Genomic DNA, 72,089 nt, shown 5'->3' with positions numbered 1-72,089 from the left:
TAGATGCATTTCAGGGATGAGAGAAGCTGAGAACTTCCATGCTGCTCTGCTGTCTTGGCCCCACCCAAAGAAGTTTCTCTGTTTCTCTAAATCTTGTTCAGGATGTTCCCAGTGGGTGAATTTCTTGCTATATTTGGCCTAGCTCTCAGTAACAAGCATGTGAACCAATGTTAAAAATCTGAGAAACCAGGTTGGTAAGTTGGAATGAATATGTTAAATTCTTCAGCAAACATATAGGGGTCCTCAGTCATTTTAGGAAATGATTTAACTCTGACTCGAAATTCAGCTTTAGTATTTAGTCATAAAATACTTGGGGTCTGTTTATTTTGATGAATTCCCAATAGTTTATATTTGCTTTTGATTCCTTTTCCTTAGGAGATGTATCTAGAAAAATGTTGCTGTAACTGATGTCAGAGAATTACTGACTGTTTACTTCTAGGATTCGTATGGATTTAGGGCTTTAATCAATTTTGAGTTAATTTTTGTGTATAGTGTTAGAAAGAGTCCAGTTTAATTCTTTTAGATGTAGCTGTCTAGTTTTCCCAGCAGAATATATTGAAAAGACTGTCTTTTCCCTATTGTATATCCTTGTCTCCTTTGCTATAGATTAACTGATCATCTATATGTGGGTTTATTTCCAGAGTCTCTGTTCTGTTCCACTGATCTATGTATATGTTTTTGATCTAGTGCCATGATGTTTTGATTACTACAGCTTTATAGTGTATCTTCAAATCTGAGATTGTGCTATTTCCAGCTTTGTTTTTCTTTCTCATTATTGCTTTGCCTATTTGAGGTCTTTGGTTGTTCCATACATATTTTAGGATTATTCTAGTTTTGCAAAAAAAAAAAAATACTTTTGTTATTGAGATAGGGACTGCATTCAATCTATAGACTGTTTTGGGTAATATGGACATCCCAACAATGCTAATTATTCCAATACAGGAGCATGGAATATCATTCCATTTGTGTTATCTTCAATTTCATTAGTGTTTTATAGTTTTCAGAATACAGGTCTTTCACCTCTCATAAAGAGCTTTTGCACAGAAAAGGATACCATCAGCAAAGAGCACAACCTACTGAATGGGAGAAGGTATTTGCAAATCACATATCTGATAGGAGTTAATATCTAAACTATAAAAAGAACTCATACAACTCAACACCAAAAAAACAATCCAATTAAAAAATGGACATTTCTAAAAGACATTTTTCCAAAGAAGTCATACAGATGGCCAGTAGACACATGCAAAGATAAGATGCTCAACATCACTTATCATCAGGGAAATGCAAATCAAACTGTAATGTGATATTATCTCATGCCTGTTAGAATGGCTAAAATCAAGAACACAAAAAACAAGTGTTGGTGAGGATGTGGGCAAAGAAGAACCTCATGCACTGTTGTTGGGAATGTGAATTGGTACAGCCACTGGGGATAACAGTATGGTATTTACACAAAAAATTAAAAATAGAAATATCATATGGCCCAATACTACTACTATTGATATTTACAGGGAAAAGGAAAACACTAACTAGAAAAGATACACACACCCTTATGTTTATTGCAGCACTTTTTACAATAGCCAAGATATGAAACCGATCTTAGTGCCCATTAGTAGATGAATGGATAAGGAAAAAGTGGTATACGTTTATGATGGAATATCATACAGCTTTGAAAAGCATGAGATCATGCCATGTGAGGCAACATAGAAGAACCCAGAGGGCATTATACTAAGTGAAATAAGTCATGCCCAGAAGGACAAATACCATATGATTCCACTCATAAATGGAATCTTAAAAAAATGAATAGGAAAATAAGCAGAATCAGAACTATAAATATAGAGAATAAAAGGATGGTTATTGGACAGCTGAGGGGGGGATACAAAATGGAAGAAGGGGAGAGGGAGATACAGGCCTCCAGGTGTGAATTGAGTAAGTCATGGGAATAAAAAGCAAAGCATAAGGAATACAGTCAGTGATACTGTAATGGTGATATAATGGGACAGGTGGTAGCTATGTGGTAGAGCCTCTCCCTAAGGAATGTGGTGGAGGCCTTCTCAGAACAAAGGAAGGCAATGTGACCCAGTGAACTCCCAGACACATATGCATAGCTCTGACAGGACTCTGTAACTTGGACTGGGTCCAATCAGACTATATGTGTCACCGTATATGGGAGACAAAGAAAGAGAAATTGCATAAAAGGCTACACCCCACTGCACTCAGGGCTCAGTTTTCTAGGTATGAACCCTTTGAGCCTATGCAAGCACGATGAATAAAGTTGCTTCCTGGACAAAGAAAGCCTCAGTGTCCCATCTCTCTGTGTGAGAATCCTGCTATATTTCTTGGGGGCTTGCTTCAGGGATTTGGGGATGGTGCATTTCCACCTCCTTTGTTGCTGGGGTATGAACCTTGGAGCACTAGAAGAAGTGACCTCACCTGGCACCAGCAGACCACTTGATCCGTAGGAGACTAGCCCCTCCCAGCACACTGGGACCAGGGCCCCAGATGCACAATGGAACCTGGTGAGGCCCAGGAACCAATTCAGGGAATATCACTGGTCAGACTGGTAAAAACCCAGGTTTGTTTTGGTAGACCTGCCCCTAAGCAGAAGAAGGGGAGCCTGACCACCACCCAGAGTTGCCTGAGTAGTTCCATAAGGAATAAGAAATCAAGCCATAACTCTAAGGTGCTGGATATCAGGTTGGAGTCACTCTATGACTGTGTGTGAATGAGATGGACAGTGGAAAGGTTCCGACCTGACCAAGGGGCTGAAGCAGGTGTTCAATCCCAATCTACGGTTCCATGGTGAGTGACTTCATACAGCTTAAGGTGGCATCAGACTTCCTCGTGAGTCTTATCCCAGTCAGGGCTTGATACTGGACCTATCAATGCTAAGAGGCACCTGAAATATCTCCTAGAGGATGGAGATTCCTGGCCTCCTGAGGGAGGTATTCAGTCAGTACTATCTTAAAGTTAGATCTATATTGGGAAAGAGAAGGTAAATGGTCAAAATTTCCTCATGTAGATTTGTAAGTTAGGTGCCAACCTTCTGGCCCTTTTAGGGGGCCAAGAAAAGCAAGTTCTTCCAGACTTTCCCCTTGAGAGCTCTTCTCAGGAAAAGCCACCTGTTAGACCCTCATGTCCTCCTTATCCAGGATTGTCAGAGATGAAAAGTTTCAGGTTACCAAAGCTCTTGATATCTGTGTTAACAATTACTCATGAAAACCTTGAGACACACGAAATTAACCATCATTTCAAGTCATCCCTTTGCTAACAAATTGCAACAGAGAAAACAGGAGCTTCTTTGACCTTTAGCAAATGCTGGTAAACTTTCACATTTCATGCTGACAATTCGAAATATATGTCTATCTTAATTAAACCAACAAACTTAAATTAGTTTAAATATTGAGTATGTTCCACCTTTTAAGTATGACACTTAAAAGTCAACCAATTTGTTCCCCATTGTCAATTTGTACCTGGGACACTGGTGAGGCATCTGAAGTGGGCAGTGTAAGTCCAAGGGCGTGCTCTTTGCCCTTTGATAGTAAAGGAAGCAGGAGGAGCCAATGGTGCCAGAGGCACTGAGGATGGTACAGGAACCAGATGTGCAGGCAGTACCCAAGGTGGTGCAGAAACAGGAGGAGGGGGAGGGGAAGGCAGGGATGGGAGGTCATCTTTCTGCTGCCTGGAAGGCTGGAGGCAGGTAAAAGCCCAGAGGGCAGAGAAAGAGCTTTTCTGGTCCTAAAGCCTGTTATTTCAGACAGATGACCAGATGCAAGTGTTTTTTCCCCACACTCAAGGGGAATTGGGCAGTACATATCTGGACAGTGAAGACAGAGAACTTCCCTGAAACAAAAGGAGTTTTGGCAGCTGCTTGGGAATATTAATTTTTTTTTAATTTTTTAATGTTTATTATTTGAGAGAGACAGAGACAGAGAGCAAGCAGGGGAGGGGCAGAGAGAGAGGGAGACACAGAATTAGAAGCAGGCTCTGGGCTCTGAGCTGCCAGCCAGAGCCTGATGTAGGGCTCAAACAGACGAACTGTGAACTGCGAGATCATGACCTGAGCTGAAGTTGGCCATTTAACTAACTGAGCCACCCAGGCGCCCCAGGAATATTCTTTAAAGTCCCTGTCCCAAGGTAGATTCACCAGAGACAATTGGCTCCAATTATAGCCATTAACCTGGGAAGTGAATGAAGGAGAAACTCCCACATACAGCTAGAGGAACCTGAGCCTATAAGGAGGAACAAAGAGTGTCACCATCCCCTTTGTTAGGGATGGCCTGTGTTTCCTCAAGCAAGATGGATTTATTCAGAGGAGTCCTGTTTAAACAATCATCCAGTATATCAGGAGGGAGTTTATCAGCCTGGTTAGTGGCCAAATATATTCATCAAGAGGCCCTTAGATCAGGGTCCTGATTGGGGGCCATTCAGGCCTGGACAGAGGGTACCTCAGTCCATTTGCCCTGTTCCTGCAGAAGAGATCTAATGGAAAAGCTATACTTAAGCTTAATGTCCCATTAATGGGCCATTTTCCCTCATATCCTAAGGAATAATGAGACCTTGCAGTGTTACAAAAGACCAGTCCTTTTTTAAACCTTGCGATCTTAATTGGTTCCAGTGGATTGAAAGTCATGCCAAAGGAGAGTCCCTGGGAACCAAAGAAGCAGCCTAGAGAAGATCCATTACCAAAAATCCACACCATCACCCCTACCCCCAACTCCTGGATGGCGTCCCACACAGGGTATGTCTTTGACACTAGGAACCTGTGACATACCATAGTTTTCATTTGGGTTCCCTCTTGGGTTGTGGATTCTGTGGGACTGGACAAATTTTTGATGACATATATCTACCATTATAGTATCATACCTACTAGTTTCATTGCCCTAAATATCCTCTGTGCTGCACCTATTCATCCCTCCCCCTCCCTCTCCCCTAAGCCCTGACAGCCACTGACCTTTTTACTGTCTCCATTATCTTGCCTTTTCTAGAATGTCATATAGTTGGAATAATAGTGTATGTAGCCTTCTAAGATTTGCTTCTTCCACCTAATAACATCTGTTTAGATTTTTCTCCATGTCTTTTCATAGCTTGATACCTTATTTCATTATAGCCCTGAATAATATTCCATTGTCTGAATGTACCACGGTTTTCTTACCCATTCACCTACTGATGAATACCTTGGTTACTTCCTACTGTTGGAAATTATTATTAAAGCCACTCTAAACATCAGGGTTTTGTGGGTAAAAGTTTTCAACTTTTTGGATAAATATCGAGGAGCACAATTAATGGATCATAGGCTAAGAGTTTTGTAAGAATCACCCAACTGTCTCCAAAGTGGCTGTACCATTTTGCATTCCCTCCAGGAATGAGTGAGTTTCTGTTCCACATCCACAACATTTTGTATAGTGAGCATTCTAGATTCTGGCCATTCTAACTGGTGTACTGGTATCTCACTGTTGTTTTAATTTTCATCTACCTTGTGACATATGATGTAGAACATGTTTTCATATGCTTATTTTCTATGTGTATATCTTTCTGTTGTGGCATCTGTTAGTCATTGCCCTATTTTTCAATCAGGTTGCTTGTTTTCTTACTGTTGAGTTTGAAGAGTACTTAGCATATTTTAGGTAACAGTCCTTTACAAGTGTGTCCTTTACAAATATTTTCTACCAGTCTGTGGCTTCTCTTTTTGTTCTTTTGATGAAGATTACTTCTTATTTGTTTTTGCTCCTTAATATTTTATTTGAAGCATTACAGGCCAAAACATAATACTAGGTTTGAGAAAAGAAAGCAAAACTGAGAATTTGCCCTGAAAACATCTGATGTACTTTAGCTTACTCTGTATAACAGTAAAGCTATAGATGCAACTATGTGATCATTCCTGGCATAAACACATACTGAGTCGAGTGTTGATGTAGGGGAGTTTGGATGCAAATTGTCTGATAAAAAATATATGTCAACTATAAATATGTTTTGAAATCCATTCCTAATTGTACAATACTATCATAAAAATGGTTCCTTTTTAAAAAAATTTTTTTGAGAGTGTGCATGAGCAGGGGGGAGAAGCAGAGCCAGAGGTAGAGAGAATCCCAAGCATGCTCTATGCCCAGTATGGAGTCCAGTGCGGGTCTTGATCCCATGACCCTGGGATCATGACCTGAGCCGAAATCAAGTCAGATGCTCAACCAAATGAGCCACTCAAGCAACCCCAAAATGGTTCTTGTTTAATGAAAAATATTTGAGAGCTTCAAAAATTTTCTCAGGGTGCTGAATCTCTTCATTATCTTTTTTTCTTAGAGGGCTTGTCACATCATTCCTCCTGTTCATTTTCTGTCTCTCAGATGTTTCTGATCTAACTCTCTGACACACTCCTTTGTCATTTTATGAGTGATTTTAATACTTTCCAGCATCAGTGCTCTTAGCATCTTGAAATCTTACACCTCATAGACGATTGACAGCAGAGGCCAGCATCAAGAATGTTGCAAGGAGGGTGAGGAATAGCCACTTGAATGAAATAGAGAGGAATACTCAAGAACATTACCAAAGGACAAACCTTTCTAAGGAAATGGTTAGTGTGTTTTCAGTTGTACAAGGTTTAGTTGGACCCTGGTGGAAGCATGACTTTGTCATTGTATTTATGTAGAGGTTACATGTGGGTTTAGAAAATGTGTGTGTTTCTCTGCTGACACATGACAAAGCCATCACAGTGATCAATGGTACATGCAGCAGGTTCCTTAAGAAACATCATTGTGTTGGTGGCCAGTGGTAGTTCACTCAGCATCATTCTACCCCTGGATCCTAATGAGGATCCGGATGATCCCTTCCCCATGGTTCAGTCAGAACCAACTGACGGTTTTAGGGATAAGATGAAATCTTCTGACCCCCCACAGCACCAGAGCCATGGTAGTTGCTGCTTCCTTCCCTTCTGAGATGGACAAGGCCTGTCAGTACTTCTCTACTCACCTCTGAGGAGGAAGCCTGTTTGAGGGAGCAAGGGAGGATCTCATCAGCCCTCTTTGCTGCATAACATGTGGAATCAGCACCTGACCCTCCTTCTAAGTCATTGCCTTTTTGTTCTCTACTATAAGGGGCTTTCAGAATCATTAGTGGTCATTCTGAAGGGCATACCAAGTGGGAGAGGGCCTGGGGAGCCGACGAGGTGGCTGAGGGTGTCCTGAGCATCTTGATTTGGTAGGTGGTTCCACAGATGAATGCACATGTACAAATTTCATTGAGCCGTTTTACAGTATTGTGCAAATTAAATAGTGTATTTTATAAACTCAATTAAAAATATCATTTTAAAGTAATTTTGATAAGAAGAAAGAGTACTTAAAAGCAAGTGCTTCTAGCAGTGATGGTTGTAGAACCTTATGAATATACTGAAATCCACCATGATAAATTTCATGGTGTGCAAATATCCTTTTCTTTTCTAAAAAAAAAATGTAACTGAAGTTGAAAATATCTACATAAAAGTGCTCAATGAATTATCCTATGGTGGGTAAATATCTCAATGAAAATAACCAACCCAGAGTGAGTCTGTGATCATTACAAGTTGTTCAGCTTGTCTGGAGCCTAAGATTATTCATCTTAAATTCAGCTTGTTGTCTTACTGTGACAGAGAAGGGGGAACAGATTTTGGATGACAATTATCATCTTGGCTCTAAATGGTCTGGAAGGTCTAGACCAAGGCCATCTCTCAGTGACCCCTGACAGTAGTGTGTGCATGACCCTTCTGAGAGTTTCTCTGGTGCAAACTGTTCCCCCTCCCAGGATACCCCCCATCACCTGGTGAAGTCCCATTTATCCTTCAGATGTCAGGGGAAGTAGGACTTCTTTAGGGGAGGTACCCTTGTTCTCCTAAAATAAGTAATTTCCTTCTAAAATGTATCTTTATGGCCTTATTCGGTCCTTCCCTTAATAACACTTATTCCAGTTTCTGGCTATATACTTACTACACGGTTATTAGACCAAATTTTTTTTTTTTTTTTTTTTTGCTCTGCTATATCTGAGACCCATGAAGCTGGGCTGCATGTTCTGGCTCACCATGATGTACTTGCTTAGAAGAGAATAGGCTTATTCATCCATTAGTATTCATGGAGTGAATGAATGAATGAGTGAATGAATCAAACTTGGATACAGACAGGGATGCACAGGACCTTTTGCATGTTCCTTCAGTTGTTCCTTAGCACACATGGAAACTATGTCTTGGAGCTCTAGTTCAGAGTATCTCCACATTGACATTTTAGAAAATACTTCAAAGTATAAGAAATGTTGACTTTGTTCATGGCTGTGTGTGCCACCTGGCTACACGTTGGAGCGAGGCATATTTTTTTAAGTTTACTGATTTATTTTGTGAGTGTGGAGAGGGGCACAGAGAGAGGGGGACAGAGAATCTCACGCAGACCCCATGCTCAGCATGGAACCTGATGTGGGGCTTGATCTCATGAATGTTGAAATCATGACCCGACCTGAAATCAAGAGTTGGATGCTCAATGGACTGAGCCACCCAGGCGCCCCTAGAGTGAGGCATATTAATTAACCTAAAAACTCAAGCTGAGGCAGTAATATAATAGGACATGTAGGAGGCAGTCTTCAACTTCAGATCAGAAGATCTTATTGACTTTGTTACAATTACAGTCCATGTGCCAAAAGAAATGCAGCCTGAATATTAGAATGAAACAGGTGATTATTCAACCCTGAGGCCTCAACACTAGCTGATGACATGGGACAAATTACTTCACCATTTGAGTCTATGTTACATTAGAAAAACTGGGGAAGTAACTGTGTGATTTCTAATCCTTTATGAAGTGTAAGAGTCATGATGTGTGGAAATGACTCTGCACCTTGCACACAGTAACAGCTTAATCTGTGGTAACCTTCTTACTGTTATGAGAATGTGATTTACTGAGAGCAGGGACCCTGTTTGTTCTCTACAAGGTCCCTAAGACCTTGAATCATGTCTGACACATAGCAGGCACTTAACATTTGTTGAATGAATATTTGGCAGTCTTGGAGAGAAGGCAGAAGGAGGAATGGGACATATTTGTAAAATAGAATGATTTTTCTAGAAAAAGTTTACATTATCTTACAGCACCCCATTTCCATGTATATTTAGACAGTAGAGGGTCTTTTCTTCTTTTTCTTAAAACATGCTCATATAATGGGGAATAGGATGCAGAATTTGCCTGAAAGTTTCAGATGAAGCACCATAGCTCAGGGAGGACTAAACATGTACCCTCTTCCCTGACCAGAGGCAGTGAGATAAGAAACTCTGGGGAGCATGTGACTGTTGTATTTTATTTTTTAAAAATGATTATTTGTTTTTGAGAGAGAGGGAGACAGGGATAAAGTCAGAGTGCGAGTGGAGGAGAGACAGAAAGAGAGGGAGACCCAGAATCTGAAGCAGGCTCCAGGTTCTGAGCTGTAAGCACAGAGCCCAACACGGGGCTCAAACTCATGAACTGCGAGATTATGACCTGAGATAAAGTCGGATCCTTAACCCACTGAGCCACCCAGGTGTCCTGTGACTGTCATATTTCTTATATGGAGTGTCCATTTTTCATGGTTGGGGCCCAAAACAGAGGCAGGTGACAGGTATCTGGGCTCCCTGAGACAGTTATCCTACATACCAAAGGAAGATATGACTCTTCAAAATATGACACTTGAAGACCTGGGTCACCCAGACCTGCCAGCTGCTCAAAAACCAAGAAGGAGTCATTGATCCTCCAGGTACTGAATTGGGCTGAAGAGGTCGAGCATGCCCTGGTGGAACATCCAGCAGTGGCTGAATCGGCTGTGGTGAGCAGGCCGGACCCAATTCGAAGGGAGGTAAGGAGGAGGACACAGAGGTCATTGTGTCTGTGTGTGAGCACCTGGAAGGCAGATGCAGGAAAAACATTTTCCAGGCCATATCTCCCCAACCTCCCACTTAGGGTGGAGGGAGGGCAGAATGCATGTGCATGTGCATTTACACTGTGTGGTCACCAGAGGGCACTGTGGCCCCAGCTATGTGTGACAGAAAATGATACTTGTGAATGCTGCTCCTACTGCTGCTGCCAATAATTTCCTATTGATGAGCCCTTTTTATGTGACAGGTTATTTCCCCCTCACAACAGCCTAATTCATTAAGGATTCTGATACCCTTTTTTTAATAGTGAAGAAGCATAAAGAGATTAAATGACTTTCTTGATCACAAAGCCCTTAAGTGGTGGAGGTGGAATGGGAATCTGAGAGATCTGGCTTTAGAGCATGCATTCATTGATTCAACAAGTGTGTGTTGAGTACCTAGTATGTTTAAGGCCCTGTTCCCTGTAATAGGGACATAAATAACTTAAAAATGGTTAATTACCAACATTTATTTCATGCCCACAGAACTCTATCTACAATAATAGTAAAAATGGTAATAATAATGATAGGAATACAAATAATTTAAACTGGCTTCACATTTTACATGCATTATCTCAATGAATCTTGACATAAATGCAATGAGGGGTGAAGCTATGCTATCCCCATGTCACAGAGAAGGAAATGGAGGCTGAGAGGTTATTTTCTAAGGCAAAGAGTGGAAATTGGAAGTATGGAAACTGGTCCTGTTTTTTTTCCAAAGGCCCAACTCTCAACTTGTTTTTCCATTTATTTAATAAACATTTACTTTTTAAACTACGCAGTTGTTTGCCACTCACCCTGAGCCTCACTCTGGTTCTTCATTGCAGGTGATGAAGGCATTTATTGTCCTGACCCCGGAATTCCTCTCCCATGACCAGGACCAGCTCACCCAGGAGCTGCAGCAGTATGTGAAGTCAGTGACAGCCCCATATAAGTACCCGAGGAAGGTGAGTGAGGGCAGATGGATGGGATGTGCTCCCCTCCACTGGTTCCTGGGGCTCTGCTCGGGTGGCTGGGGTGAAGCTTATGTAGCCAATGGAATAAACATTTTCCTATGCAGAAGAAGCAATTCAACTTAGGGATTTGGAAGAATCAACTCAATCAGATGGAACCTCTGTCCTATGTCAGAAACATGGCTGACATGTCATCATAAAGAAAAAGATGAAACAAATTCTCAGAGATATCAAGAAGATTATTTGTAAGGAGTTAAGATGGCAGAGCACCATGGAGATCCTGAGCTTGCCTTATCCCTGAAACACAGCTAGATCAGCATGAAACCATTTTAAACACCTAGGAAATTGACCTGAGGACCGACAACAATCAACATAACTTGAGCCACAGTGTTCAGCAGGTACATGGTGCAGAGAGGTGAACTGGGGGAGAGAAAAGACAGGGAGGGTAGGGAGATGTTTTTGCAGAGAGAGGACAGAGAAAGAGAAAGGGGGAAAGTGTGGTGCATTGGAATTTTGCAAGAAAAGCACTCCCCTGAAAGTAGCTGGAAAGAAAGGGAGAGAAAGAATAAAAATGCTCACAGGGGACTGAACAAGAAATCAATTCCCCAAAACCTTTGACAGGAAGAAAGGAGAGGGTTTCAATATCACCAGGATTCTATGAACAGTAGAGTGCAGAGTCTGAAGTTTTGTAACTCAGTGCCTGGCTGTGCTCTGGTGAGGAAGTAAGACGACTCCCCACGAGCAGGGAGTGGGGCCTGAGAGGTCCATGGGCCACATGTGGAGAAGCGATTCCCCTGCTTGGAGTGCACTTGGTAGAGGCCATATGGCCTCCCCTCAGACAGAGATCTCATGTGGACCCCAGAGAGCAGCCACATTTGCTGGTATTGGGACAAAGACACCAGAGTGAAACCTGGAACCAGCTGTGTTTTGTGACTTGCCATAACCTCTGAACCTCTGCTGCTGCACGATCACACACATGTTTTCTGGACAAGCCTTCCCCTGGCCACTGCTCACTGAGACCCTCCCCCAGTGAGTCAGTGCTTGTCCAAGCCCAGCTGTCTCTGAAGTGTGGGGTTTTGAAACACAACCCCATCTGAGATAAAACTCTGGAGGAAGGTGCTGCTTGGCAGGCAGGCAGTGTGGACAGGAAAGGGTAGAGGTGGGGAGCAGACAGAGGCCGGAGACAATGAAGAGGTGCTTGATCGCAAGTTGGTGAGAGAGTGAAGTTCCTGTGCCAGAGATTAGGGAGCTGGGTGAAGCCATTTCCACTTCTCCCATGCACGTACATGCGTACACCCACACCAATAAGCTCTAGTGGAGAACAAAGCCATTATACCACGCATTGCCCAACTGCCCCTTCAGGCACATCCCCTAGTAGACCAGCACAAGTCACTTCACTTGCTTAGTGTATGGACTATAGAGGGCTTCATAGTTTCAGTTCTAGGTGAAACTGGATGTAACTTCATTCAGGTTTTATTCTGTTTCCTGGTTCATTTATTTGTACATTTTCTTCTGTTTTGGCTTAAAATACAGACTTTTTTCTTCCTTTCTTTGGAAACAGAAAGGGAAAAACTTATTTTTGGTTTATTTTTTTATTTTTGACTTTTTAAGATCTTTTATTCTCTTTCACTTATTTTATTTTATTCTAATTACATACATTTTAATTTTTGCTTTTTTTTTTCTTTTCTTTCATACTTTTCTCTATTCTAGCAAGCTTCTGTCAACAAGCCAACCAAAACGCATCTAGGATATAGCATCCTTTATTTGAATTATTTTTTATTTTACTAATTTTTTTCTTCCTCTAAAATAACAAGATGAAGGATTCACCCCAAAAGAAAGAACAGGAAGAAATGATAGTCAGGGGTTTAATCAACACAGATATAAGCAAGATGTCTGAACTAGAATTTAGAACCATGAAAATAGGAGTTCTACCTGGGGTGGAAAAAAGCATAAAATCTGTTTTTGAAGAGATAAATAAAATCTAGTCAGGATGAAATTAAAAATGCTGTAACTGACATGCAGTATTGAATGGATGTCACAACGACAAGGATGAATGAAGCAGAGCAGTGAATCAACAAAATAGAAGATAAATTTATGGAGAATAATGAAGCTGAGAAAAGGAGGCAAACAGGCAAAAGAGCATGCTACAAGAAGTAGTCTCAAAAAACAAAAAAAGGAATAACATCTGAAAAATAGGAGTCCCAGAAGATGAAGAGAGAGAAAAAGGGACAGAAAGTTGATGTGAACAAATTATAGTGGAAAACTTTCATAATCTGGAGAATGGCACAGGCATCAAAATCCAAAAAGCACAGAGAACTCCCATTAGATTCAACAAAAAACGACCACCACCAAGGCATATCATAGTCAAATTCAGAAAATACACAGACAAGGGAAGAATTATGAAGGCAGCAAGAGAAAAAATGTCTTTAACATACAAGGGAAGACAGATCAGGTTTGCAGCAGACCTGTAAACTGAAACTTGGCAGGCCAGAAAGGAGTCACAGGATATTCTATGTGCTGAATGAGAGAAATATGCAGCCAAGAATTCTTTATCCAGCAAGGCTGTCATTCAAAATAAAAGGAGAGATAAAAGAGTTTCCCAGACATTCAAAAACAAAAGGAGTTCATGACCACTAAACCAGCCCTGCAAGAAATTTTAAGGGGGACTCTGGAGAAAAGAAAAAAAAAAAAAGAAAGAAAAAAAAGTAAAGACCAAAAGCAACAAAGATTAGAAAGGACCAGAGAACATCACCAGAAATACCATATCTATAGGCACCACAATGGTACAAAATTCATCTTTCAGTACTCAATCTAAATGTATGGACTGAACACTCCAATCAAAAGACATAGGACAGCACAGTGGCTAAGAAAACAAGTTCCATCTATATGCTGCTTACAAGAGACTCATTGTAGACCTAAAGATGCATGCAAATTGAAAGTAAGGGGATGGAGAATCATGCTATCATGCTAATGGTCATCAAAAGAAAGCCAGAGTAGCCATACTTATATCAGGCAAACTAGATTTTAAAATAAAGACTGTAACAATAGATTAGAAAGGGCATTATATCATAATTAAGGGGTCTATCCACCAAGAAGATCTAACAATTGTAAACATGTATGCCCCCAACATTAAAGAACTCAAATATATAGATCACTTAATCACAGACATAGGAAGGAAGAAAGGTCTCAAATACAAAACTTAACCACACACCTAAAGGAGCTGGAAAATATCAAATAAAGGCCAAATATGCAGAGGAAGGGAAATAATAAGATTAGGGCAGAAATCGATATCAAAATTAAAACAAAAACAGTAGAACAGTTCAATAAAACCAGAAGCCCGTCCTTTGAAATAATTAATAAAATTGATAACCCCCTAGCCAGAGTGATCAAAAAGAAAAAAGAAAAGACCCAAATAATTAAAATCATGAATAAAAGAGGAGATATCACGGCCAACATTGTAGAAATACAAACAGTAAGAAGAGCACGATGAGCAATTAAATGCCAACAGATTAGCCAATCAGGAAGAAATGGACAAATTTCTAGAAACATATAAACTACCAAAGCTGAAACAGGAGGAAATAGAAACTTTGAACAGATCCAAAACCACTAAAGTAATTGAATCAGTAATCAAAAATCTCCCAACAAAGAGTCCAGGGCCAGATGACTTTCCAGAGAAATTCTACCAAACATTTAAAGAAGAGTTACCACCTATTGTTTTGAAGCTGTTCCAACAAATAGAAATGGATGGAAAACTTCCAAACTCATTTTATGAGGACAGTCTTACCTTTGTTCAAAAACCAGACAAATACTGCACTACAAAGGAGACCAATGTCCCTGGTGAACCTGGATGCAAAAATTCTCAACAAGATACTAGCCAACTGGATCAAGCAGTACTTTAAGAGAATTATTCACCACAATCAAATGGGATTTATTCCTAGGATGTAGGGCTGGTTCAGTATCCACAAATTAACCATTGTGATTCATCACATTAATAAAAGGACACGAACCACATGATCCTCTCAATATAGGTAGAAAAAGCATGTGACAAAATACGGCGTCCTTTCTTGATAAAAACCCTCAAGAAAGGAGGGATAGAAGGACCTTACCTCAACATCATAAAGGCCATATAAGAAAGACCCACAGCTAATATCATCCTCAATGGGGAAAAACTGAGAGCTTTCCCCCTAAGGTCCAGAATCAGACAAGGATGCCCATTCTCACACAAATATTCAACATAGTATTGGAGGTCCTAGCCTTAGCAATAAGACAATACAAAGAAATAAAAGGCATCCAAATGAGCAAGGAGGAAGTCAAACTTTGACTGTTCATAGATGACATAATACTTTATGTGGAAAAGCCAAAAACCTCCACCAAAAACTGCTAGAACTGCTACATGAATTCAGCCAAGTCGCAGGATACAAAATCAGTGTACAGAAGTCAGTTGCATTTTTATACACCAATAATGAAGCAGCATAAAGAGAAATCAAGGAATATATCCCACTTATAATTGCACCAAAACCCATAAAATACCTAGGGATAAACCTAACCAAAGGGGTGAAAAATTTCTAAACTGGAAAGTATAAAAAGTGTATGAAAGAAATTGAAGAAGACACAGAAAAGATGGAAAAACATTCATGCTCCTGGATTGGAAGAACAGATATTGTTAAAATGTCAATACTACCTAAAGCAATCTACATATTCAATGCAATTCCTATAAAAATAACACCAGCATTCCTCACAGAGCTAAAACAAACAATCCTAAAGAAAACCAAGTCTGGAGGCATCACAATTCCAGATTTCAAGATGTGTTACAAAGTTGTAATCATCAAGACAGTATGGTACTGGCACAAAACCAGACACTTAGATCACTGAAACACAATAGAGAACCCAAAAATGGACTCACAAATGTATGGCCAACTAATCTTTTTTTTTTGCTGAAGATATTCTTTTTTTTTCAATATATGAAATTTATTGTCAAATTGGTTTCCATACAACACCATGCTCATCCCAAAAGGTGCCCTCCTCAATACCCATCACCCACCCTCCCCTCCCTCCCACCCCCCATCAACCCTCAGTTTGTTCTCAGTTTTTAAGAGTCTCTTATGCTTTGGCTCTCTCCCACTCTAACCTCTTTTTTTTTTTCTTCCCCTCCCCCATGGGTTTCTGTTAAGTTTCTCAGGATCCACATAAGAGTGAAAATGTATGGTATCTGTCTTTCTCTGTATGGCTTATTTCACTTAGCATCACACTCTCCAGTTCCATCCACATTGCTACAAAGGGCCATATTTCATTCTTTCTCATTGCCACGTAGTACTCCATTGTATATATAAACCACAATTTCTTTCTTTTTTTTTTTTTCAAATTCATAAGTTATTTTATTTTTTTTCAATATATGAAATTTATTGTCAAATTGGTTTCCATACAACACCCAGTGCTCATCCCAAAAGGTGCCCTCCTCAATACCCATCACCCACCCTCCCCTCCCTCCCTCCGCCCATCAACCCTCAGTTTGTTCTCAGTTTTTAAGAGTCTCTTACGCTTTGGCTCTCTCCCACTCTAACCTCTTTTTTTTTTTTCCTTCCCCTCCCCCATGGGTTTCTGTTAAGTTTCTCAGGATCCACATAAGAGTGAAAACATATGGTATCTATCTTTCTCTGTATGGCTTATTTCACTTAGCATCACACTTTCCAATTCCATCCACGTTGCTACAAAAGGCCATATTTCATTCTTTCTCATTGCCACGTAGTATTCCATTGTGTATATAAACCACAATTTCTTTTTTTTTTAATTTTAATTTTTTTTTTTTTCAATATATGAAATTTATTGTCAAATTGGTTTCCATACAACACCCAGTGCTCATCCCAAAAGGTGCCCTCCTCAATACCCATCACCCACCCTCCCCTCCCTCCCACCCCCCATCAACCCTCAGTTTGTTCTCAGTTTTCAACAGTCTCCTATGCTTTGGCTCTCTCCCACTCTAACCTCTTTTTTTTTTTCCTTCCCCTCCCCCATGGGTCTCCGTTAAGTTTCTCAGGATCCACATAAGAGTGAAACCATATGGTATCTGTCTTTCTCTGTATGGCTTATTTCACTTAGCATCACACTCTCCAGTTCCATCCACGTTGGTACAAAAGGCCATATTTCATTCTTTCTCATTACCACGTAGCTTTCCATTGTGTATATAAACCACAATTTCTTTATCCATTCATCAGTTGATGGACATTTAGGCTCTTTCCATGATTTGGCTATTGTTGAGAGTGCTGCTATAAACACTGGGGTACAAGTGCCCCTATGCATCAGGACTCCTGTATCCCTTGGGTAAATTCCTAGCAGTGCTGTTGCTGGGTCATAGGGTAGGTCTACTTTTAATTTTTTGAGGAACCTCCACACTGCTTTCCAGAGTGGCTGCACCAATTCGCATTCCCACCAACAGTGCAAGAGGGTTCCCGTTTCTCCACATCATCTCCAGCATCTATAGTCTCCTGATTTGTTCATTTTGGCCACTCTGACTGGCGTGAGGTGATATCTGAGTGTGGTTTTGATTTGTATTTCCCTGATGAGGAGTGACGTTGAACATCTTTTCATGTGCCTGTTGGCCATCGGGATGTCTTCTTTAGAGAAGTGTCTATTCATGTTTTCTGCCCATTTCTTCACTGGGTTATTTGTTTTTCGAGTGTGGAGTTTGGTGAGCTCTTTATAGATTTTGGATAGTAGCCCTTTGTCCGATATGTCATTTGCAAATATCTTTTCCCATTCCGTTGGTTGCCTTTTAGTTTTGTTGGTTGTTTCCTTTGCTGTGAAGAAGCTTTTTGTCTTAATAAGGTCACAGTAATTCATTTTTGCTTTTAATTCCCTTGCCTTTGGGGTTGTGTCGAGTAAGAGATTGCTACAGCTGAAGTCAGAGAGGTCTTTTCCTGGTTTCTCCTCTAGGGTTTTGATGGTTTCCTGTCTCACATTCAGGTCCTTTATCCATTTTGAGTTTATTTTTGTGAATGGTGTGAGAAAGTGGTCTAGTTTCAACCTTCTGCATGTTGCTGTCCAGTTCTCCCAGCACCATTTGTTAAAGAGACTTTTTTCCATTGGATGTTCTTTCCTGCTTTGTCAAAGATGAGTTGGCCATACGTTTGTGGGTCTAGTTCTGGGGTTTCTATTCTATTCCATTGGTCCATGTGTCTGTTTTTGTGCCAATACCACGCTGTCTTGATGATGACAGGTTTGTAGTAGAGGCTAAAGTCTGGGATTGTGATGCCTCCTGCTTTGGTCTTCTTCTTCAAAATTACTTTGGCTATTCGGGGCCTTTTGTGGTTTCATATGAATTTTAGGATTGCTTGTTCTAGTTTCGAGAAGAATGCTGGTGCAATTTTGATTGGGATTGCATTGAATGTGTAGATAGCTTTGGGTAGTATTGACATTTTGACAATATTTATTCTTCCAATCCATGAGCAGGGAATGTCTTTCCATTTCTTTATATCTTCTTCAATTACCCTCATAAGCTTTCTATAGTTTTCAGCATACAGATCTTTTACATTTTTGGTTAGATTTATTCCTAGGTATTTTATGCTTCTTGGTGCAATTGTGAATGGGATCAGTTTCTTTATTTGTCTTTCTGTTGCTTCATTGTTAGTGTATAAGAATGCAACTGATTTCTGTACATTGATTTTGTATCCTGCAACTTTGCTGAATTCATGGATCAGTTCTAGCAGACTTTTGGTGGAGTCTATAGGGTTTTCCACGTATAATATCATGTCATCTGCAAAAAGTGAAAGCTTGACTTCATCTTTGCCAATTTTGATGCCTTTGATTTCCTTTTGTTGTCTGATTGCTGATGCTAGAACTTCCAACACTATGTTAAACAACAGCGGTGAGAGTGGGCATCCCTGTCGTGTGCCTGATCTCAGGGAAAAAGCTCTCAGTGTTTCCCCATTGAGGGTGATGTTAGCTGTGGGCTTTTCATAAATGGCTTTTATGATGTTTAAGTATGTTCCTTCTATCCCGACTTTCTTAAGGGTTTTTATTAAGAAAGGGTGCTGGATTTTGTCAAAGGCCTTTTCTGCATCGATTGACAGGATCATATGGTTCATCGCTTTTTTTTTATTAATGTGATGTATCACGTTGATTGATTTGCGAATGTTGAACCAGCCCTGCATCCCAGGAATGAATCCCACTTGATCATGGTGCATAATTCTTTTTATATGCTGTTGAATTCGATTTGCTAGTATCTTATTGAGAATTTTTGCATCCATATTCATCAGGGATATTGACCTGTAGTTCTCTTTTTTTTACTGGGTCTCTGTCTGGTTTAGGAATCAAAGTAATACTGGCTTCATAGAATGAGTCTGGAAGTTTTCCTTCCCTTTCTATTTCTTGGAATAGCTTGAGAAGGATAGGCATTATCTCTGCTATCAACGTCTGGTAGAACTCCCCTGGGAAGCCATCTGGTCCTGGACTCTTATTTGTTGGGAGATTTTTGATAACCGATTCAATTTCTTTGCTGGTTATGGGTCTGTTCAAGCTTTCTATTTCCTCCTGATTGAGTTTTGGAAGCGTGTGGGTGTTTAGGAATTTGTCCATTTCTTCCAGGTTGTCCAATTTGTTGGCATATAATTTTTCATAGTATTCCCTGATAATTGTTTGTATCTCTGAGGGATTGGTTGTAATAATTCCATTTTCATTCATGATTTTATCTATTTGGGTCATCTCCCTTTTTCTTTTTGAGAAGCCTGGCTAGAGGTTTGTCAATTTTGTTTATTTTTTCAAAAAACCAACTCTTGGTTTCATTGATCTGCTCTACCGTTTTTTTAGATTCTATATTGGGCCACAATTTCTTTATCCATTCATCATTTGATGGACATGTAGGCTCTTTCCATAATTTGGCTTGTTGAGAGTGCTGGTATAAACATTGGGGTACAAGTGCCCCTATGCATCAGGACTCCTGTATCCCTTGGGTAAATTCCTAGCAGTGCTGTTGCTGGGTCATAGGGTAGGTCTATTTTTAATTTTTTGAGGAACCTCCACACTGTTTTCCAGAGTGGCTGCACCAATTTGCATTCCCACCAACAGTGCAAGAGGGTTCCCGTTTCTCAACATCCTCTCCAGCATCTATAGTCTCCTGATTTGTTCATTTTGGCTACTCTGACTGGCATGAGGTGATATCTGAGTGTGGTTTTGATTTGTATTTCCCTGATGAGGAGCGACATTGAGCATCTTTTCATGTGCCTGTTGGCCATCGAGATGTCTTCTTTAGAGAAGTGTCTATTCATATTTTCTGCCCATTTCTTCACTGGGTTATTGTTTTTTCGAGTGTGGAGTTTGGTGATTTCTTTATAGATTTTGGATAGTAGCCCTTTGTCCGATATGTCATTTGCAAATATCTTTTCCCATTCCGTTGGTTGCCTTTTAGTTTTGTTGGTTGTTTCCTTTGCTGTGAAGAAGCTTTTTCTCTTCATAAGGTCCCAGTAATTCATTTTTGCTTTTAATTCCCTTGCCTTTGGGGATGTGTCAAGTAAGAGATTGCTACGGCTGAGGTCAGAGAGGTCTTTTCCTGGTTTCTCCTCTAGGGTTTTGATGGTTTCCTGTCTCACATTCAGGTCCTTTATCCATTTTGAGTTTATTTTTGTGAATGGTGTGAGAAAGTGGTCTAGTTTCAACCTTCTGCATGTTGCTGTCCAGTTCTCCCAGCACCATTTGTTAAAGAGACTGTCTTTTTTCCATTGGATGTTCTTTCCTGCTTTGTCAAAGATGAGTTGGCCATACATTTGTGGGTCTAGTTCTGGGGTTTCTATTCTATTCCATTGGTCTATGTGTCTGTTTTTGTGCCAATACCACGCTGTCTTGATGATGACAGGTTTGTAGTAGAGGCTAAAGTCTGGGATTGTGATGCCTCCTGCTTTGGTCTTCTTCTTCAAAATTACTTTGGCTATTCAGGGCCTATTGTGGTTCCATAAGAATTTAAGGATTGCTTGTTCTAGCTTTGAGAAGAATGCTGGTGTAGTTTTGATTGGGATTGCATTGAATGTGTAGATAGCTTTGGGTAGTATTGACACGGAATTCAGCACGGAATGTTTTTCCATTTCTTTATATCTTTTTCAATTTCCTTCATAAGCTTTCTGTAGTTTTCAGCATACAGATCTTTTACATTTTTGGTTAGATTTATTCCTAGGTATTTTATGCTTGTTGGTGCAATTGCGAATGGGATCAGTTTCTTTATTTGTCTTTCTGTTGCTTCATTATTAGCGTATAAGAATGCAACTGATTTCTGTATATTGATTTTGTATCCTGCAACTTTGCTGAATTCATGTATCCGTTCTAGCAGACTTTTGGTGGAGTCTATTGGATTTTCCATGTATAATATCATGTCATCTGCAAAAAGCGAAAGCTTGACTTCATCTTTGCCAATTTTGATGCCTTTGATTTCCTTTTGTTGTCTGATTGCTGATGCTAGAACTTCCAACACTATGTTAAACAACAGCGGTGAGAGTGGACATCCCTGTCATGTTCCTGATCTCAGGGAAAAAGCTCTCAGTTTTTCCCCATTGAGGGTGATGTTAGCTGTGGGCTTTTCATAAATGGCTTTTATGATGTTTAAGTATGTTCCTTCTATTCCGACTTTCTTGAGAGTTTTTATTAAGAAAGGTTGCTGAATTTTGTCAAATGCCTTTTCTGCATCGATTGGCAGGATCATATGGTTCTTATCTTTTCTTTTATTAATGTGATGTATCACGTTGATTGATTTGCGAATGTTGAACCAGCCCTGCATCCCAGGAATGAATCCCACTTGATCATGGTGAATAATTCTTTTCACATGCTGTTGAATTCGATTTTCTAGTATCTTATTGACAATTTTTGCATCCATATTCATCAGGGATATTGGCCTGTAGTTCTCTTTTTTTACTGGGTCTCTGGTTTAGGAATCAAAGTAATGTTGGCTTCATAGAATGAGTCTGGAAGTTTTCCTTCCCTTTCAATTTTTTGGAAAAGCTTGAGAAGGATAGGTATTATCTCTGCTTTAAACGTCTGGTAGAACTTCCCTGGGAAGCCATCTGGTCCTGGACTCTTATTCGTTGGGAGATTTTTGAGGACTGATTCAATTTCTTTGCTGGTTATGGGTCTGTTCAAGCTTTCTATTTCCTCCTGATTGAGTTTTGGAAGCGTGTGGGTGTTTAGGAATTTGTCCATTTCTTCCAGGTTGTCCAGTTTGTTGGCATATAATTTTTCCTAGTATTCCCTGATAATTGCTTGTATCTCTGAGGGATTGGTTGTAATAATTCCATTTTCATTCATGATTTTATCTATTTGGTCATCTTCCTTTTTTTTTTTGAGAAGCCTGGCTAGAGGTTTATCAGTTTTGTTTATTTTTTCAAAAAACCAACTCTTGGTTTTGTTGATCTGCTCTACAGTTTTTTTAGATTCTATATTGTCTATTTCTGCTCTGATCTTTATTATTTCTCTTCTTCTGCTGGGTTTAGGCTGTCTTTGCTGCTCTGCTTCCATTTCCTTTAGGTGTGGAATTAGATTTTGTATTTGGGATTTTTCTTGTTTCTTGAGATAGGCCTGGATTGCAACGTATTTTCCTCTCAGTACTGCCTTTGCTGCATCCCAAAGCATTTGGATTGTTGTATTTTCATTTTCATTTGTTTCCATATATTTTTAAATTTCTTCTCTAATTGCCTGGTTGACCCCTTCATTCTTTAGTAGGGTGTTCTTTAACCTCCATGCTTTTGGAGTTTTTCCAGTCTTTTTCCTGTGGTTGATTTCAAGCTTCATATCATTGTGGTCTGAAAGTATGCATGGTATGATGTCAATTCTTGTATACTTATGAAGGGCTGTTTTGTGACCCAGTATGTGATCTATCTTGGAGAATGTTCTTTGTGCACTCGAGGAGAAAGTATATTCTGTTGCTTTGGGATGCAGAGTTCTAAATATATCTGTCAAGTCCATCTGATCCAATGTATCATTCAGGGCCCTTGTTTCTTTATTGACCGTGTGTCTAGATGATCTATCCATTTCTGTAAGTGAGTGTTAAAGTCCCCTGCAATTACCACATTCTTATCAATAAGGTTGCTTATGTTTGTAATTGTATTATATATTTGGGGGCTCCTGTATTCGGTGCATAGACATTTAGAATTGTTAGCTCTTCCTGATGGATAGACCCTGTGATTATTATATAATGCCCTTCTTCATCTCTTGTTACAGCCTTTAATTTAAAGTCTAGTTTGTCTGATATAAGTGTGGCTACTCCAGCTTTCTTTTGACTTCCAGTGGCATGATAAATAGTTCTCCATCCCTTCACTCTCAATCTAAAGATGTCCTCAGGGCTAAAATGAGTCTCTTGTAGACAGCAAATAGATGGGTCTTGTTTTTTTATCCATTCTGATACCCTGTGTCTTTTGGTTGTCAAATTTAGTCCATTTACTTTCAGTGTTATTATAGAAAGATATGGGTTTAGAGTCATTGTGATGTCTGTAGGTTTCATGCTTGTAGCGATGTCTCTGGTACTTTGTCTCACAGGATCCCCCTTAGGATCTCTTGTGGGGCTGGTTTAGTGGTGACGAATTCCTTCAGTTTTTGTTTGTTTGGGAAGACCTTTATCTCTCCTTCTATTCTAAATGACAGACTTGCTGGATAAAAGATTCTTAGCTGCATATTTTTTTCTGTTCATCACATTGAATATCTCCTGCCGTTCTTTTCTGGCCTGCCAAGTTTCAGTAGAGAGATCGGTCACGAGTCTTATAGGTCTCTCTTTATATGTTAGAGCACGTTTATCCCTAGCTGCTTTCAGAATTTTCTCTTTATCCTTGTATTTTGCCAATTTCACTACGATATGTCATGCAGAAGATTGATTCAAGTTATGTCTGAAGGGAGTTCTCTGTGCCTCTTGGATTTCAATGCCTTTTTCCTTCCCCAGATCAGGGAAGTTCTCAGCTATTATTTCTTCAAGTACATCTTCAGCACCTTTCCCTCTCTCTTCCTCCTCTGGAATACTAATTATGCGTAGATTATTTCTCTTTAGTGCATCACTTAGTTCTCTAATTTTCCCCTCATACTCCTGGATTTTTTTATCTCTCTTTTTCTCAGCTTCTTCTTTTTCCATAATTTTATCTTCTAGTTCACCTATTCTCCCCTCTGCCTCTTCATTCCGACCTGTGGTCATCTCCATTTTATTTTGCAGCTCATTAATAGCATTTTTGAGCTCCTCCTGGCTGTTCCTTAGTCCCTTGATCTCTGTAGCAATAGATTCTCTGCTGTCCTTTATACTGTTTTCAAGCCCAGCGATTAATTTTATGACTATTATTCTAAATTCACTTTCTGTTATATTGTTTAAATCCTTTTTGATCAGTTCATTAGCTGTCATTATTTTGGGATGTTTTTTTGAGGGGAATTCTTCTGTTTCGTCATTTTGGATAGTCCCTGGAGTGGTGCAGAACTGCAGGGCACTTCCCCTGTGCTGTCTTCAATAACTTGCGTTGGTGGGCCGGGCTGCAGTCAGACCTGATGTCTGCCCCCAGCCCACTGCTGGGGCCACAGTCAGACTGGTGTGTGCCTTCTCTTTCCCTCTCCTAGGGGTCGGATTCACTGTGGGGTGGCATAGCCCATCTTGGTTACTTGCGTACTGCCAGTCTTGTGGTGCCGTGGACCTGGAGTATTAGCTGGGGTGGATTGGCAAGGTGCACAGGGGCAGGAGGGGCAGGCTCAGCTCGCTTTTCCTTTGGAGATCCACTTCGGGAGGGGCCCTGCAGCACCAGGAGGGAGTCAGACCCGCTGGAGGGATGAATCCACAGAAGCATAGCATTGGGTGTTTGCACGGTGCAAGCAAGTTTCCTGGCAAGAACTGGTTCCCTTTGGGATTTTGCCTGGGGGATGGGCGAGGGAGATGGCGCTGGCGAGCGCCTTTGTTCCCCACCAAGCTGTGCTTTGTTGTCCGGGGCTCAAAAACTCTCCCTCCCGTTGTCCTCCAGCCCTCCCGTTCTCTGAGCCGAGCTGTTAACTTATAACCTTCCAGATGTTAAGTCCCGCTTGCTGTCAGAACACACTCCGTCTGGCCCCTCTGCTTTTGCCAGCCAGACTTGGGGGCTCTGCTTTGCCGGCGGGCTGCCCCTCCGCCCTGGCTCCCTCCTGTCAGTCCATGTAGCGTGCACCACCTCTCTGCCCTTCCTACCCTCTTCCGTGGGCCTCTCGTCTATGCTTGGCTCTGGAGAATCCATTCTGCTAGTCTTCTGGCGATTTTCTGGGTTATTTAGGCAAGTGTGAGTGAAATCTAAGTGATCCGCAGGATGCGGTGAGCTCAGTGTCCTCCTACACTGCCATCTTCCCAGAAGCCCCTGGCTAACTAATCTTTAACAAAGCAAGAAAGATTATGTAATGGAAAAGACAGTCTCTTCAGCAAATGGTACTGGAAAAACTGGACAACGACCGGCAGATGACTGAACATGGACTACTTTCCTACCCCATATACAAAAGTAAACTCAAAATGGATGAAAGACCTAAACGTAAGGCAGGAAGCCATGAAAATCCTAGAGGGGAAAACCGACAACAATCTCTTTGACCTGCAGCAGCTTTTTACTTGTCATGTCTCTGGAGGCAAGGGAAACAAAACAAAAATGAACTCTTGGGACCTCATCAAGATTAAAAGTTTCTGCACAGCAGAGGAAACAATCAGCAAAACTAAAAGGCAACCAATGGATTGGGAGGAGATATTTCCAAATGACATATCCAATAAAGGGTTAGTGTCCAAAATTCATATAGAACTTGTCAAACTCAACACCTAAAAAGCAAATAATCCAGTGAGGAAATGGTCAAAAGACATGAAAGACACTTTTCCAAAGAAGACATCCAGATGCCTAACAGACACATGAAAATATGCTTAACATGACTCATCATGAGGGAAATACAAATGAAAATTACAATGAGATACTCCTTCACATCTGTCAGATAAAATTAACAACTCAGGCAATAACAGATGTTGTCAAGGATGCAGGGAAAGACGAACCCTTTTGCACTGCTTGTGGGAAGGCATACTGGTGCAGCCACCCTGGAAAAGAGTATGAATGTTCCTCAAAAAACTAAAAAAACAGAACTACAGTATGACTCAGCAATTCACTACTAGGTATTTATCCAAAGGGTACAGGAGGGCTGATTCAAAGGGGAACATGACCCCAGTGTTTATAGCAGCACTATCAACAATAGCCAAAGTATGAAAAGAGCCCAAATGTCTATTGACTGATGAATGGATAAATTAGATGTGGTGTGTGTGTGTGTGTGTGTGTGTGTGTGTGTGTGTGTGTGTATGTGTGTGTGTATGTGTGTGTATAATGGAATATTACTCATCAAAAAGAATGAAATATTGCCACTCGCAACAACGTAGATGAAACTACAGTGTATTATGCTAAATTAAATAAGTCAGGGAAAGGCAAATATCATATGATTTCACTCATATGTGGAATTTAAGAAACAGAACATGTGAACATAAGGGAAGCAAAAATAATATAAAAACAGAGAGGGAGACAAACCATAAGAGACTTTTAAATACAGAGAACAGAGGGCCACTGGTGGGATGTTGGTGTAGGGATGGGCAAAATGACGAGGGACATTAAAGAGGACATTTTGGGGATGATCCCTGGGTGTTATATGTAAGTGATGAATCACTAAATTCTATTCCTGAAATTTAAAAGATTAGATTATTTGTAATCTTTCAAAATTTGAAAAAAATTGAAATCAACAACTGCCACACCTTTTAAAAACATTGTTTGTAATAAGATATACATTCTAAATTGTAACCCAGTACATGTATAGATGCAGAGCAAACAAAAGTTAACAAATATTTACTCTAGCACACAATACATTTTAATAGTTTTTATTTACTTCATTTGTTTTCAGTGCCATATGCAACCTATGGAAATGTCCAGCAATAGAGAAGTGATTGAATTATTAATGGTATTTAATGTTGTCCTATAATTTAAAAAGACGATGCAGATCTTTTTGTTTGCAACATAAAAATATCACAACAATATCTTATTAAGAGTAAAAAGTAAGGTGTGAGTGAATAGACATAATATTATCCTATTTGCTGAAAAACAGTTTGAAAGGATACTTATGCCACAGGCTTAATGTCTCCTTCTTTTGTAATAGTTGCTGCATTTTCAGACTGTTTGCAATCTAGACATATGCCATACAGCTAATATTTATTGACATTGACTATATGTACCAGGTCCTGGACTCAAAGATTTACATTTTTATTATTTGATTTAATCCTCTTCAAACCTGAGATGGTGTAACCATCCATTTTATGGAGCAGAAATGGAGGTTCAGAGACTTCAAGTAAATTGTCTGAGGTTGGAGTTGATAAAAGGATGGAGTTGAAATTCAAACCCACGTGTATCTAACAATAGAGTTCATACTTTGAATGTTAGGCTATGCTGCCTCATAGAGAGGAGAACGGAGGATGCATACCAGTTAGGATGGGCTAGATGTTATTGTGGGTAACAAATAGCCCAAAGTCTTAACAACTTATAATAAAGGAAGTATCTTCCTTGCTCATGCCACATGTCCACCATGGTCCCCCTGGGACCAGGATAAAAGAGCACCCACCATAGCTAACTACCAGGTGACATAAGAGATGGACAGAGAGGTGGCCAGATGCAGTTGTTCCCAAGTGTTGTGTTCGAGGTGGCACACTTTACTCCCACTCACATTTCCTGGTCAGAGCATATCACAGGGCTGCATCCAGCTTAGTGGGTAAGAGGACAATGTGACATTCTTCATAGAGCCTAGCGAGGCCACCACATGGTACCAGCCTGTCTGGGGACTGCTCAGGGGCAAAGGAGGGGCATGGGTCATTGGTAGGAAATGATAGCAGGACTAAGTCAGGATAGGTTTGCTTCATCCTCAACCAGGTGGAATTTGTCCCAGAGTTCCCCAAAGTCATAACTGTTAAGATTAAAGAAGTGAACTTCAGAAAAAGGAGTTTGGTCAGATGTAATCAGCAAAACACTCAGAAACCACTCTGTAATCTTGACCAAATCCCTGGCTGCCTCAGTTTCCCCACTATGGAGAGGGTGAGCAGGGGAATGTAGAGCACTGTTTTGCAAGAGTGTCAGGACTGCCCATGTTCTAGCATTTTTGTTCTCTTAAATTAATATGTTATTGTCTTCCCTCCACATCCCTGGGTAAGTGCTCCAAATGTGGTCTGGTAATAAAACATTGACATCAGCATCCGAGGCGACCTTGTGTTGTGCTTTTATTCTGTGAATAAACTGGCACTAAATGCTATCCCTCCATAATTCTTCCCAAGTTCCATTAGAGAAAACTCTGGTGCCAGGGGCCCTGGGTGACTCCTTATGCCCATTCAACAACTAGGACACAGAGGTCAGGGGGACATTCCTATGGCCCCAGGTGTCCATCTCTGTCTGGCTTGACCATGCCCTGCTGAGGATGAGGCCAGGGCCAGAGCTAGTAAGGTGGCCGGGGAAGGGGGAAAGGGCCGAGGGCAGCCCAGTGTGGTGATTCCACTTGCTCGAAAGACCATGGCTCCCTGCTCCATCCACCATTCCATGGATCTGCTGCCACTGCCTCTGAATGCTGCGGCTGCTGCTGCTGCTGCTGCTGCTTCCTGGCCCTAGCCTGCACCAGCACAGATGAGTGAGTGAAGGATCTGCCCTTTGGGGACTCAGGAGTCCTGCAGGACTCCTCCAGCTCTTTTCCGGGGTGCCCATTCCTGCATTCCTTCCATGGGGCCCAGGAGTTCTGTTTCCCCAGCCTTGCCTTGGGGCCCCCACTCACTCACCCTTCCCAGGGCCTACGTATCTCTCAGCCTCACCAGGGTCTAGGAGCCCTCCCCACACTTTATAACCTCCTCCTGCCATCTGCAGCCTTCCCAGCTGCTGGCCTGTGGTCCTGTGAGCTGCCCTTCACTCCATCCATCCTTGGAGACCGAGATGGCATCCGAAGTGGGGGGCACTGGAGGATGGGAGAAAAATGGGCAGAGGGAGCTGAGCCTGAGGGTGGGGGAAGCACATATTGTCTTTTGCTCACCCACCCCAGGATCGCCCTTGAAGGGTTCCCTTTGCAGCTACTTCTGAGGTGCACAGACACACACATGCACAGAGGAAAAAACAGACACCACAAGCACACACAGGCATGGATACACAGATATGGAACACAGGCATGGAACCACCCACAGTGTCATCTGGGACTCAGGTATGGGGCCCATGGACAGGCTCACACACAGACTCGCACTGCAGACATAGCCAGTGTCACCCTGAGTGGAACACACACACACACACACACACACACATACACACACACTCAGGGTCACATGAATCAGCCCCATAAAGCAAACTCTACAAATACTAGACACACACAGAAAACACACACATACCCACAGGTATGATCAAGAACACCCAAAGGGGTCTCAAATTCACACATACAACCAATACACACACAAACATGAAACACAGATACACAGAGATGCTCCCACAGGGACTCATGTACCTGAGACACACAGATAATACAGTCACAGACACAGATTTGCACAGTGGATGTATGTTCATTCAGAGACACAGACATAGATACATGCATACAGATAAACACAAGAGTAAAACATGAAAACAACCAAGAAACAGGAAACTCTTGTTGATAGTCAATATACTCACAGAAACAGAAAGAACTCAGACTCACAGGTGCATAATGCAGGTTTATACCCACACACTCCACAATAACTCTAGCGCTCCAATGAAGGCCAGCACAGGCAGATGGAATGCACAGACCCTGGCATGACCTGTCCCATCGAAGTTGTCATGGAAGGGGGTGTTTTCCTGGTTCCAACCCTGTGCTGGGCATCTGCCCCATGCCAATGGCGCATGGAGGGTTGTACCCAGGCCTGGATTCCAGAAAATGGCCAGGGTAGGATGGCCATGAGGACAGGGACAAAGGGTAGGGACAGGGTACACTTGGGGTGTTTCATGGGGCCAGGTCAAGTGAGGGACACAGGCGAGCCTCCTCAGGACCCCTCCTCCTGTTTCTCTACCACCTGGGGTGCAGCCTGCATATTAGACTCATATACCATCCTTGGTGCCTCTGACACCACCAGCTCCTTCTATCCTTGCGGTCAAGGAGCAAACAGCACCCGCTTGGACTTACACCACCTACTTCAAGTTTGCAGCTGCAGCCCCAGGTAAAATTTGACAATGGGGAACAAAATAATTTACTTTTTAGTGGCTCCACGTGGCATATATTTGGTATTTAAACTACATTTGTTGCTTTAATTCAGATGAACATGTCTTTGGAGTTGTCAGCATCAAATAGAAAACTTTTATTCTACCAAGGTGTGCAGAAGGTCAAATCAGCTTGTGTTATTTCTGTTGCAATTTATTAGCAAAATGCTGACTTAAAATGATTCTTAATTTTGTCTGTCTCAAAGTTTTCTTGTGTAATTGTTAAGATAGGTTCAAAGTCTTCAACGTAAAAGGTTGCTTAAATGATAAATAGAATTGAACTCATTGGCCATCGAGGCCTTTTCCAAATGGGACTGAGTGCTGAAGCATTGATTACTGAATGTAGATTTGTGTTTTTGGCTTCTTATTGCGGAGAAGCCGAGGATATTTGGGTCTGTTGGAAATATGCTTTGTGCTTTATTAAGAGACCGTACTATGGAGGGGTACCTGGGTGGCTCAGTTGGTTAAGCGCCCAACTTCAGCTCAGGTCACAATCTCGCAGTTTGTGAGTTCGAATTCCTAGTCAGGCTCTGTGCTGACAGCTCAGAGCCTGGAGCCTGTTTCAGATTCTGTGTCTCCCTCTCTCTCTGCCCTTCCCCTGCTCCTGCTCACACTCTCTCTTTCTCTGTCTCTGTCAAAAATAAATAAACATTTAAAAATTTTGTTAAAAATACTTTACTATGGAAAACATGTTTTTGTACTTATAAAATGTAATTACAAATTTTAGATCTAGAAGAATTCTGGTATAACAGTTCACAATTGGTTACTACTCAGTTTTCACTGGAGTCTTAGGTTTCTAAGAGTTAAAATTCTTCTGCTAAATGTAATTAAGACTGAAGGGGGTGGGGTGGGGTGGGGCGCCTGGGTGGCTGTTGGTTGAGCATCCGACTTCAGGTCAGGTCATGATCTCACAGTTCGTGAATTCAAGCCCCGCGTCGGGCTCTGTGCTAACGGCTCGGAGCCTGGAGCCTGCTTCAGATTCTGTGTCTCCCTCTCTCTCTGCCCCATCCCCACTCATGCTCTGTCTCCCTCTGTCTTAAAAATAAAACATTAAAAAAAATTTTTTAAAAGACTGACAGAAATAATGAAAGTAACTCTGCATGTAAAAAAGTAAGAGACGTGTAGAAAGATGTGAGGAATGGGAATACATTTTTGTTAAGGTAAAAGAAAGTAATTTTCTCCTAAAATGAGATTGGTTGTTTGGAAAGAAATGGCTTGAGACAAAATCTGAATGCAATAGAAAGTTGTAGAAGGTTTGTGAAGGGAAGACTTTGGACAGGAATTTTATATGTGGTCAGGATGGACTAAGATTGAAATGAATGGATTTTATTTATTTTGCATTTGAGAGAGAGTGTGTGTGCACACATGGGGGAGGGGCAGAGAGTGAATCTCAAGCAGGCTCCACACCCAGTGCATAGCCTGACTCAGGGTTCAATTCCATGACCTGAGCCAGAATCAAGAGTGGGATGCTCAACCAGCTGAGCTACCCAGGCACCCCAAAATGAATGGATTTTAAAGGTACACTGTTAGAAGACTGAAATTCCACTTCCTCTCTTCTAAAAAAACACAACGTTTTCTTGGATTGCTAGTTTGCACTTGATAAGAAAATGTAAACAAAGTTTTTTTCTCTTTTCTTTTCCTTGCCCAGAAAACCAAAGTTTCTACATCTTGTCTTTATCAGGTCTTTGGTTTCTTAAGAAAGTTAAAACTTCACAATGTTGGGGCGCTTGGGTGGCTCAGTCGGTTAAGTGGCCGACTTCGGCTCAGGTCATGATCTCGCGGTCCGTGAGTTCAAGCCCCGCGTCGGGCTCTGTGCTGACAGCCCAGAGCCTGGAGCCTGTTTCAGATTCTGTGTCTCCCTCTCTCTGACCCTCCCCCATTCATGCTCTGTCTCTCTCTGTCTCAAAAATAAAATAAATATTAAAAAAAAACAAAAAACAAAAAACAAAAAAACTTCACAATGTTAAAGGAGCTAAGTTTTACTAACAAGTATATTACACTATCTATTTGCCTTTGTAAATTTGGTTAAATAAATAATTAAATTTTAAGTTTTATAATGATCCACAATCCTATTTAGGCATGAACTTTAAAACTTTCCCAAGATTTGAATTGTAAATGAAGTCTTTCTGAGCAATCAGAACAAACAAATAATGACAAACCTTAGGTTGTACTGCTTGGGTAAATGCTATAACTGTTCATATAGAGAGATAGATATAGATATGAAATTCCTGAAGTTTTAATATCACTCAATATTTTGATTATCGAAGTATTCTGTGTCACAGAAATAACTGAATTTTCTTGTTGATTGCATTACGGTCTTTTGTCATTTGCAAAATGAGTTTCATCTTAAAGCAGATTCATAAAAAGGACTTTTTAAAAAAAAAACAAATGCATGTTTTTGATATCTTTAAAATCATAAAACTGGGGCACTGGGTGACTCAGTCAGTTAAGCATCTGACTCTTGGTTTCGGCTCTGGTCATGATCTCACAGTTCCTGAGACTGAGCCCTATGTTGGGCTCTGCAGTTAAAGCATGGAGCCTGATTGGGATTCTCCCTCTCTCTCTCTGTCCCTTCCCCATTCGTGCTTTCTCTCTCTCTCTCAAACAAATAAGTAAACTTAAAAAAGTCATAAAGCTGAAATGGGTAAGAATTTCCAAAACTAATGAAAAGCTACAAACTGAACAAGAATTAGTAACGTGGAACTAAATGAACTGAAGAAGATGATTATAGTTTTTGTGAATCTTGTTTGAAACACTGTTTTCTGATGTTTGCTCTTCCAGATTAAGGAAAACTTTCTTTTAAGATGATTCTCTATAACTTACACACATGGTAAGACATTATTTTGTGAATAAATTGAAGCATCTAACTTACCTCACTAGCTGAACCTTCTGAAATTCAAAAGCTCTCAGTGAATACTCTTTCTTTCAAGGCTATTATAGTTGTTTGCATAAAGTCAATAAAAATCTTTTCTCCTTGTAACAGCACACTATTGGAAATAGTGATTATTTTACCAAAACTTTGACTGGAATTTCATATTTCAGAGAGACATACATAAATTCAGATATGACCATACAGCTTTAAGGAACTATCATTGGTTTTATGAAACATAAGCCAAGGGACACTGGGGTGGCACAGTCAGTTAAGTGTCCAACTTCAGCCCAGGTCATGATCTCACAGTTTGTGAGCTGGAGCCCCACATCAGACTCTGCACTGACAGCACAGAGCCTGCTAAGATCTTCTGTTTCCCTCTCTCTCTGACCCTCTCCGACTCATCCCTCCTATCTCTTTCTCTCAAAAATAAATAAACATTTTAAAAAATGAAACTTTGCTTACAGATACCTTGCTGATACCTTGCTTACAGATTTCCCAGCAGCCTTACCAGATGAGTAAAGAATATCACTTCCTGGCTGGTGCAGGAACCTCAGGATATTTGGGTGACCTTGAGAAGAGGAATTCACTACATCTACAGGTACGGCAGGCATGTCTGATGGCAAGTATTTGGCTTGGACTCTGGCCTAGAGCAGCTACTAAAAGTTCAATCAAGATTCTTTATAAAAATTCCAGCAAAGTTAATTTGTAAAGATCTATATGATCAGTCACTATTCTTGCTAAGCTCATGTAAATAATTAGTCCAAGTTTGTTAAAACTGAACTTGTTTTTCAAATGAATTAGTCTTGATTTGGCTATCTCTGGAATTAGGGTGATTTTAGAGAGAAAATTATGTTTCTTTGCAGGTGTTAAATTCTGGTTCTAATTGTCTTTGAATGTGTTTTGCCTAAGCTAGACAACTTGAGGTAAACTTCAGAGAAATTGCCACAGTAACTCGTACAGAGATTCTTCTTGCTTGTTATTCTATGGGGATAAAAACAGGACTCCATGGGCATATGATTATTTGAATAGCTGGAAAATGCGATCGATTCCCCTGCTATGGTAAACTCAGCCATCACCTTGACCAATTCTGTATGTCTGTGATGATAAAACCAGTGTGTGTCCCAGTCCATTGCTTAACTATGCTTGTGGAGATAATGGATGGCCCACTTCCCTTATGCCTGGATTGGATGATGCACTTGGGGATGCCCTTACCTTCTGAGACAAGTTTTTTCCCACTTGCTGCTGATTACTCATAATTAGGATATTGTTAAAGTTAGACATCAAACAAAGAGGGCTTCTTGATGGTTTTATCCCTTAGCCATATTTGCCCCAGGGGCCACCTCTTTTGATATGAAATTGCAAATAGAGGCTTTAGCCAAGCGTAAACTAGCGATCTTTAAACAAACCAAGTTCAGTTTAAAAAGTGGCCCTCCAAAACCGAATGGCCCTTGATATTCTGACTACAGCCCAAGGAGGCACCTATGCTTCATTAAAGCAGAGTGCTCTGTATGTACGCCAGATTATCACACAAATATGACAGGGTTACCAACTGACATGTATATTCAAATTAAGGCTCTACAAAATACTTCCCTCTCTTTCAAGGACTGATTAAGCTCCTGGTTCACAGGAGGAATGTGGTCAACTATTAAGGGTCTCTTTGTTGGACTTCTCATTCTTATAGCCATACCAATCCCCATATGTTGCCTTTCCCAAGGTTTTCTTGGTGTCAAGACTCCATTACTACAATAACTTCATGTTGACAGATGGTCCTTACCACCCACAGAGATACTTCTTTAATGTCCACATTGGATTTCACTGCCTCCACTTTTCCTAACTCTGCTATACATTCCTGACTAATCAATGTTGAGTCATTAGGTAGGGATATCTTTAGGTCTCTATTTAGCAGGAAGATGCTACAGAAGATGAGGCCTTCCACCTTCAACAACCTTAAAGATTTAAGGGTCAGAATTGTTCAGGGGGGAAGGGGGTGCCTGGGTCTCTCAGTCAGTTAAGCCTCTGACCCTTGATTTCAGCTCAGGTCATGATCCCATGGTTTGTGAGTTCAACCCCACATCGGGCTTAGCAATATGAGAGTAGATGGTGCTTGGGATTCTCTCTCTTTCCCTCTCTGCCGCTCCCTTGCTCACTCTGTCTCCCAAAATAAAGAAACTTAAAAAATTGTTCAGGGTGGAAAATGAGGAGAACAAAGGTAAGAGAATCATACTCAAAGTTAAATTTTCTCACAATTTTCAGCCCACTAATAAATACTTGAGACATGCAGAGTGTGACCCTGCTCAAGGCACTCATGGCTGCCTTAATGTTGATGTTTTGCTAGAGACTGAAAGCAACCCTGTCTTCACGACAGCCAGACCTCCAGGATCCCATGAGTCGTCTTTAACATACACAGATCCCTTTAGAGACTTAGGTTATCTCTAACCTAACCAAATTTAAAAGTATACAATCAATCACTCCTCACCTTCCCAGTGCAGCTCTTTCTGCCAACTGGTCCTGTCCTCATGCTATAATTAAAACACCTGTTTGCACCATAAAACATCACAAGAATTCATTCATGACCATTGGGCTCGATGATCCTGCATCACAAGGAGATGGTGATGTTAATGTGAACAGGTGCTCAGGACATGGGTTCCTCTTGTCCTCAGCAGTTACGGACACAGGCATGGACATGAAAAGAAACCATTGTACTGAAGGAGACCAGCCCAGGGTTACACAGCTGGTAAGCAGCATAGCTGTATTTCAAGCTCTAGGCTCTTGGCCTTGCCCCCAGAGGCCACAAAGGACTCCCCCAATGGGAAGCTGACACTGGCTTTAGGAACACTACCTCACTCACCTCCATGAATGATCTAATTTGTTAGAGGCCCCCAATCTCTGTTCACTGCTCCTTCTTTCCCTGATCCCTGCTCCAGTTATAATTGGGGTGACCCTTGCCACCTGCTAGGCCCTCCCTGCCCAGAGCATCTGGTGCTGCCAACAATCTGGGTATTGTCCCAGGGTCCCCAGGAGAGAAGTTGATGACCTATTTCTCTTAAAATGTCCCCATTCCTGCAGATCTCAGGAGACCCCACGAGAGTCAGCTTGGATTATTCCCCCCGTGGGGTTCATAATGTAAAGTCCAACCTAATGGGTAGGAGGTTCACATTGATAAGTGACAGATCGACCACTATTTGAGGTATTAAAATGTCTAGGTCAATTAGAGATGATGTGGGGACCAGACAGTTTTCTCACACCAATATTTCAGGATATTCCAGGTCTGGAGACATGTTTGATTACAATTTTATTATGCTTATATCATTCAGTCAAATATAACTCTTCTTCTTTGGGATTTCTTTATTCATATTTATAGAGGTCCTTCTCAATTACTAAACATATGGGTATTTCTAGTGAGCATTTTAACAGTGATATCTAGCACATTATATTACCAAAAGATGCTCTGTGTATTTCATTCCTCTGGAATTTATTGAAATTTCCCTATGGCCAAAATAAGTAGAGTGAATTTTTGTTACAGAATCCTATGTGCCTAAAGTTAATGTATCCTCCACGGTGTTATATGTAGATGTGGACATATATATGGATATAGCTGTGGGGTTCAGATGGTTCCTATCAAGATCTGTGTTTTATGGATGTTCTGTCTGCTTTGAGCTATTTAGAGAGGGTTGACAACTTTCACTCTGCTTATGTATTTCATTGGAGTTCTGAACGGAAGGAGAGAGCTCCCAGAAGAGAGGACAGGGACCTGGGTTGGGAGGGACAAGAAACTAAAAGGTCTGCCAGTGTTCCAAAGAGCAACTGTTGTTGGGATGGCACGTGGTGGTACACCAGGTGAGAAGTCATGCTGGGTATCTGTTTTGATCTACCAGGTGCGAAGGCAGCTGATTGGGTGAGAGAGAGTATAAAGGTTCTAGGCTGTTAAGGCAACATGCAGACAGTTGAAGGTTTGAAGATAGATGGATCCTCCTCTGCTCCACCTACTACTTGTGTCCTGCTCACCTAGTGATTTGTCGACCTGCTGACCAACTAACCTGTCTAAACCCCCCTCCCTCCACTCTAGTACTTGATCTGATGCGGGTACTGTCCCTGAGTCCCTTCTTCTCCTGACACACCCCTTCCCCAATTCCACCCTTTCTTAAATACCACCCCCAACCCCAATTACCACCCCGCCCCCATTCCTACCCCTACATCCTCCCTGGTGCCCCAGCGCCCCCTGAAATGACCAGGACATGAAGATGTAGAGGCTGTTTGTCTGTCTACTCATGCTCTGGTGTCCCAGTTACTCAAACACAAATGTGAGTAAACATGGAACATCAGTGGATTTTTCCATTCTTCCTTCCTATAAAGTTCATTCACACTGTGGTTAAACAACTATTTTTTCATGGGGTTCTTGATGGGAACTTCAGAAGGACTTCAATTCTTCCTGAAGACTGAGGACCACAGGACAGATTTCTCCACCAGCTTAAAGTAGTTGTGGCCACAACTGTCCACATCCATTTCTGGGTCCTGTCTGTGCTCCTTGGTCCAAAAAGATCAGCACTGACAGGATGGAAACCTGAAAACAGTATGTTTACAGTGTCAAAAAGGAAGGATTTATAAAGACACTAAAAGCCACTGAGATCTTAGTCTTAAATAGGGGCTTATATGATGTTTGAATTATATCTCATTAAAATTGTTTTCAAAAAGGTCAGAAACTCTTCTTTAATAGGAACCATGGGTATTAGATTGGCTCTTGGAAGCCCTGTCAAGATCCTGCTTCAAGCCTTGTGCGTTTAGGGTCCATCTTAGATGTAATTTGTTTTCCTATCAGCACATTGTTTATATTTGTGAAGTTTGGTAGCCCTGGGAACAGTGTTTCTGAAGCATTAGTGTTTGTACTAAAGGGTTAAAAAGCGAAATGTCCTTTGTGCTCTGTGCTTCCTGGTTTGTTGACTTTTAAGAACTTCTGATCATCCCATTCTTTCTGGTTTTGGAGGCTGCCCCCAGGGAGCTCTGAGAAGCCCAGCAGAAACTAGCTGAATCTTGCTGGGACATTTACAATAGGAAAATACCTAGGAGTGATATTATCAGGAAGTGCAGGATTTGTCCTTTCTTTAGCCAATTATGTACTGAGCGTTGATTTACCCAAAGCAAAAAGTTTCTGAATGTCCTTAGGATTGTCCGAATATGAAGATGTGGATTCCAGTGTGAATGTTTAACTTACTCATGAAAGAGCAAACCTGTGGGGCACCTAGGTAGCTCAGTGTGTTAAGTGTGTGACTCTTAATTTTGGCTCACGTCATGATCTCATGGTTTGTGAGATTGAGTTCCATTGGGCTTTTCACTGACATCTCAGAGACTGCTTGGGACTCTTTATCTCCCTCTCTCTCTGCCCCTCTCCAACGTGCATGGTCCCTCTTTCTCTCAAAATATATAAACATTTTTTAAAACATCAAAAACTGTACCCCCAGGGGAGAGAGACAGGGAATAAGCATAGAAGTAAGTAGACTTCTTTTGATTGACAGGCACCAGATTCGTAGAGCTGGATCTGGAAAGCCTCAGTAGTCAGGAACAACCCTTGTATTGAGGCAGACTCATCCCCCCATGAATACCTCTAGTCAAAATAGATTCTATTCTGTTTCTTTTCAGACCACAAAGGAGGAAATTTCTTGGTCGTCTTTATTAGAATTTTCCTCCTCTACTTGGGCTGCATCTCATAGATCAGTTCAGCTTTCTTTCCCTACCTCATTTCTGAGTTTTGCAATAACTAACCTGTCGTGTATTTCCTATCTGCACCTGGTCATGACCATTGTCTTTGAGAACCTAGTTATGAGACTAGATAGCAACATGCAGAAAAATGAAACTGGACCACTTTCTTACACCATACACAAAAATAAACTCAACATGGATGAAATACCTAAATGTGAGACAGGAAACCATCAAAACCCTAGAGGAAAAAGCAGGAAAAAATCTCTTTGACCTCAGCCACAGCAATTTCTTACTTGACACATCTCCAAAGGCAAGGGAATTAAAAGCAAAAATGAACTATTGGGACCTCATCAAGATAAAAATCTTCTGCACTGCAAAGGGAACAGTCAACAAAACTAAAAGGCAACCAATGGAATGGGAGAAGATATTTACAAATGACATATCAGAAAAAGGGTTAGAATCCAAAACCCATAAAGAACTTACCAAACTTAACACCCAAAAAACAAATAACCCAGTGAAGAAATGGGCAGAAGACATGAATAGACACTTTGCCAAAGAAGACATCCAGATGGCCAACTGACACATGAAAAAATGCTCCACATCACTCATAATCAGGGAAATACAAATCAAAACCACACTGAGATATTGTCTTATGCTGGTCAGAGTGGCTAAAATGAACAAATCAGGAGACTATAGATGCTAGCGAGGATGTGGAGAAACTGGAACCCTCTTGCACTGTTGGTGGGAATGCAAACTGGTGCAGCTACTCTGGAAAACAGTGTGAAGTTTCCTCAAAAAATTAAAAATAGACCTACCCTATGACCCAGCAATAGCACTGCTAGGAATTTACCCAAGGGATACAGGAGTGCTGATGCATAGGGGCACATGTACCTAATGTTTATAGCAGCACTTTCAACAACAGCCAAATTATGGAAAAAGCCTAAATGTCCATCAATTAATGAATGGATAAAGAAGATGTGGTTTATATATACAATGGAATACTAATACTACTTGGCAATGAGAAAGAATGAAATCTGGCCATTTGCAGCAACATGGATGGAACTGGAGGGTATTATGCTAAGTGAAATAAGTCAGTCAGAGAAAGACAGATATCATATGTTTTCACTCATATGTGAGATCTTGAGAAACTTGCCAGAAGACCATGGGGGAGGGGAAGGGGAAAAAGTTACAGAGAGGGAAGGAGGCAAACCATAAGAGACTCTTGAATACACAGAACATACTGAGGGTTGATGGGTGGGGGAGAGGGGAAAGTGGGTGATGGGCATTGAGGAGGGCATTTTTTGGGATGAACACTGGGTCTTGTATGGAAGCCAATTTGACAATAATATTTTTTTAAAAGAAATATTAGCTGTCATTTCTGTTGTTTGTGCTTTAGCTCTATGCATATTTTATTCTTTTTTCTCATTTGATGGCTTTTATTTAACTGATGGTAGTCTGGAAAAAATCATGGCATCTGATGTGCTCTGTGTGTGAATTCAGCAAACATCCAACTCCGTGTAAGATTTAAGAAGAGCTTTTTAGAGAATAAAAGAGGCATATGTTAACACAAAGGTTTTGCTCATCCTGCCTGCCTTCCTTCCTACCTTCATTCCTTCTCTCCCTCCCTCCCCCATCCCTCATCTCCCTCCCTCCCCCATCCCTCATCTCCCTCCCTTTTTTTTTTTTAAACGCTTCTTTATTTTTGAGACAGAGAGAGACAGAGCATGAATGGGGGAGGGTCAGAGAGAGGGAGACACAGAATCCAAAACAGGCTCCAGGCTCCGAGCTGTCAGTACAGAACCCGACATGGGCCTGAACTCATGGACCACGAGATCATGACCTGAGCTGAAGTCAGCCGCTTAACCAACTGAGCCACCCAGGCACCCCAGTTCCTTCTTTCTTTATTTCAGGATTTAAAAATAATCCTAGTTCCAAACTTCAGTGTGGATACCAGGTTAAAAAAAAAGACCAGGGAAATGACCATTTAGTGCATTTTTTAAATGTATTATCAATTGTCAAAATTGAATAGGTTGAATGTTCATTTAATGTAAACAGATTTTTGGGTCAAAAATAAGCTATTTATATTGTACTCTTTAACAGAAATTGTGAAGTATCATGAATTAAACAGGAAATTCTAACTTTTTTAAGTTTTTAATCCTGTGAGTTCATTATGCAAAATAAAATGATTATTGTAATTTCATTGGATTACTGTTTTGGTATTTACCAGGAATTATAGGTTTTTACTAATAATTTGTTTTGATGGCAAACTTAATTTGGTTTTTCCTCTCTTAGAGCCTTGAGAAAATCGAGGTAAGAATTTAAGCTTTAGTTTCTTCGTGATATTTTCTCAGTACTAGTGTTTGATGTGGGTTTTTTTAATGTTTATTTTGAGCGAGAGAGAGTGCAAGCGGGGGAGGGACAGAGAGAGGGAGACACAGAGTCTGAAGTGGGCTCCAGGATCCCAGCTGTCACCACAGAGCCCAATGTGAGGGTAGAACCCACGAACCGCGAGACCATGACCTGAGCCAAAGTTGGGACACTCGGCCAACTGAGCCACGTAGGCACCACTTGATGTGCATTTTAATTCAACTAGGGATAAATATGGTGACTTTTGATGTCTAAATGACTTGTTAACTCTTAAAAAATCTTTCTCTTTCCTGTTTGGAGCCTAAGTGACAATGTGGAGGGAGTTAACCATCCCTTAATATAAGAGATCAGGAGGAGGAACACATCACCAGAGTAGAGGGAATGAAATGAGTGTAATTTTACATAGAAATGGTTAGTAAACAAGGCTGAAGTTTGGAGTTAGTACTTTGCCATGATCTGGCTCTTGGTGAAATGTGAAGATGAAAAAACACTCTTTGAGTCTATCAAGTGGCTTAAGCTTAGAGAAGAAGCCAGATATTGCCAGGCAGGGTGTGTTTCACAAGGGAGTTTAAACCAAGGTTTTGAGTCTGAGGTGGAGGGAGCTGTTAATGCCAGGGAAGAATGAGAAGTGAATATGATGCAAATGGGGGCAATGTATTCTGTATGGGCTCCATAGAATGTGGTGTTTCCTTGGTGCTGTTGAGAGCCAGGGTGGCTGCCTGACATTCAGCAAGCCCTCAAAGCCTGGTGTTCATCACTGTGAATGCAGTAGTGGTAGCGGTGAGAAGAGTGAACTCAGGGCATGAGAGCTCTCACAATGGGCCAACAGAAGTTTGCATTTTGGGGCCAGATGAGAGAATTAATCCCTATTAGAGGAGTCTGTTCTAGAGCTTACATGTGTTATCCACCTGTAATTGGGTGCTTCATGTGTGTTGAATAATATTCCTGTAAGGTTGGAGGGTAACATTCTCATGTTGGGATGAAAAAAGTTCGTCTTCTACGAATTGTCATTAATCCGGATCCTCCAGCCACTAAGTTTAAAGCTGAGATTGTACCCGTATGTTTGATTCCAAAGACCTTGTCCTCCAGGGCCCCCAGCCTCGGGTTCATGAAAGGCAATCTGTGAGCAGCAGGAAGTCATCCAAGGCCTTTGGGTAGTCAATCAGTCAGCAGTTTGAGATTTCCTTGTGTGGAATTCCAAATAGCACCTGGGGGTGTAAGTGGCTCAAACCAAGACTGAATGATGGTTTTGTTTTTGTTCCTTTATTTTCAGGGACTTATTTAAGTACCTAATAATTGGAGGAGAGAAATGTAAGTTGATAGGATTTGATTTTTCTGTTTCATCTCTGGTGGTGACATAAGTATTTAAAGTGATTGAATTTTCCAAGAAGGGTGATTCTAGATGCGAGAGAAATTAGGAGAAGATATTTTATGCGTTTCTCCATTTTGGACAATATTTTAAATAGGAATCTCATTGAAATAAGGTTTTCTTAGGTTTAAAATCTTGCTAAAACTTGATTTCTTTGGGAAATCAAGCTTTACTAATAATTTGTTTTGATGGCAAACTTAATTTTGGGATAGCTTTGGGATAGCTTTGGGAAAGCTAAAATGGTAGTTACACCCATCTGTCAGATCATGTGTCTGTGTTGCTAATACACTGGGATTATTCGATGTCACTGGTTTGGTAACAACCTTAGAAAATGTTTTATCTCCTTTTAGTTTAGTTTACAGTGAATAACTGAGAAAACCAATATTTTTTAAGAAAGAAAATAGAGAACTTTACTTGCTGAGGAAATATCCATTTGGAAACAGAAGGTAGCATTGCCCTTTCAAATATTTTTTTGTGATTTCATTTCGGTTATTTCCACTCTGGTAGTTCATCCTACTGACCTATTTCATGTGTTCAATAAACAGTCCCAATTGAAGACAAGCTTCACAAATGTAAAGAGCTACCTCTTTATTTGTGAAAGGAGTCACACATTAGAAGATAGGTTTATCTAGCAGTATGGTTTTTTTTTTTTTTTTGAATTCTGAATCTTTTTTCGTGTTTTATAGAAAAATGAATTAAGGAAAGGTCTTCAGGAAACTAAGAGAGAAACTAAGTTTCTCTCTGATGAAGCTCTTAAGTTGAAGGTAATAATCTCTTCTTTGCCTGGATTGTGTTCTAAAAACACAAGTAAAATTAATGAACTATTATTACTCATTCAACATATTTTGTTGAAGGAGAACATCAAGAAGCTGAGCACTTTAATGAAATATTTTTAAAAATTGGCGTTTATTTATTTTTTGAGAGACAGCTAGAGACAGAGCACAAGCAGGGAAGGGAGCACAGAGAGACAGAAACACAGAATCCAAAACAGGCTCCAGGCTCTGAACTATCAGCACAGAGTCCAAGGCAGGGCTTGAACTCACAAACCATGAGATCACGACATAAGCTGAAGTTGGACGCTTAACCACCTGAGCCACCCAGGTGCCCACTTTAATGAAATTTTAAATGACACCCTTCAAACTGCACGTGCTACCTTGCAATCTCAGAGAAAGAAATGTCAAGAATCAGGAAATGATAAGAGATGGCTGCTGAGTTTTACTGTAACTTGGCTTTGGAGGCTTTTTGTTCATTGGGTAGGGTGAGCACAGCATATTTGCTTGCTGTTTACCACAGTAAAGACCGGGCCTCTGGGAACCAAACCTCTTTCTGAACAGTGCACTGGAATTTCACTAGGAGCACCATGATGAGTTTTGCTATTTCAAAGACTAGGAAGTATCTTTTATTTTCACAACTAGGTAATTATCACATCATTCAGCTCTGCCCTATAAGATAGAAAGTCCCCAAATATAGTTGAGAGATAAAGGGTGTTAGCCAAAGTGTATAATCCTTTCCCTTTAAAAAAATTTTTTTAATTCTTTTTTATTAATTTTTTTTAATTTTAGAGAGGGCATGCAAGTAGGGGAAAGGGGCAGAGAGAAAGAGAATCTTAAGCAGGATCCACACTCAGCATGGAGGCCAACACAGGTCTTGATCCCATGATCCTGGAATCATGACCTGATCCAAAATCAAGAGTCTGATGCTCAACTGACTGAGCCACCCAGGTGCCCCATGGTCTCTTTCTCTCTTAATGCTGAACAGTGAATTTTCAATGAGAATAGAGGAATATATATATATATACACACACCACTAAGAGCCATGTATAAGCTGTTGTACATGAACTATTTTCCACCATTTTTGTCTTCTAGTTATATTTATGCCTCAAGGTCTTTGTTTATTGTGGTGTACAATCCTTTTGTGTTAGGTACACTCAAATTGTTGTGGAATCATTGTTTCTTGAAAGTCTTTTCTCATATATGTCTTAACCAAAAGATGCAAATGGTGAATTTGATGATGTAGAGCTAAGAGCCTTTAGGTCCAGTAACTGTCAACTGGAAGGTATATTGTCTGTTGGGGAGAAATCCCCATATGATGACAATGACTTTGCATTGGGAAGGGAAAGAATAGCTTCCTGCCGTCATGGTTCTTGCCCTTTTTTTTGTCACACCAAAATCAAGACTCAGGTCATGTACACACTTACAAAGAAAACCCATTTTTTTTTTTTACAGAAAATAAAAAGGCCCTGGAAGACAAGTGTAATGTGTTGAGGTCTGTGAAAGCAACCAAGGAAGCAAAAGTCAAACAGCTGAAGGAGAAAGCAGGCATCCTTGAAGAATTCTATGGACAAAAGTGGCTACAGAAGAGTAAGATGATCATGTGATAACTGTCATAAGTACCGTTGTATGAATGAATGTGGCAGCCAGTAGAGATACTTGTTTTGGAACTGGGTCCAGAGTCTTTTTGCCAAATGCATTCAGTAGAATTGTGCCTTTCCTTCCTACCTTGTTTTCTGTAACCTGCATTTTCCTTTCTGTCCTGAGTGCTTGTCACACATTGTGTCATGTATTTGGGGCAGAAGAGGGAAGGTACCAGCATTAATAACATTGATACCTGGATCTGCTCTGGATCCATCTACATTGTCCTATAGGTTTCAATCCCATCACGTTGTTTTGTCATCAATTAGGTCATTTGTGTTCAGGACCAGACATGGGTCAAAAGTGTAGAGGGAAAAAATGGAATTATCTTGCTGCAGAAACAACAGTAATTTCTTCCTGGAAAGTGGGTAGGGGCGCCAGCAGTACTGGATCCCTGCATCCATTCTGCCAGTGAGATTGTTCACTACAGGCCCAATCCCTAAGAAAGCCTAGTTATTTCCTGTCCCCTGATTTTTAAGTGTAACTCCTCTGGGTCTTGACCAAAGCCTGCAGCTTCACTAGGGCTCATCTTTGCTGGCCGACCCTGAACTATAAGGTCGTGTTTCATTCTAAGTCTATGCCCCTAAAGTTGTTCAGCTTCAATGCAGTTCATTTGTAAGCCTCCCAAATCATCGATGAAACCTAGGGAGATTGGCTCCAACTGCCAGGCTGGCTTTGTCATGGGCTTCCTTCTTCTCTATCTTGGTCTTGTGTGTCTTCATGAGGTTGATAGAAATTTGGTTCATTCATTCACATATTTCCTCCTTTGTACAGTATTTCCATTCATTCTCAGGCAGAGACCGGGGCCTTTAGAGTCCCTCATTCATAATGGGAAATGAGCTCTTCGTTCTCTTCCCTGGAGACTCGGCTGTGTGTTATTCCTTCCCACACCTGAGGTGAGGGATGCTCTGTCTCATTGGCATCTTGTTTTTATTAATTTGTAAGCTCTTTTTGGGAGTGGGTACAGAGCCCTGACCACCTTTCTTCCTTCACTCCCTTACAACAGAGCCACTATATTACAACCACTCCAGAAAGCATTTGCTGAAGGACTGCCTCAGAGGCCAGAAGGAAATGCATGTGCCTTTCTCTGTCTAGGGCTTTTGTGTCAGTTTCTAAGAGACTTTCAGTTTTGCATGTGATTCTTGAGTACATCAAGTGCCAAGTAGAAACCCTTTAAATCAACTACACAAACAAAATAGTCTGATGGTAACACGGCAAACCAGCCTTTTAAGGCATTTCCCTTTGCTGTCTTCACTATCAATGGAATCAGTCTTGTTAAAGTAGATTGACTGTATGAAGTTGATAGTTTTCCATCTGAAATCTGTTTCCTCTCCAGAAAACAGACTATATATAAACCCAGACTATATGACAGTTCATATTAGGTTATACTTCAGGAGACGTTGCTGCTCTAAGATTGGCCTTTTCCTCCACCAAGATATATGAAGGTGGAGGCAGGGGTTGTACTCCTAACCCCTAGCAATGTCAGGGAGTGAGCTGCAATGCTGGTGAAGCCATATCCTGGAAGGTCTCTTTCAGGGTGATTGTGTCAGGGTACAACTTTTGGACTGAGAATCAGGGCTCCACATGGAGGTGTAAGACTAGTGATGATCTCTTGCTTCATCCTAATGGGTACAGTTGGTCATAGTTTGTGACATTGCTGAAATGAGGCTTCACCATCTCAAACAAAAGACCAACTCTTGGAAGGCACAGAGTGCAACGTTATTTGATGACTTTATGATGAAGGAGTAGAAGCAGAGAACTAGAAAGACAGTTCTGATAGCAAAGACATGGCAGCAGACAGACGTTGAATTTTCTTTAACTTAAATGGGGTGTTCATTTCTCTGATTGTGTTGTCAGTCTGTGCATTTACGGGAGAGATGGGGAAAGGGATATTTGCCTTCAAGAGTGCTGGGAGGTAAAAAGGCAGAATTTCTGGACCTTGGCTCCTGGACTATGTATATATTTTTCCTATCTTAGGAAGCTTAAAATGACACAGTGTGAACTGGCGGCAAAGAAGAATCAGCTGGCAGCTGCAGGGAAAATTTGAAAAAAACTACAGAAGAAAACAAGTACAAGTGAGTTCAGCTACTAATTACCAGCAGCACATGAAAACTCTGCTCATTTTTTGTTTTTAACCTTTTTACAATGTTTAGACCCAACATAGTAATATAAACACAAATTCAGAGGACATAGGCATAGAGTATTAGCAGACTAAAAAAAAGGTAAGTTTTAGAAAGAACAAAACAATTACGTTTCTAAACATTTGTGGATCTCAAGCAATGGCCAGACTGTATAGAAATTTCATCAATGCTAACGTTCCTGGGGGGTTGGTGTCAAGTGTCATAATCTATAGGAAAGCAGTGTGTCGTAGGATGTATCATACCCATCAACATGGTGGTGACATTTAATGGCCCTGGTCTTTGCAACCCTAGGAAACATGGTGACGATATAAGTTAAAGAATAGAGCTTTATGATGAAAGACACTTGTCATGTGATGAATTAGGAAAAGATTGAAAATGGGAAGGAATTCTATGAACTCTGAACCCTATGGGCATGGAATAATGAGTAAGGAAAGGATGGAACAATAGCTTTGATCCTACTGTACATTTATAACCATGTAAAGAGTGTTTCATGTGTAAGAATAAATTATATCAGGGGACAGATATGAGGCTGATGGAAACATGGACAGATTATGTATAATCCTAACCAATATCGGGCCTTATTTGATGAAAGCAATTGTAACTCACAGGCAACAAATTGAACAAACAAGAGAACAGCTGCAACAGGCAGAGCTCACCTTCAGACATCAGGGAACCTGAGTTCTGCCTGATGTATTGAACCCTTAGCACCTCATGCGGGTGAGTGTAGTGGCCCTTGGAATCCCTAAACATGGGCTTTTCATTGTTGGCTTTTTCAGATCGCAGTTTATGAGAAGAATGCTCAGGACAACTGGGTGTTTTCTTTTTTCCTCCTCTGTCTCTTTGGTGCACAGTCTGGCACAACTGAAGGTGGGTATGTTTTTCTCCCCCATATCAAGATTCAAGTCTGGGAGAGGGAGATGACAGAGCAGAGCAGGGAGGTCACCTACTTGAAATACAGGTATGGTAGTTTGACTTGTGTTTTTATGGATGTTTCCAGGGATGATGCCTGTGTTGTTATCTAGTAGAGTACGTGGTGTTGCAACTCTTATAGAAGTCCATTCTTTTTCTTTATCCAAGACTGGATGTGATGGAAGGAAAGAGGCTGCCTGTGGGATGCCCGAGGCAGAAACCAGTGCCTGGAAGACTGCCGTGCAGCCTGTTCCTGTGGGTGATCATCGTGTGGCCTGAAAAGAATCACAAGCACTAAGTACAGAAGGTGGTCTGAAGGGGTGACAGAAGGGTGTTCTCCTCTGTGTCTCAGACAGTGGGGCACCTGTCCCTGTGATTGGTGGAGCTCATGTCCCTCCCCTGTGACCCTCCCACCTCCTCCAGCATTCCCCTCTATAAAGTGATGAGCCTGGAGGGGTGACAGGACATGGGCCTAATCCCCCTTTCCCACCTTGACTCAATGTGAAGACCTTATTTTAGTTTGAGGAGAAGGTCATTTATTTGATTTTTTTAACATTCTTTATTTTTATTTTCTTGTGAACCATAGCCCTACATTCCTAAATTCAAGTTCCATATAGCTTAGTACTCTGATGTTATCAGTGCAAGTCTGCAGCATCACTACTAAATTCCCATAGTTTTCATTTTATGATTAGTATATTAGTCTAAATACATTTCTATTCAGAAATAGTTATATAATAACTGTTCACATGTGGAAGGCACCTTATACATAAGTGGAAAGATTGAACAATCCACATGGAACCTAAAGAAACTTACCCATCTTCAGGATTCATTGATGATATACACCAAATCAGTATTCTCATTTTTATTAAATTTATTTATTTTGAGATAGAGAGGCAGAGAGAGAGAATCCCAAGCAGGCTCCACTCTGTCAGTGAGGAGCCCAATCCTGGGCCCAAACTCAAAAGCTGTGAGATCATGAGCTGAGCAGAAATCAAGAGTTGGATGCTTAACCGAATGAGCCACTCAGGCATCCTCATACTTATTCTTAATCTGTAATGAAATAGTGATTTCCCATGATGTAAACTGAGAAATTTCTGTTTTACTGATGAATTCTAAATTACTAGTTGAGCCTGACCTGTCCACAGTTATTTGATTAATTATGAAAAACATGAACCAGGGCACCATGGGGTCTGCATTAAGGTGAGGGGATGGTTCTCCCCCTTATCCTTGGGGGTCACCAGAGGCACGTGGTATACCCCCTGCCTCTGGTCAGGGACCTGAGTGTAGGGAAAAGTTTAAGACATGTGAGGAATGAGATGAGGACTTAATTCCGCACAGTCCACTAAAATCAGAATAAACCTCTATCCCTTCTAGGGAGGGCCTTTAGCAGATTCAGAAACTGGTGCAACCTCTGTGAGTTACAGCAGTTGTGACTGTACCAAGAATGAGGACAAGGACAGGTAAGTGCCAGGGCCATTCTCCATTGTAACTCTTTTGGGAAACCCTCATCTTTCTGTACAGACGCTCTCCTGGCCTTGTGTGATATGTCTGCTTGTTATTTGTTTTCCAAATGCACACTCTTATCCCAGGAGCTACAGCTTCTCTACTTTCATCTTTTTTATGGTAAGTTTAGAAGCCCAAAGTGCTTAGAGGCTGAGTACCTTAAGGCTTTTCCATGTGTTTCTGGAAATTACCAGAGGAGGATGACCCCACACTCCAAACAGAAGTCTCCTGACCTGGGTGACCCCTTTCAGACCTCAACTCTGTGGGAACAGTGTGGCTGCTGTGTCTGTCTTTCTTGATTCTGGCTAGATTAACCTGTTAGAAAGTCTGCCATATTGTTTAAAATTCAAAAGTGCAAAACAACATTGTCACTACTACAACTTTATATTTTGTGCCCTATGCAATTTAGAGTGGTCTTAGACAAAGTCAATGTCATCACTCATCAACTTCCTGTCTTTGTTGGTAAATGAGTTGTCTGGAATCCTTCCAGCTATACCTTAGGTAAAAAGTCTGAACGTTGTGTCCTTTGACTGTGTTCATATGAGCACTTTCTGGTTGTGTCCCCAGTCACTGTTAGAGCTGATACAGTCTCATGACACATCCCAGGAGTTTAATACTAGAAATCAAAACACATTTGCAATAAATCTGTTATGTGAATTTCTACCTCTTTTTTCTGTTGGACATAATTACTCTGTGCCCTATAGTAATGCTTAAAATCAGAATTCCCTATGAATTAAGATGAACAAATCTGAGCTTTGTAGTCATTCACAAGTAACTTGCTCCTCACAGAAGACTCTCATTCCCCTGCAAGATTCCAGGCATCCTCCACTCCTCATAGGTCTCAGAGGCCTTTGACAACACTTCAAGAGGGAAGACCCCTTTCTCAGGGAGAGGAGCAGAGGGGGCAAATTGAAGGGCTGGCTGCCGAACTTTTCCCCAGGAGTGGCTGTGATTCCATGAGCAGAATATGAGCCATTTATTTAAACTCATTGTTTTGTGTTCTTAATATACAAAAAAACAGCACTGGAATTACCGTAGAGGAGGGATACAGGGTGAATCTGGACATAATGGCTGCCTGTCTGGAGAATGCTACTTCATTAGTCTGTAATTACTTCTGTTAGTCCTCTAGGATGGGACCCTTGCCATTTTACTTTTGCAGACAGGACAGTCATGTGTGATAACAGTAGTTTAACTTCTTGCATCTACCACCCCAAGCTGTAGGTGGTACCCAGTGGTAGGGATAAAGTTTTCAGGTACTGATGCTACGCTCCTGGATCTTGGTGGCAGAGAAGGTGGCAGGTGCTGACACCTTCTTCTCTGGGTTTCAGCTGCTTTAGGTACTGGTTTTCTTCTCTGGCATATGCACATAGCTGTCACTTCTGTTCTGCAGGGCAGCATGGGTCCATGGAGACCTCCTCCATTAACTGGAAGATTCTGCATGTCCTACCCTAGAGGTAGCCCCATGGACTATTAGGCACATCCACCTCCTGAAGCTTAGTGGCCCTGTCGATCCCCTGAACCCCTCCACCTGCAACACTTGGTAAGATGATCGGAACAGTATGAGTTGACTTGTGAAGTACACTCATCTTATTTTTGTTGGGTCTTTGGTCAAGGTGCAGAGTTGGTACCACAGATCATTGCAATGCAAGGGAAATGTGTCTGCTGCCATTACCACATTCCTCAAGTGTCTCATGATTGACATATCATCTTTGTCATTTCCCCCACCATGTATTGGTACAGGTGTCTCTTGTGGAGAAGGAATGGGGCTGTATGCAGAAAAGCAGACACAGCAGTTCAGCAGAAATGCTCTGCACACAGTCCACGTGCTGGGATCTGTGAGGCATGAGGCTCAGCCAAACGTATCCATCTAGTCGCACTCCCCAGACATCCATAGTTGTCATCTGAATCAGGGCTTTTAGGAGTCTTCATTAAGTTATAAGGGGTAAGTTCTTCTTGGGGATCACCTGAGGCATGCAGGATACTCTCTGCATGTGATTTGCAATCTGACTGGGCCAAAGAGTTTAAGTTGTCTGAGGAATGAGGGGATTTTTTGTTTGTTCGTTCGTTTTTAAACCTCCATCCCTTCTAGGGCCTTTAGCAGATCCAGAAGCAGGTGTCACTCCCGAGAGTGACAACAACACTGACTCTACCAAAACTGCCAAGACGCACAAGGTAAATGTTATGGCCATTTTCAGTTTTAAGTCTTTTGGGACACCCACATCTGTTTGTATAGCACGCACTCCTGCCATTGTCTCTAGTTTGTGGGTCATATCATATGTCTGCTTGTTTTTTTTTTAATTTTCCAAATGCACAGCCTTTACCCAGAAGTCCACAGGCTTCCCTGTTTTCCACCTGGAATTGCTTTGTGGTAACTTTAGAAGCTAACCGTGCTTAGGGGTAAGGACCTTAGGGCTTTTCCAATGTGTTCCTGGAATAAATCAAGGAGGATGATACCACACTCCACTTGGAAGTCTTCTAGCTTGTCTCATTTTTTCTGGACCTCCTCAGTGTGGAATCATTGCTCTTGCTGTTTCTTCCTTTCCTGTTTCTATCAAGGGTTTTAATGTATTCAGAAAAATCGGTGGATATCCTTAAAATTTGAAATGGCGAACAGCCTTCACTCCAACTTACATTTTTGTATGTGTCATTTAGAGTGGTCTTAAACAAAGTAAATTTCATACCCATCAACATTCAATAGTTTTTTGGTAAACATGCTGTCCAGAATTCCTTCAGGTGTGTCCTGGGTATAAATACTCTGAACTATATAGGAGGTGACATATTTGTTGTAGAAAACATGCACTGAAACTTGTGAAGAAAAAAAATCCAAAATTACCTGTATGGCAAGTCCCCACTGTGTCCTTCATTTGTGTTCACATAAGCAGGTTCTTTTGTGTCCTTTGTCACAGGTACAGCTAAAACACAGAAATTTACACCAGAAATAAAGTGCATTTTGTTATTTAGAATTTCACCTCATTTTTCCAGAGGAGACAATTACCCTGCAAATTGTACTGTACTTAAGCTGAGAAGTACCTCTGAATTAAAAAAAAATTAGCTGAACCCAACTAACATGTATAGGTTACCTGTTTCTCTAAGAACATGCTTTTCCAGGTCCTCTGCAGGACCTCAGGACTCCCATCACCTCATGTGTCTCTGTGTCCATGGACAGCACTTCCAGAGAGAATATCCCATTGTCAGGAAAGAAGCAGATAGGGAACAGGCAGGGGCTTAGAGGCAGAGCTTTGAGCCACAAGGGCTATGATTCCATGTGTGGAGACTGAGATTGTCATTCCTTCTCACTTTGTCTGTTCTTAACATACAAATAAGCAGCTCCTGTGGTGGAGGGGGACGAGGGGTAGAGGGTGATCCCGGACTTAGATGCCTTCCTAACTGGAATATGCTACTTTGTTAATTTGGTATTAAGTCCATCGATCTTCTAGGAAAAGAACCCTTGCTATTTCTACATTTCCAGACATGTGGGGACACTAGTTTATCCCAATAACATCCATTCCTTACCCCAAGGCTGTAAGCAGAACCCAAAGTATGGTTAGAGATTTTGGCACTGATGCTGCCCTCTTGGAACCTGGTGGTGGGGAAGCTCGCAGAAGATGAACGCTGCTTTGGGTTTCTGCTTTTGGCGCTGTGTTCTGTCCTATGAACACAGCATTCATTTCTGTTCTGCAGGCCATTATGTATTCAAGAGGGCCTGGTCCTGTCCCTGGATCGCCTTGCAGGCCCTACCCCATGGACTGCTCTTCATCACCAGTCATGGACTATATGGGTCACCTCCACCAGCTCCTCCACCTACTCCACTTGGTAAGATGACCTGACCTGGATGAGTGACTGGTAAAGCACATGCATCTTCTTCGTGAAAGACTTGGTGGGAATGATGTAATGATGGTTCTGAGTCTTGGCAATCCAACTCCAAACGTGGCTGAGGACATTGTAACATATCTCAAGTTTCTCAGGACATACATATAATGGGCTATGTCATTTCCCTGTAATGTGGTGAGCTATAGGTTTCTCTTGTCAAAAAGAAAGAAGATTTTTACACAAAGGCAGACATATCAGCAGTACTAGTGTGCATTTTGGAGACACAATGTTTTGGGTTCTGTAAAGAATGGGGTGCACCACTAACTTTTAGTGCTCACGCATCCTTTGTGAAAGAGGGATACGTGCATTAAGGGACACAGACCTTGTGATCAGCATAATGGAAGCATCAGTGAAGGATCCAGTGCAGAAATAGGGGAAACTTGAATCACACAGGAATACAAGGGAATTTGTGAATAGAAAGCAGAGTTTGAGGAGGTGCAGAGGGGAGGGTGCTGGGGTCAGTGAGATGCAGTTGGAGGTCATTCCTGGGCACAGCCTGAGCAGGGAGCATGGGGTCCACACAGACCTGCTATGTGGGGTCATTCTCAGTGCACAATGCAGTGTTCATCACTGAAATGTCAGTGTTGCCAAAGTGAACCTTGGTAATTATCTAAAAAGATTGCTGTCTCCCTGGGTTTTCTGAATGTTCTGGACTTTGTGGGAAAATTGCCCTGGAGATATGGGAAATTTAACTTGGTCTTATGGAAATGCTTGTCTGCCCAAGTTCATATCCCTCAATGACAATAAAGTGGAGACAGGATCCAGATCAGCTGAGTACCTGCACTGGCCTTCACCCTGGGTCAACCTACAGTTGAGGGTTGGCCAGAAGCCGCCCCTGCTGCACCCCTGTCATCACCCGGACTACAGCTTTCCATCTCCTCAAATTTCTCTCACAATATTCTGAGGCTTTGCCTGTGTTCTTGCTGGCTCAGCCCTAATACCAGTTCTCAGTGGCCCCTACACAGAACCTCAGCTGTGTCATCTGTGAAAAAATATTTGTTTTGAACAACATGATGAGATAAAGCATCTGCAAAATGTCTGGGAAGTGTCCACTCACCCTTCTCACAGTTTCAATTAAGATGATATCTCCACACAATGATCATCAAAAAAAAAAAAAAGATGTTCATGGAAATTCATTAAATGAAGACTGTTAACACCTCAGCCCAGGGACTTCTATTAAAATCCAGGACCTACCAAAGAAAAGAAAATTATGAGAATGTGTATATTCAGAGATCTGAAGACAATCATTTTCCATTACATATAGACTCACAGATGCAGCCTCACACTAAAATGTTCATCTGAGGCCACAGATGAACTACAGAAGACAGAATGCATGTAGGAAAACATAAGACTGTAGGGAAATAAACCAAAATCTCTTAAATCTCACTGCCTTATGGGACAACTATTTTGAAATTTGAAGAGGACTGTGCAAGGTGACAGACTATGGTGATTATATATTTTAAAAAAGTGTCATTTCTGCCGGAATGCTTTCCCTACCCATCCTGCCCCCTCCACTTTGTCCTTCCTAGTGTCCCCTAATACACCTTTCACCGTTCTGTCTCTGTCAGCATCCGCTTCTAGGAGGACCTACTGTCACTCTCCATCAGTGCACACAGTGGGGTTCTTGTACACACAGGTAACAAATTGGCAAAAATGCCAGTGATGGTGGATAGTAGCAAGATCACCCTTTGTGTGGGGAGCCCGAGAGAGTTTTCTGGGGTGGTGGGAACTTCCTATATCTAGATTTATGGAGGTGCTTATGCTCATTTATTGTGGAAATATGTACCGACTCCCTGGTGCCTCATGGTCAAATAGACAGGTATCTTTCCCTAGCATATGGCTGATTGCTAATGGTGGGTAAGGATGAGGGACCAGCAGTGACTGTGGGAGAGGAGTGAGGAGGCCACACATGGAGTCGGACCCTCGCCCAGGGTGCCAGCTCTCCCCATACCGCACCATGTGTAGGAGGGCTCTGAAGAGCAGAGATTTCTTGATCAGTCCCATGAACTCCATAATCCTCCTGCAGATTCCTCACTGAGGGATGGCCAGGGCAGAGGCCAGCAGCTGGAGGACACCCTGATCATGGCTGGAATGGATCGACTGAGTTATGGAAAGGGAAAGGCAGAAGGTAGGGACAGGGAGTTTGAGAGACAAAGAAGAGAAAAGAAGGGAACTTTTATACCGACTTCAGCTACATTTCTGTGTGAACAAAAGGGGATTCTTGTCTCCAAGGGTGGGGAAGAGGACTGGCAAAAAGACAGAGTGACATTCTCAGCTCAAGTGCCCAGGATATCTGCCTTGCTCTTGAATACCTAACACAAGAAGCCCATGCTTTCTGTCATCATTGGAACTGCAGCTCATACCATTTAGTGAAAATCCAATTATGAAGCCCTCATCATTAAAGTAGTGCAACAAAATTATGTGAAGAGACACAGAGATACAATACAAGATAAAGCCCAACGGTAGACCGAATGCAGTACTTACAGGAATATAGACTATCAGAAAAGGAGGTATCCCAAAGCAGGCATTCAGACACCTGGGCAATACCTGAAAACATAAAAAAATGTAGTCGTTTCCTCAAAATAAACATTAACGTTGGACACAAAGGAATCCAAAGGAGTTTGTACTACTAAATCAGTAGTGATTTAAGGATTAGAGAGATTTCATGGTGCTATACCCATGAGATCAAGTCTCATCAAATTATACCCTTTAATTTGAAGCTATTTGTTATATGTAAATTAAGCCTCATTAAAGATAGTTTCAAAACATAAAATACTAGAAAAAACTGTGGGAAAATTCCTTTCTAATCCTGAAGTCCATGGGTGATAGGAGTCTCTCTGACCATGTCTCAAAAATCCAAAAAAAAAAAAAAAAAAAAAAGACGTTTAAAAAATTAATAGTAGCAGAGTAGGAGGACCCTGAGCTCACTCTGTCCCATGTTTTCAACTACATAACATCCACATCCAAGTCCATAAACCAGAGAGCGATCCAAACACTGGCAGAACAAACTCCACAATAAATAGTGAGACGCTGCATCTGAAAGGTTAAGAAGGTCAGAAAGGTGGAGGACGAATGCCTGCAGAGAGGGCAGAGAAACTGAGTCCTCACACCAGGGAGCTCACACAAGGAAGACTAATCCCCTACCAGAGGGGCTGAATTCCTTGAGCTTGGATCCTGGAGCTTTGGTGGTCAGCTGACTCAGCACTGGGTGATCCAGGAGGATGAATGAGAGCCAGGCCCTTGCCTGTGTAGAGAGGCAATGTAAACATGGTAGTTTACACAATGCCAGAGGCAACAGGAGACAGATATGTTCATGCTGATTTCTGAGTGGTTGGGGGACTTCTCCAGAAAAGAGGGATGCTCACAGGCATCATTCTTCCCCCGCCCCCAACCAAGAAACACAGAAGCACCTACCATGGGTTGGGCTGCACAGACACTTGCTACTGAACCCACTAGCAGTGTGCCAATCCCAAGAGTTCTCTGGGGGACTCACTCACTCCGAGGCTGCTGGCCTCAGCGCTGGGCTCAGGACAAACTTTGTTAAATCCACATGGGCACCCGGTCTGGTCTGCTGCATGCAAAGCTGCCACTGCACGCTGTGCACATCTGCACTGCACCGAGCTGTGCACCCCCTGCTGCCCTCATATGTCTCACCCAGCCATGTGTCCCCAGCCACCAGCACACTCTGTGAATAGCCTTGAGCCCCTGGCTGCCCTGGTGCATAGACACTAGCCACCAACGGACAGCTACAGATTTGTCAACAGAATCTTGGCAAGCCAGAAGTGAGTGACATGACATATTCAAAGTGCTAGATAGAAAAGTCAGCAGCAAAGAATACTCTATCCAGTAAGGCTATCATTCAGAATAGGAGACCAAGAGTTTCCTAAGCAAAAACTAAAGGAGTTTGTACTACTAAATCAGTCCAGCAAGAAATATTAAGAGGGATTCTTTGAGTGGAGAGACCAAAAGTGACAATAGAGAGGTAGAAAACACAAATCCAGTAAAAATGAATATTTCTGTAAAAAATCAGTCAAGAAACTCACAAAAATGGATATAAAATACAACATGTACCAAAACATAGGGAGGAGAAAATAATGGGTTCAAAGGTAAATGACCATCAACTTAAGACAAACTACTAAACACAAAGAAATTATGCAAAAACTTAATGGTAACCATATATCTAAAACCACTCATAAATATGCAAAGAATAAGGAGAAAGAAATCAAGATATATCACTAAAGAAAATCAGCAAAACATGAAAGAGAGAAAGACAAAGGATCGAGAAAAACACGAGAAACCACAACAAAACAGGTAATAAATGGCAATACATACGTACATATCAATAATTACTTTGAATGTAAATGGAATGAATGCTCCAATCAAAAGACATAGGGTGTAAAAATGGATGAAAAAACAAAGCAGATTTATATGCTGCCTACAAGTGACCCATTTTAGACCTGAAGACACCTACAGAATGAAAGTGAGAGGATGGAGAAACATCACGCAAATGAATGTAAAAAGAAAGCTGGGGTAGCAATTCTTTTATCAGAGAAAATAGACTTTAAAACAAAGAACGTAATGAGACAAAGGACAAAACCACATAACACTAAAGGGTACAATCCAATAAGAAGATATAACAATGGTAAATATATAGGAACCCAACATAGGAACACCTAAACACATAAAAGTTAACAACATAAAGGAACTAATTGGAAAATAAGACTTTCACACCCCACTTACACAATGGACACATCATCTAAACAGAAAATCAACAAGGAAACGATGTCTTTGAATGACATAGGGGAATAGATATATTTGACAGATATGTTTAGGACATTCCAGTGTAACACAGGAGAACATACATTCTTTTCAAGTGCACGTGGAATAGATAGATCACATATTAGGCTCCAAAACAAACCTTAACAAATTCAAGCAGACTGAAATGACACCATGAATATTTTCAGACCACAATGCTATGAAACTAGAAATCAACCACAAGAAAAATTCTGGGAAGACCACAAATACATGGAGGTTAAATAACATACTACTAAACAATGAATGGGTCAACCAGAAAATCAAAGAAGAAATTTTAAAAATACATGGAAACAAATGAAAATGAAAATGAAAAAACAATGGTCCAAAAACATTTGGAATGTAGGAAAGTGGTTCTAAGAGGCTATTTCAGAACAATACAGGGCCTACACCAAGAAGGGAGAAAAATCTCAACTAAACAACTGAACCTTACACCTAAAGGAGCTAGGGAAAGAACAACAAACAAAACCTAAAATGGCAGAAGGAAGGAAATAAGATTAGGGCTGAAATAAATGACATAGAAACTAAACAAACAACAGAAGAGATCAATGAGAGCAGGAGCTGGTTCACTGTGAAAAAAAAAAAAAAACATTGACAAACCTCTAGCTAGACTTCTCCATAAGAAAAGAGAAAGGACTCAAATAAAATCACAAGTGAGAGAGGAGAAATCCCAACCAACACCACAGAAATACAAGCAATCATAATATAATATTATGAAAAATTGTATGTCAACAATTTGGACAATTTAGGAGAAACAGATAAATTCCTAGAAACATGTAAATTACATAAACTGAAACAGAAAGAAATAGAAAACATGAACAGAACAATAGCCAGCAAAGAAATTGAGTCAGTAATAAAAAAAACAAAAAAACAAAAAAACCTCTCAACAATCAAAACTCTAGGACCAGATGACTTCACAGGTGAATTCCACCACGCAGCTAATAAAGAGTTAATACCTAATCTTCTTAGGCTATTCCAAAATATAAAAAAGGATGGAAAACGTCCAAATTTATCCTATGAGGCCAGCATTGCCCTGATACCAAAACCAGATAAAGAACCACTAAAAAAGAGAACTCCAGGCCAATATCCCTGACAAACATGGATGCAAAATTATCAATAAAATACTGTCTACCAAATTCAAAAATAATTTAAAAAAATCATTCGCCACAATTAAGTGGGATTTATTCCCAAGCTTCAAGCATGGTCCAATATTTGCTAATCAATGAATGTGATATATGATATCACCAGGAGAAAGGATAAGAACCATATGATTGGGTTTCCTGGTGGCTCATTCCTTGAAGCGTCTGACATTGGCTCAAGTCATGACCATATGGTTCGTGAGTTCAAGCCCTGTGTTGGGCTCTCTGCTGAAAGCTCAGAGCCTGGAGCCTGCTTCAAATTCTGTGTCTCCTTCTCTCTCCCCGCCTCTCCCACTCACGTTATTCATTTCTGTCTCTCAAAAATTAATAATCATTTACAAAAAGAGCCATATGATCATTTCAATACATGCAGAAAGAAGCATTTGACAAAGTGCAATATCCATTCATTATTAAAACCAAAAAAAAAGTAGGTTTAGAGGGAACATACATCAACATAACAAAGGTTATCTATGAAAACCACACAGTTAACATCATCCTTAATGGGGAAAATCTGAGAGCTTTCCCTCTAAGGTGAGGAACAAGACAAGGATGTCTATTCTCACCACTTTTATTGCACATAGTACTGGAAGTCCAAGCCACAGCAATAAGACTTACATACATACATACATACATACACACACACATACACACATGGAATCAAAATCAGGAAGAAGAAAAACTTTCACACTTTGCAGATTACATGACACTATATACAGAAAACCTTAGAGTCACCCAATAACTGCTAGAACTGATAAATGAATTCAGCAATGTCACAGGATACAAAATCATTGTACAGAAATCTGTTTAATTTCTACACAATAATGAAGCAGTGGAAAGAGAAATTAAGAAAACAGTCCCATCCCATATTCAATTGCACACCAAATAATAAGGTACCTATGAATAAATCTAACCAAAGAGGTGAGAGACCTATACTCTGAAAACTATACAACACTGATGAAAGAAATTCAAGATGACACAAAGAAATGGAAGGACATTCCATGTTCATGGATTGGAAATACAAATATTGTGAAAATGTCTATACTTCCCAAAGAGATTGACCCAATTAATGCAATCTCCATCACAATATCAACAGCATTTTCCACAGAACTAGTACAATCCTAACATTTGTATGGAACCACAAAAGACCCCAATCTTCAGAATAAACATCCTTTATGTGAAGTGATAATTATGGATGGCATTATGCTTCTGGATCTCCTCTCCAAAACACATTAATGCTGGTCTAATAATTTGAAACAAACATTAGACATAATCCAACCAAGGATCATTCTACAAAATGCATTCTACAAAAGTACCCTCAAAGCTTTGCAGATGATGAAAACTATGGAAAACCTAAAAATCGTCATGGCCAAGTGGAGCCTAAGGAGACAGGATGACTGAATGTAATGTGCTATCTGAGATGAGTCTGGAACAGAAGAGGTTGAAACCTAAGAAATATGAGTAAAAATATAAACGTTAGTTAATACCTCTTCTGGATATTGATTGTGGTAATGTACCAACTGATATGACATCGATAGTCAGAAAACAGTCTGATGTATGTGGAGACTCAGTACTATCTTACCAATTTTTCTGGTAACTTGAAACCCATAATGAATGAAAAGATTATTAGTAATATTAATCATGGTTTTATTTTTTCAACACATGATATTATAATAGTCTTAGTATTAGTTACTGGTGATTAACATTTACCTATTCTTATTGTTCTCACTATTGTTTAAATAATAGCACTCATGTTATAGAAAACTGAATGCACAATGTTATACAATTCATAGAAACATCTATTTTACATATTTTAAGATAATAACATAGGTACATAACACTGTAAGGCTAAGACCCAGAAGTATAAGAGGGAAAGACAACACTTTAGGAAGAGGTGACTTGGAAAGGGTGCTTCTGTGCCTAGGTGATGGCTCAGCAGCCTGGCTGGGGGTCAAAAGGCCAGCGGTAACTTAGACTCACAAGTATCTTAGTAACTTAGATCAAAATAACTTAGACCGACAAAGATCTTAGAGCCAAAGAGTTGATCTCCACCTATGATTAGTAGAAGGTCATAGCAATAGATGGCTAAAATGTTATTTAGGGCTTTATTTTTAACAAAAAAAAAATGGATGTGTAAAAATTTGGGTTTGGAACGTTAAGAAAAATCGCAGGCCCATGATGGAGACACTTACATTAAGGCCCCATGTCACCAAACCTAGTTTCATTCCTTCAGGAATGTAACCTTTAACCAGTTAACAGAATTTCCTAGTCAGGGCTAGAAATCTTACTGATAGACCCCTTCAATTCTCCTTAGGGAGGCAAATATGCCTAATAATGTATTCCTTGTCACTAAATTTTAAAAAATTTTAATTTTTTTAAAGTTTATTTATTTTGAGAGAGACACAGAGAAAGAGAGCACATGCAAGGGAGGGGAAGGGAGAGAGGGACAGAAGAATCCCATACCCACAAGATCGGTATCAAGAGTCAGACACTTAACTGAGCCACCCAGGCATCCCAAGAATGTGGAGTTTTAGAGGTTAGCAGGCTCGACTGAGATACAGTCCTGAGGGCACTGCCCTACTCCTGGAGAGAAGGCAGCAAACAACTTGCAGGTAGATGGCATGGAAACAGTGATCTCTACAACACCTGGAGCACACAATGGGGAGATTACACACTCTTCTTGGAGCACACAATGGGGAGAGAGGGTTCATAAAGATGCCTCTCTAGGGATGAGAGCTTGATGGCACCATTTCCCTCCTCTGCCCCCCAGCATAAACACAGAGCCACCTGCTGGAAACAATGCGCTACCCACACTGGCTACCTAACCTGCTTACACCAGGGAGGAGCCAAGATGGCGGAACAGCATGGAAGATTTTTGTGTATCTCGCATCCGTGAAATACAGCCAGACCAACACTAAACCATCCTACACACCTAGAAAACTGATTTGAGGATTAACACAACAATCTGCACAACCTGAACCATAGAATTCAGCAGGTACATGATGCGGAGAGGTGAATTTGGGGAGGGAGAAGCCGTGAAAGGTAGGGAACCACTTTTGCGGATGGAGAGAGGATAGAGACTGGGGAGGGGGGGAGAATATGGGAAAAGCACCCCTCCCCAAAAGCAGCTGGAGAGAAAGTAGAAAATTGGAAACAGCCGCAGGAACTAAACTAAAATGGGAGAAAGGAGAAAGGAGAGGGTTTAAATTCCATTAAGACTGTAAACAAGGGGAGCGCAAAGGCTGCAACTCCGCAGCTCGATATCTGGCGGTGCTCTGGTGGGAAGGGCAAATCCCCAGGAACAGAGTGGTGTCCGGGAGGTTCTCAGACCACATGGGGAAAAGCAGTTCCACTGCTGCAAGGGCATTTGGTAGAGACTGTTGAAGGCACCTGGTCCCAGCAGACCCCAGAAAATGGCCACATTCGCTGGTGCTGGAACAAGGTCATTAAGGGTGAAGCCTGGTGCCAGATGTGTATTGTGATTTTCCATAATCCCTGAAATGCTGCTGCTACACTGTCTCACGAACTTTTTCTGGGACAGACTGGCACCTGGCAGCAGCAGGGTCCAGCAAGCATCCCTGGGTGCAGCCAACATTCGGCCATTGCTCATTTGGCTATTGTTCATTCGGCCATTGTTCATTCGGCCATTGCTTGGTGAGACCCTCCCAGGAGGGGCAGAACGGGTCAGAGCCGCAGTCCTTCAGAAGTAAGGGGCCAGGGAAAACAGCTGCATCTGAGACAAAACTCGAGAGAGAGGTACTGCCTGGGTCTTGATCATGGCAGGGAGTGAATGAAAGCTGAAGACAGAGGATGGGTTCATGATTGCTGATCTGGGAGAACACACAGGGTAGCTGCGTGGCGCCATTTTCACCGCTCCCGCGCATGCACATAGGCACCTAGGAGCACTGCAACAATCCACCCCAGTAGGCTAGCGGCGCCATCTAGTGGAGAGTGGAGCTGTTACACTGAGCCCTGCCCAACTGGGCCAACTTTGCTCTTCAAGAACACAAGTCTCACTGCCAGTTTAATTTATGGACTATAAAGTACTACATAGACTGACTGCTAGGGGAAAACGAAGCAATTTCAGTCCTACTTCAATCTTTTAGCAGGTTCATCTATTCAATTTTCTTTCTTTTTTTTTCTTTTTTCTTTCTTTCTCTTTTACAATTCTTTTATTTTTCTTGAATAAAGAGAAAAATAATTTTTATTTTCAATATTTATTAAAAATATTTTTCTTTGATTTTTATTACTATATTTTTTACTTTTGTGTAAATTTTTTCAAATTCTACTTTACTTCCATCATTTTATTTTAGTCTACTTCAGTGTATTCGCCTTTTCAAATTTTCAATTTCCTTTTTTTTCTTTTTTTCTCTTTTTTGTTTCTTTTCTTATTCTTGAATGCAGAAAGAGAAAAACTTCACTTTTACTTTCAATTTCTATTAAAAATATTTTTATTTAATTTTTATTACTATATTTTTTGCTTTTATGTAAATTATTTCAAATTCTATTTTACTTCCATCTGTTTATTTTAATCTAGTACAGTGTATTCACTTTTTCAAATTTTCAAACGATTTTTTTATTTTTTTTATTTTTTTTATTTTTTTTTTTTTCAACGTTTATTTTTTTTTTTTATTTATTTTTGGGACAGAGAGAGACAGAGCATGAACGGGGGAGGGGCAGAGAGAGAGGGAGACACAGAATCGGAAACAGGCTCCAGGCTCCGAGCCGTCAGCACAGAGCCTGACGCGGGGCTCGAACTCATGGACCGCGAGATCGTGACCTGGCTGAAGTCGGACGCTTAACCGACTGCGCCACCCAGGCGCCCCTCAAACGATTTTTTTAATCTTTTTTCTCGTTTTTTTTCTTACATACAGAAAAAGAAAAATTCATATTTATTTATTTTTTTAACTTTTTTTTAACATTTATTTCTTTTTGAGACAGAGAGAGCATGAACAGGGGAGGGTCAGAGAAAGAGGGAGACACAGAATCTGAAACAGGCTCCAATCTCTGAGCTGTCAGCACAGAGCCCGACACAGGGCTCGAACCCACGGACCACGAGATCATGACCTGAGCCGAAGTCGAATGCTTAACTGACTGAGCCACCCAGGTGCCCCGAAATATTCGTATTTATTTTTAATTTTTATTAAAAACATTTTAAATTTTTTCCTATTATATCCTTTACTTTTGTATATATTTTTTCAAATTCTATTTAACCCCCATCATCTCATTTTAGTCTACCTCAGTGTATTCATTTTTTCAAATTCTCAAACAATTTCCTTTTTTTTTCCTTTTTCTCTCCCCCCCTTTTTTTTATTCTCTAACCTGTCAAACCACTTTCTTTTTTTTATTATTTTTTTAACGCTTATTATTTTTGAGACAGAGAGAGACAGAGCATGAATGGGGGGAGGGTCAGAGAGAGAGGGAGACACAGAATCAGAAGCAGGCTCCAGGCTCCGAGCTGTCAAGAGCCCGATGCGGGGCTCGAACTCGTAAACCACAAGATCATGACCCGAGCCGAAGTCAGACACTCAACCGACGGAGTCACCCAGGCGCCCCACCATTTTCAACACTTAGACCAAAACACACCTAGGATCTAGCATCATATATTCGATTTGTGTGTGTGGCATGTGTAATTTTTCATTTTAATATTTTTTTAATTTTAGTATTTTTTAATTTCGATTTTTCTACCTCATTAATTCCTTTTCTCCCTTCAAAATGACAAAACTAAGGAATTCACCCAAAAGAAAGAGCACAAAGAAACGACAGCCAGGGATTTAACCAACACTGATACAAGCAAGATGTCTGAACCAGAATTTAGAGTTACAATAATAAGAATATGAACTAGAGTAGAAAACAGATTAGAATCCCTTTCTGCAGAGATAAAAGAAGTAAAAACTAGAATGAAATTAAAAATGCTATAACTGAGCTGCAATCATGGATGGATGCAGTGGCAGCAAGGATGGATGAGGCAGAACAGAGAATCAGTGATATAGAGGACAAACTTACAGAGAATAAGGAAGCAGAAAAAAGAGGGAGATTAAGGCAAAAGAGCATAATTTAAGAATTAGAGAAATCACTGACTCATTAAAAAGGAACAATATCAGAATCATAGGGGTCCCAGAAGAGGAAGAGAGAGAAATAGGGATAGAAGGGTTATGTGAGCAAATCAGAGCAGAAAACCTTCCTAACCTGGGGAAAGACACAGACATCAAAATCCAGGAAGCACAGAGGACCCCCATTAGATTCAACAAAAACTGACCATCAACAAGGCATATCATAGTCAAATTCATAAAATACTCAGGCAAGGAATCATGAAAGCAACAAGGGAAAAAAGTCCTTAACCTACAAGGGAAGACAGATCAGGCTTGCAGCAGACCTATCCACAGAAACCTGGCGGGCCAGAAAGGAGTGGCGGGATATATTCAGTGTGCTGAATCAGAAAAATATGCAGCCAAGAATTCTTTATCCAGCAAGGCTGTCATTCAAAATAGAAGGATATTAAAAATTTCCCAGACAAACAAAAATTAAAGGAGTTTGTGAGCACTAAACCAGTCCTGCAAGAAATTTTAAGGGGGACTTTCTGAGGGGAGAAAAGATGAAAAGTATATATATATATATATATGTTTTATATATTATATATATATATATATATATATATATATATATATAGAGAGAGAGAGAGAGAGAGAGAGAGAGAGAGAGAGGAGAGACCAAAAGCAACAAAGATGAGAAATGACCAGAGAACACCACCAGAAACTCCAACTCTACAAACATCATAATGGCAATAAATTCATATCTTTCAGTACTCACTCTAAATGTCAATGGACTCAATGGTCCAATCAAAAGACATAGGGGAACAGAATGGACAAGAAAACAAGATCCATCTACATGCTGTTTTCAAGAGACCCACTTTAGACCTAAAGACACCTTCAAATTGAAAGTAAGGGGATGGGGAGCCATCTATCATGCTAATGGTCAACAAAAGAAAGCTAGAATAACCATATTCTATCAGACAATCTAGACTTTAAAATAAAGCTTGTATCAAGAGATGAAGAAGGGCATTATATCATACTCATGGGGTTTATCCACCAAGAAGACCTAACAATTGTAAACATTTATGCATCAAATGTGAGAGCATTCAAATATATAAATACATTAATCACAAACATAAAGAAACTCATCGATAGTAATACCATAAAAGTAGGAGACTTCAACACCCCACTCACAACACTGGACAGATCATCTAATCAAAAAATCAACAAGGAAACAATGGCTTTGAATGACACATTGGACCAGATGGACTTAACAGATATATTCAGAACATTTCATCCTAAAGCAGCAGAATATACATTCTTCTCCAGTGCACATGGAATGTTCTCCAGAATAAACCATATACTGGGACACAAATCAGCCCTAAGTAACTACAAAAAGATCCAGATTGTACCATGCATATTTTCAGACCACAGCACTATGAAACTCGAAATCAACGACAAGAAAAAATTTGGAAAGGTAACAAATACTTGGAGACTGAAGAACATCCTACTAAAGAATGAATGGGCTAACCAAGCAGTTAAGGAGGAAATTAAAAAGTATATGGAAGTCAATAAAAATGATAATACCACATCCCAAAACGTCTGGGATGCAGCAAAGGCAGTCATAAGAGGAAAGTATATAGCAATCCAGGCCTTCCTAAAGAAGGAAGAAAGATCTCAGATACACAACCTAACCTTACGCCTTAAGGAGCTGCAAAAAGAACAGCAAATAAAACCCCCAAACAGCAGAATACAGGAAATAATAAAGATTAGAGCAGAAATTAACGTTATCAAAACCAAAAAAACAGGGGCGCCTGGGTGGCTCAGTTGGTTGAGCGTCTGACTTCGGCTCAGGTCATGATCTCACAGCTTGTGAGATCGAGCACCACATTGGGCTCTGTGCTGAAAGCTCAGAGCCTGGAGCCGGCTTCAGATTCTGTGTCTCCATCTCTCTCTGTCCCTAACCCACTCACATTCTGTCTCTGTCTCTCTCAAAAATAAAAATAAACATTAAACAAAATTTTAGAAACCAAAAGAACAGAAGAGATCGATGAAACCAGAAGCTGATTCTTTGAAAGAATTAACCAAATTGATAAACCACTAGCCAGCTTGATCAACAAGAAAAAGGAAAGGACCCAAATATATAAAATCAAGAATGAAAGAGGAGAGATCACAACCAACACAGCAGAAATAAAAACAATAATAAGAGGGGGCGCCTGGGTGGCGCAGTCGGTTAAGCGTCCGACTTCAGCCAGGTCACGATCTCGCGGTCCGTGAGTTCGAGCCCCGCGTCAGGCTCTGGGCTGATGGCTCGGAGCCTGGAGCCTGTTTCCGATTCTGTGTCTCCCTCTCTCTCTGCCCCTCCCCCGTTCATGCTCTGTCTCTCTCTGTCCCAAAAATAAATAAAAAACGTTGAAAAAAAAAATTAAAAAAAAAAAAAAACAAACAATAATAAGAGAATAATATGAGCAATTATATGCCAATAAAATTGGCAGTCTGGAAGAAATGGACAAATTCCTAGAAACATATACACTACCAACACTGAAACAGGAAGAAATAGAAAATTTGTACAGACCCATAACCAGTTAGGAAATCGAATTAGTAATCAAAAATCTGCCAAAAAACAAGAGTCCAGGGCCAGATGGCTTTCCAGGGGAATTCTACCAAACATTTAAGGAAGAGTTGACACCTATTCTCTTGAAGCTGTTCCAAAAAGTAGCAATGGAAGGAAAACTTCCAAACGTTTTCTATGAGGCCAGGATTACCTTGATTCCAAAACCAGACAGAGACCCCACTAAAAAGGAGAACTATGGACTGTTTTACCTAGCGAACATGGATGCAAAAATCCTCAACAAGGTATTACCCAACCAGATGCAACAATACGTTAAAAAAATTATTCACCATGACAAGTGGGATTTATACCTGGGATGCACGGCTGGTTCAATATCTGCAAAGCAATTAACGTGATTCATCACATCAATAAAAGAGAGGACAAGAACCATATGATCCTCTCAATAGATGCAGAGAAAGCATTAACAAAATACAGCATCCTTTCTTGATAAAAACCCTCAAGTAGGGATAGAAGGATCATACCTCGAGATCATAAAGGCCAAATATGAACGACCCAATGCTAATATAATCCTCAATGGGGAAAAACTGACAGCTTTCCCCCTAAGGACAGGAACAAGACAGGGATTTCCACTCTTGCCACTGTTATTCAACATAGTATTGGAAGTCTGAGCCTCTGCAATCAGACAACATAAAGAAATAAAAGACAACCAAATCAGCCAGGAGGAGGTCGAACTTTCACTCTTTGAAGATGACATGATACTCTATATGGAAAGCCCAAAAGATTCCACCAAAAAACTGCTCTAATAGATCCATGAATTCAGCAAAGTTGCAGGAAATAAAATCAATGCACAGAAATCGGTTGCATTCCTATTCACCAACAATGAAGCAACAGAAAGAGAAATCAAGGAATTAATCCCATTTACAGTTGCACCAAAAACCATAAAATACCTAGGAATAAATCTAACCAAAGAGGTGAAAAACCTGTACACTGAAAACTATAAAAAGCTTATGAAAGAAAGTGAAGAAGACACAAAAAAATGGAAAAAGATTCCATGCTCCTGGATAGGAAGAACAAATATTGTTAACATGTCAACACTACCCAAAGCAATGTCCATATTCAATGCAATCCCTATCAAAGTAACACCAGCATTCTTCACAGAGCTAGAACAAATAATCCTAAAATTTGTATGGAACCAGAAAAGACCCCAAATGGCCAAAGCAATCTTGAAAAAGAAAACCAGAGGTGGAGGCATCACCATCCCGGACTTCAAGCTATACTACAAAGCTGTAATCATCGAGACAGTATGGTACTGGCACAAGAACACTCAAATAAATGGAACAGAATAGAGAACCCAGAAATGGACCCACAAACGTATGGCCAACTAATCTTTGACGAAGCAGGAAAGAATATCCAATGAAATAAAGACAGTCTCTTCAGCAAGTGGTGCTGGGAAACCTGGACAGCAACATGCAAAAGAATGAACCTGGACGACTTTCTTACACCATACACAAAAATAAACTCAAAATGGATGAGAGACCTAAATGGAAGACAGGAAGCCATCAAAATCCTTGAGGAGAAAGCAGGCAAAAACCTCTTTGATTTTGGCCACAGCAACTTCTTCCTCAACACGTCTCTGGAGGCAAGGGTAACAAAAGCAAATATGAACTACTGGGACATCATCAAAACAAAAACCTTCTGCACAGCAAAGGAAACAATTAGGAAACTAAAAGGCAACTGACAGAATGGGAGAAGATATTTGCAAATGATATATAAGATAAAGGGTCAGTATCCAAAATCTATAAAGAACTTATCAAACTCAACACCCCCCAAAAAACCCCAAATAATCCAGTGAAGAAATGGGCAAAAGACATGAATAGACACTTCTCCAAAGAAGACATCCAGATGGCTAACCGACACATGAAAAAATGTTCAACATCACTCCTCATCAAGGAAATACAAATCAAAACCACAATTTGATACCACCTCACACCTGTCAGAATGGCTCACATTAACAACTCAGGCAACAAAAGATGTTGGCGAGGATGCAGAGAAAGAGGATCTCTTTTGCAATGTTGGTGGGAATGCAAGCTGGTGCAGCCACTCTGGAAAATGGTATGGAGGTTCCTCAAGAAATTAAAAATACAACTACCCTACAACCCAGCATTTGCACTACTAGGTATTTATCCAAGGGATACAAGTGTGCTGTTTCGAAGGGACACATACACCCCCATGTTTATAGCAGCATTATCAACAATAGCCCAAGTATGGAAAGAGCCCAAATGTCCATTGACAGATGAATATGGATAAAGAAGAAGTGAGATATATATATATCTATCTGGAGTGTGTATATATATATATACATATATATATATATATATATGTATATATATATATATATGGAGTATTACTCAGCAATCAAAAAGAATGAAATTTTGCCATTTGCAACTATGTGGATGGAGCTGGAGGGTATTATGCTAAGTGAAATTAGTCAGAGAAAGACAAATATCATATGACTTCACTCATATGAGGATTGTAAGAGACAAAACAGAGGAACATAAGGGAAGGGAAACAAAAATAATATAAAAACAGGGAGGGAACAAAACAGAAGAGACTCATAAATATGGAGAACAAACAGGTTACTGGAGGGGTTGTGGGAGGGAGGCTAGGCTAAATGGGTAAGGGGCACTAAGGAATCTACTCCTGAAATCATTGTTGTACTATATGCTAACTAATGTGGATGTAAATTTTTTAAAAAATTAAATTAAAAATATAAATAAATAAATAAATAAATAAATAAAATGCCAAAAAACCCCAAATACAGGTAAAAACTTAATGCTCTCTAGAGAAGGAAGGGATTGTAGTACTAAAATGGCAGCAAAGGAGGAGAAGCCTGAGTGATCTAGCAGAGGCATGGAAGGAGGCAGCACTGAAGAGTAATATGGGCACAATTATGTGGTAAATGTCTTTATCCAAGATGTGCTAGAGGAAGGGCACCCTCAAGAGAGGTCAGAGGACAAAAAATTACATCCTGATGCTATGGAAGAGATGGTCTCAAGAGAAGGACAAATCCAGAAGGATAGAAAAACTGTGGAAAACCAGGAAGAAGATACTTTGTCAATTTATCAACCGATCTATTTATCAACCAATCTTTCTGTTATCTATCCATATAAAAGAGATCATATGACATATTATAACTTGCTTTTCTCCATTACATGTGTATTAGAAGACTTCTCATTTTTAACAAATATATTTCTATGCCATCATCAATCTCAGTGACAAAATGTATGAATATAATTTTCTTTATCCCGTAACTTACTTTTATGTATTTAGACTGCTTCTTTCTTTTAAATTTTATAACTGATAAATGCCTCAAGTATTTTTTGAATGAATACACTGAATGCTACAATAAAAATTCATTATATTAATTTTGGCACATTTGTTTACTTATTTCCTTATGAAGGTGGAGTGCTTAGGCAACTAGTATTCATACTTCTTAATTGCAGCACTTACAATAAGTAAAAACCCATTTATCAATTTGTTCTGGGTTTCAATGTGTGGATGACAATTGAGTTGAGTACATTGCTTAATTGGCAGACAAGATCACATTCAGAACATCTGGGGTACATTTGTAAACATACCAGCAGGATTTAACTCCTAAAAATTTCATCTGGTCTATGTATTTAAAGTAAGGTAAAATTGCCATTCTTTAAACAGTTATGAATAGAGGCCTAAAATAGGTTTATTTTTATTTATAGTTTTAGATATGAAATATAGACCTGATATATAAATTGAACAGAGGTTAAAAGCTAAATTGATCTGCATTAAAAGGTTAGCAAATCATGTTCAAATACAGACCAGCTGTTCTAGACCTACTGCCCAACTATCATCCTTAGAACTCCTTTCACTGAAATTTTGAGTTTACTCTTCTCTTTCTTAGAGCCTGTATTTTTTGTCTGGTTGTGACAGTAACAATTTCAGAAACAGTGCATATCAAGTAACCTTGCTGAAAGTCGCAGGTTATATAAAATCAATGTATAGAAATTGGTTGCATTTCTATGCACCAATGATGAAGGAGGAAAAAGAAAAATCAAGGAATCGATCCCATTTACAATTGCAGTGAAAACCATAAAATATATAGGGATAAACCTAACCAAAGAGGTCAAAGATCAATACACTAAGAATAATAGAAAGCTTATGAAAGAAATTAAAGAAGACACAAAGAAATGGAAAAACTTGAGATTATAGGTAGGAAGATGGCAGCGTAGGAGAACTCTGGCCTCACCTCGTCCTGCTGATCACATAGATTCCACCCACATCTGCCTAAATAACCTAGAAAACCGCCAGAAGACTAGCAGAAG

General features: G+C 40.6%; 3 long non-coding RNA genes across 3 annotated transcripts; 2 read left to right on the top strand and 1 right to left on the bottom strand.

Moving 5' to 3' along the window:
• The first annotated feature begins 33,437 nt into the window (after positions 1 to 33,437).
• Positions 33,438 to 46,825, top strand: LOC122210052. Its single transcript, XR_006197897.1, has 3 exons — positions 33,438 to 33,513; positions 44,571 to 44,705; positions 46,734 to 46,825. It is a non-coding gene; the product is annotated as an uncharacterized LOC122210052 (long non-coding RNA).
• Positions 46,826 to 46,866: 41 nt separating this feature from the next.
• LOC122210051 lies at positions 46,867 to 56,052 on the bottom strand. Its single transcript, XR_006197896.1, has 4 exons — positions 55,664 to 56,052; positions 54,237 to 54,369; positions 52,143 to 52,221; positions 46,867 to 48,081 (listed from the first exon to the last, which is right to left on the bottom strand). It is a non-coding gene; the product is annotated as an uncharacterized LOC122210051 (long non-coding RNA).
• On the top strand, positions 50,377 to 51,541 carry LOC122210053. The gene is made up of 3 exons (XR_006197898.1): positions 50,377 to 50,849; positions 51,050 to 51,251; positions 51,399 to 51,541. It is a non-coding gene; the product is annotated as an uncharacterized LOC122210053 (long non-coding RNA).
• Positions 56,053 to 72,089: the final 16,037 nt, after the last annotated feature.

The sequence above is a fragment of the Panthera leo genome, chromosome E3, assembly GCF_018350215.1.
Source record: "Panthera leo isolate Ple1 chromosome E3, P.leo_Ple1_pat1.1, whole genome shotgun sequence".
Lineage (NCBI taxonomy): Eukaryota > Metazoa > Chordata > Mammalia > Carnivora > Felidae > Panthera > Panthera leo.
This window is presented reverse-complemented; position numbering and strand designations above follow the sequence as displayed.